This window comes from Periplaneta americana, chromosome 3 (assembly GCF_040183065.1).
Source record: "Periplaneta americana isolate PAMFEO1 chromosome 3, P.americana_PAMFEO1_priV1, whole genome shotgun sequence".
Lineage (NCBI taxonomy): Eukaryota > Metazoa > Arthropoda > Insecta > Blattodea > Blattidae > Periplaneta > Periplaneta americana.
Genome location: NC_091119.1, coordinates 3009121 through 3081209, shown reverse-complemented (window position 1 = coordinate 3081209; position 72089 = coordinate 3009121). Strand labels below are relative to the sequence as shown.

The 72089-nt window shown below is 36.4% G+C and overlaps 2 protein-coding genes across 2 annotated transcripts; one reads left to right on the top strand and one right to left on the bottom strand.

Annotated features, from left to right (window-relative positions):
• Nucleotides 1-16923: 16923 nt before the first annotated feature.
• Nucleotides 16924-30501, bottom strand: LOC138695752 (zinc finger protein 397-like). Its single transcript, XM_069819920.1, has 6 exons — nucleotides 30289-30501; nucleotides 30034-30186; nucleotides 27032-27259; nucleotides 23261-23491; nucleotides 22138-22312; nucleotides 16924-18646 (listed from the first exon to the last, which is right to left on the bottom strand). Exons 1-6 carry the CDS (start codon nucleotides 30439-30441, stop codon nucleotides 18141-18143), a joined length of 1446 nt encoding a protein of 481 aa, XP_069676021.1. The 5' UTR covers nucleotides 30442-30501; the 3' UTR covers nucleotides 16924-18140.
• A 9280-nt stretch (nucleotides 30502-39781) lies between these two features.
• LOC138695753 (uncharacterized) lies at nucleotides 39782-70711 on the top strand. The gene is made up of 5 exons (XM_069819922.1): nucleotides 39782-39893; nucleotides 57969-58080; nucleotides 62717-64290; nucleotides 67753-67924; nucleotides 70384-70711. Exons 1-5 carry the CDS (start codon nucleotides 39838-39840, stop codon nucleotides 70462-70464), a joined length of 1995 nt encoding a protein of 664 aa, XP_069676023.1. The 5' UTR covers nucleotides 39782-39837; the 3' UTR covers nucleotides 70465-70711.
• The last annotated feature ends 1378 nt before the right edge of the window (nucleotides 70712-72089 follow it).

The following is a 72089-nucleotide window of genomic DNA, read 5'->3' as shown; positions in this document are numbered from 1 at the left end:
CTTATATTCATTTCTGTAGTGGTGTTGCATAGTTTATTATTATTATTAAATATCCGTGGAAAAGAACCCTAATTCATCAAGCGGTATGCTAGGGTTTTAGTTTTTTGTTATGGGTAAACTACTTATCTATACTATTTATTTTTACACAGATAATGGTGAAATATGTATCTAAAGTCTTTTAAAGATAAAGTTTAGCAAGTCTATAAATTGTCTGTAGCAACAAGGTTTTTTGATCACTTCACATAGTGGAGTCCTGTATTCGGTGTCGCAGTACAGAAGATGTGTCTGTATTTGAAATCTCTTTGCTTCAATAAAAGGACAGTCAAACAGAAGGTGTTTCACACTGTGAAGGTCTTCGTGGCAGAAGCATGTAGAGTCGATGTCTGCTGGAATGTTGAATCTGTCGAAGTAAGTACCAAATTTCCCATGTCCAGAAAGAAACTGCGTTGTCACGAAAGTGGGTTTGAAGTGATGGCTTTTGAGTCGGTCGTGGATTGTTGGGAAGTAGGTGTCTCTTGTTAGTGATCCGGTTGTGCTTGTCGTCCATCTAGTATTCCAGTTTTGATGAGTCTGTTGTCGTATTTGTCTCTTGATGTATGATATAGGTTGTAGACTGTAAGTCGGAGTTTCGCTGCTGGATGCTGCAGCTTTCGCTAGCTCATCAGCTCTCTCTCATTTCCTCTTACACCATTGTGTCCACGGACCCAAGTGAGGCATATGTGCTGCGCGTACTTTTCAAGTAATTCCCTTGCCTCTATCGCTAATGGGTGACGGTTGTACTTGTCAGCAATGCAGTGAAGGGCAGCTTGGGAGTCACTAAATATGCGCACTGAGTTTTCGTTCTTAATGCACCATTTCATAGTGTTGCATAGTTTACAGGAAGGTGTATTGAATACTCATGTCCTCTGTAGATGGCTCGATAAACAGTCACAGCCTGTCACCAATCTAAATAGACAGCAGATTTTCGTGGTAATTGTGGAATTTCTTAATTCTATTTCCCAAGATTTGCCTTTAATTTTGTCCTCCATTTTTTCTGGATTAAATGGAATTTGTTGTGGATGATTTGTTTTATAGAATGGAATGTTAAATGTTATGTTTTATTTAACGACGCTTGCAACTGCAGAGGTTATATCAGCTCACTGGATGTGCTGGAATTTTGTCCTGCAGGAGTTCTTTTGCATGGCAGTAAATCTACTGACATGAGCCTGTCGCATTTAAGGACACTTAAATGCCATCGACCTGGCCTGGGATCAAACCCAGAACCTTGGGCATAAAAGGCAAGTGCTATACCAACTCGCCAACCAGGTCGACTATAGAATGAAAAGAAAATGCGACTTCGTTTCTGTATTATTGTTGTACCTCTTTTTGCCACAGCATCTGCTGTTTCATTTCCATGCATATGTGAGGGGATCCAGTGTATACTAATGGTCAAATGGTTTATAATTAATTCTTCTAGATTTCTGGATTTTGACACTTTTTGAAGTTGATGAACAGCTATTGCTTGTATGATGGCTCGCGATATTTTGAACTGAAGTTTCCAGTGCTAACGCTGTCATTGTTGCTGTGTCAACATTTCATTTTTTGAAGTTTCGACCTAAATATAAGTTAAGTTCTGTTGATTGTTAAGTGGGTTCTCCACTAATATGAGGTTTTCCGCCAGATTTGGGATTTCTAATTATTGTTTTATATGAGAAGCATCGTTTCGAAGCGTGTTTCCTCCGTTCTTTACAAGTTGTACATGTAAGTTAGCATTTTTCTACATTCTAAGAAAGCAGAATTCAAATCTTCAACGACAATGTAACAGAACGAGTTTTCTTCCATCTTAATATGATGTTAAAAAGGAACTGTTGGTTGGAGCAGACCGGATCTTTTCACTTCACGAATAAAATACTAAGATTGAGAAATGATGCTCCTCGTAACTTTCACGATAGTCAAAAAGCTCTTTTGTGTTCTGAGTCTGTTTAGTGATTGTTAGGTGTTACTGATCAACTTTTCAATTTCTTTACTGTGTTAATTTTTAGGAAATTAGCTGGCTGACTAGTTTCGAAGTGTTGTTCGTCACTGTTCAAAGCCTAGTGAAGATACCGCGCTATCTTAAGGTTTTCTGTTGTGATGGGGGTGTGTTCATGATTGTTTGAAAAGGATGTTTGTTTTTAAATTGAGTTGAGTGTTCAGGATGTGCTGGAGGTGTGTTTTTGTATGTTTGTAAATTTCATATTGTTCTATAGTCCCGTCGCTCTAATTTCCGGCAGCCAATCGTGTTGCAGGTTGGCTACATTTAAACGTGTGCGTCTTGTGATTCGCTGATGAAGACGTTATTCATTTCTTAAGGCTCGATAAATACTTAATATAATCGCCCGCCATTTTGGCTCTTTCGTTGGCGATTGCAGAAAGCACACGAAGATGTTATTTACCGTTCAATTATTTGCTGAATTACAGTGAGTTTGATTTATTATCATAGGAGCTACGACATGATAATGTTTAACGATGTGGCAAATAGATTCCTCGTATGGTAGCTCGGCAACGAAAGAACAAAAATGGCGAACGATACTACCTACCTAGACTTTATAGAACCTTCACTTCTTAAGACATAACCAAAGAGGAGGAGTCATGCCGGGAATAACAGCGTCGCGACTATAGTGTGTCAAGTTTCTGGTTTTTTGGCTCGATTTGTAGTATTTTCATGTCAGTGTCTATGTTGCTGTAGTTGTGATTGGAGTTTGTGATGTGTTCTGCCTAGGTTGAATTGTTGTGTAGTTTGGTTGCGGCTGTGATATGTTCCTTGTAACGTGTTTGAAATGATCTTCCAGTCAGTCCAATGTAGAAGTCATTGCAACTATTCCATGATGGTTTGTATACACCTATTAAGTTGTATATTTATTTGTGTCTTCTCTGTGTGTTAAGATGTTAGGTAGTATTCCAATACATTTTTCATATTGTATTAAAGCTTGTTTTCTAACTACTCACATATATTTTGGTTGTTTGTAAATACTTCCATAATGGTAGTTATTAATCTTAAATACTGATTCTGAAGCAATCATATTGTATTTTTCATTTAACCTCTGCTTTGTATTCTGGATCCTAGTGGTCAGCCGTAGCTTTCGGTCAGATGTCCCAAATTGTGGAATTTGTTTTAGTTTTTTCTTTGGAACTATTATTAGGGCTTCACTGCAATATTTGAGGACTGGTTTAACATACATATTTTGGTAGGTTATGTTAAGATTGGCTACCTACTTTATCAATAATACAGTCTTATATGGTTTTTCCAAGTAATTTTATTGTCAAAAATAAGTTCAAGGTATTTCATTTTGTTTGTTTGCTTGAATTCTTTATCATATTTAAGATGTATTTCTTTTCTTTTTGTACTTACAATATAGTAAATAGTTGAAATGTTGTTTTTTCAGTGTTTACATTCATTAGATTATTTGAATACGAACATTTAAGTTCTAAAGATGTTTTTGAGCTGCTTTTGTTGTGGAAACAATTTGTTTTCTTGGGCTAGATATCCGTACAACTAAATTATCAACATACATGGCCAGTTCTGCTAGTGTCATTCACGTAAATATTAAACAAAGTTGTACAGAGCGTTGAGCCTTGTTAGTTGTTTATATCTGAAAGTTACATTATTAAATCTTGTAGCACAAAACTGTTGTGATATGAATTCGGATGGCCATCTAAACATATTATTTCTTACAGTTCAGTTTATTTAGAATGTTAGTCCTACATAGTCAGTCATATGCTGACTGAAAGTCAATGAAGATTGCTAGGACATCATCTGATTTGTTAAAGGAATCTTTTATGACGAATGACATGTTCATTTGTTGAATGTAAACCAGCTTGAGATGGTGAGATTAGGTTATTTGATTCTAAATTACCAGTTTAGTCTACTGGACACCTTTCTCTCTATGGTTTTGGCTAATACATTGGTCAGAGATATTGGTCTATAGCTTTGGACGTCTTGAGCAGGTTTGTTTGTTTTCAAGACTGAAATAATTATTATTGCTTTTTCCAATTTAGCTGATACAGAGGTATTCTATACTTTGTTATAAAGGATTAACAATGTCGATCTTGGTCTTAGGCCAAGATGTTGGAAAGTGATATTAAAACGTCAAAGTGGTTTTTCGGCATGATACCACTATTTTACTTGCTGTAATGGAAAATGACAAAAATGTAATGCATGCCCAAATAATAATCATATCCATTTATCAATAATTAAAAATTTTTACACACAAATGACTTGAAATAATTCCAACACTCTGAATACTATAAAAGTTTATTATTTACATTTTATTTCATAAAACATTATTCGTTCTTACAATTTGTAATAGTCCTTTTTAGACAGGAGTAAAAATGCACAATAAATCAGTTTTACACGCTAAACAAACTAGTAAAGCTCCATTCTATCACTAAAGTTAATTTCGTTTCCTATTTGCACAGAAACGTGGCCACAGTTGTATTTTAAGCACATAAATCTCTCCATGTGGCAGGAACATAAATGTAAATACTGAACATCCATTTATGCTACATTGGTTCGAACATTTTACATATAAAACCTTCATCTCATGAAAGGATAAAAAAACCCTGCATAGTGTACTGGCTAGAGAGAAAAGTTTTCATTCATATTCAATAATAACATTAAATGTCATGGTAAAACTTGAAATTTCAGTACAAAATATTAATTAGAGAGTATAACATTAAACAAATTTTTGGATTGCGGGAAGAATTTCAGAAGATCTGTGGAGGACATAGTGGTAATAGCGCAAGTTCTTTCATAACTCTATAAGTATTATCTTATCCTTGAATAGCCTTTGTTCCTTGAAGGACGCGTTGCTTATATGAAATTTGTTTAAATAAAAGCCGCCCTAAATAAGGGTTCGATAGATTGGCCTACTAATCAATTCATAAAGAATAATAAGTAAACAAAACAATTTTGTGACATTTGGAAAGAAAAAGAAAAAACATTAAGATAAGAAAACGTAGGAAATCATTTACAATAAAAATTTTGTTGGGTACAAATGATTACTAATTATAGCTAAGGATGATTTTTAACATGTGAGATCCTATGGCATCAATCGTTGCAGCAGAAATTTTATATTGTTTAAGTTGATTTAAAGTTTCTCGTGGGATCGTGCCATGGGCACCGAACATGAGCCCAAAAACTGTCCAATGTGTAATGTGGTATTGTGCTCCAAGATGCTGACAACAAGTTAAAATGAATATATCTTGCTGCAACATGAATTTCTCTCTTTCTTCCCCATTATACTGTTCAAATATGTACAGTATAAATTGCCAAACTCTTATTACATACACACTACTGAAAAATAGAATCAGAGGAATAGATTAAGGGTCAAATTCATAGTCGTCACTTATAAAATGAGGGAACACTTAAGTAACAGCGTTTCCTTAGCACTTATTTCAGATCGTATTGCAGAGACGCTACTCATTCATATGCCCTGAGTATTCCCTTGACATCGAAAGAAATATGGCAACATGGCTAGATGTGAGCGCTTTCCTACATTCAGTTGTTTTCCAGCGCCTTCAAATTGTTAAATCGGCATTATTGTCATACACAAATACACAAGTAAATATTATTATACAGCTAAAAATTATACAAGATGTCCAGAAAGCATTTTACAGAAAAGAAAGAAGTGAGCTGAGATAACTAGTTATGAAATATTATGGAGATATCGTCGAAAGTAAAAAAGAAAAAATAATTGATAATTGTTCTCTCCAAAAGAAGAAATTGACATGGAACAAAATTGCAGTTGAGTTTAATGCAAACTCCGGAAATATTCCTGTAAGTAAATCATTTTAATTTATTTTTCAGTTATTTTTATGGTAAATAAAGTGGAAGTGATATAATTACGCACATTTTAACAGCTTATTCCTTGGGTAGAATACAAACAAAAATGCAAATGACACTTTGTAGGGACGTGAATACTTTTCGAAATAAAATGCCGCTTAAATCTAGCCTACCTGAAATGCTGCTGTATCATAAAATCTCAAAGCAACCAATACTTTCAGCAGTGGCGAAATCGGTAAGCCTCATGGTTGTATTGTAAATTGAAATGAGAGACACCAGAATATTCACAACAGTGATCTTGTCGAAACGGTATCTCCTCTTAAATTGTTGATCATTATAGGCTACATCTCTAAAAGGTTTTCCATATCTCTGATATATATTTTGCTTGCCGAAACTCATTTTCATTTTAATTACAGAACTCAATAAATTAAATTAAATCATAATCATCATCTATTGTATACCGAATCAGCTGATTACAATGCATATGAGGAAACACTTGAGTAAGCTGACAAGCTACCTTATTCGAATAAGTGTTCACTTCAGTGGGATTTATGAATTGGAAATTATTATAAGCAACTGCTTAAGGGTTTCCTTATGATAAGTGTTGACTATGAATTCGGCCCTTAGTCACTGATATAAGGTTTGTTCCAGCATGATCCAGAATCGATTCTGAACTGCCTGCTCATGCACAGTAGCTCAATGTGCGTTCCCACAAGACTAGAACTGATTCCGAACTCCCAGTTACCCGTTCCAACGTGCTTTAGAAATCGTTCGAAATTGGGAATTTTGAACTGTTACGCATTCGCAGATGGTTTAATCTGAAGTTACGGTTAAAATGCTTCGAGACTAGACAGGTTAAAATAAAAGTATGGTCCATCATGAGTGATTTGGAAGGCGATAGTGATATACTTTATGACGAATTAGGTTCGGAAGATGAATATAATTTTAATATGAGAAGAAACTCTGAAGGCATGAAAGAACAGTTCAAGAAAATTCCAATGTAAAATCCCGAACTAGTTTTGAGACCATACACAATTGGCACAAGCATCGAAAGAAGTTCGGAATTAGTTCGTAACACGTTCTGAATTGCTTGTTGGAACAAACCTATACAATACCGGTATTGTTTTGGAACTCGCAAGAAAGACTTTGAGGGGAAGCATAGAAGAGAAGTTGCAAGAGGCTAGGAAATCCTGGGCAGACCTAAACTTGAAACGTGCTGGACAAAAATAGAAGAGAGTGGAGAACATTGTTGCGGGTCTTTGCTCCAGTGGGATACATAGGATTTAATTGATTGATAAAATGTTTTAAATACAGTTTGCATGAAATTATTTTCTCTTACCTGGCCATGATTTTTCGTGAGAAGGAAGTATAGAAAGAAAATTCATAGTCTTAAATTTAAAAGCATGGGAACCTCTTACAAAAAAGAGTAAGGCTTATTATACTAGTTTAGTAGAACAGTTACCTAGTTGTAATTATGTAGAGTGTAACATTTCTCATAACCAAGCTAAATATAAAGAAATAAAACTCATTAATGAAAAGAATAACAGAAGAAACTGTACTGGAGTTTTTGTAAAACAATAACTACTACTGCACTGGAAGGACCAGACTGCTGAAAGCAATACAGCCTATCTCAATAAATGAAACGAGTAATCAGCCATATACAGGGTGATTCACGAGGAAAGGTCAACAATTTAGGATACAAGATCTTAGGCCATTTTGAGTGAAAAAGTTCATATGAGCATAGGTCCGTTTTCGAACGATGGCGGAGCTAGATGCATTTTTTTGGTAAAACGTCTTGCCCCAATGTGAATCAGACGTTACCATATGCTGCTGAATAAGACAAGGTCAAGTTCGCAATGAATGACGTAACATTGGAATCTGCATTGTGAGCGATGTAGATAAGAGAAACAAACTGGGTGGTGGGGGCATTACAAATGTCCAATCGCCTGCCCTTGTCTGATGTAATGACACAGAACCCGCAGATAACACAAATAGCCTACACTATCATCAATTCACAGCAGTCCAGTCAGCTACCTACAGTACAGTAGTTATACAGGTGTTAAGTTACTTTTCAAGATGCCTTATAAATTTTCGACTGCAGAATACGCCGATATTGTGTATGTTTATGGCTTGTGCGATGGAAGTTCCTTGCGTGCCGTCGCTGAATATGAACGACGCTTTCCAAACAGAAGGGTACCATATCGAAGAGTATTTACTGTTTATGGGGCTGTATGAAAGACTTGGTATAGCAAAGGAAGGGGGAAACGAGAGAGGCGCTAATCGACCGTATTTTGGATGCGGCATAGAGGACAGTTACGTGCAACTCTCCTGAGTGATGAGCGCGATTCACGCCCGAGCGCAACAGTGCATTGGAGCAGAAGGAGGTACCTTCGAAAATGTGCGAAAACATCGACCCCGACGTCTAGAATATTAGGTATGTATGCATACGTGAATATAAACTTTAAATTTGTCCGTTATCTGTCTCTAAATGCGAGTTAGTACAATGGAATCTCAGAAGTTTTTGTGAAATCAAAGAGCCATATCTCCGTAACTGTTCGAAAACGGACCTATATTCATATGAACTTTCTGACTCAGAATGACTTCAGAATTCACATCCTAATTTTTTTTCACCTTTCCTCGTGAATCACCCTGTAGAGAACAGGCTTACACCATTATAGTTTCGAGCTTGAAATTTGGTATAGTAATCTTGAATCTCTGATGTGAATGTAACATACTTTTACTTTCACAGATGTGTGAGCTGATCCTTGTAAAGACCCTAACTACAAGTCATATTGCACACTGCAGATTTAAAATATGTCAATACAAATACTGGGTGTTTATTTCAAAGTGTGTCATGACGTCACTGTTGTGAGTCAGCGATTTGAAGCGAGTTTCAACTTTTATGTCAGAGAAGTTGCCTATTAATCAGGGCATTCAATCTGAACTTGAGAACGTGTACGGTATAACTTGAACGTCGTAGCAACAGATGGCGATCTGTACGGTCTGTGTGCTACCATAACCTCTTTCGAACTGTGTTTTGCGCGGGCAAGTCATACGCAGGGTATTTGTTATCATCGGTTGCGTATGGCAACATTCCACAACACAAATCAAATGCTCCGTGTCCATGTTGACCGTCGAAGTTAATGTCAACAAATACGTAAGAAATCGTCTTAAGGGGACACTCAACTTAAAAATGGCAGAAAAAAGTGTCATAGAAATGAAAAATTAAATTTCTACACTAATTTACATGACAGAACTAAATCAATATGCAGAATTCTTCCCCTATTCATTGAGAAGTCACAGTCAAATGCACAAAGCCAAAAAATAAAAGATGATAATTAAAAGTGATATTTCAATTAATGATTGATTAAAATTGAAATATTTTTTATTTTGAAAAGTATTGGATCTAATGAGCTGAGATTTTGCATGTTACTTTCCATGTGTATATTAAACTTTTTCTCCAAATTTGAAAAAGATTGGTCAAATAGGAAAAAAGTTCCAAAATATAGTTGAGTGTCCCCTTAACCCTCTCCCCATATCCTGACAGTAAGAAAAAACCCACCTCAGTACATGTTTCCAAACAGTTCACATTCCTGCCACTACCGGTGTTACTGTACATATCAGTAAGTACTCTTCAGAATGAACGCCGTACTTGCTAGGCAACTTCTCTGACACATAAGTAATACACCTCTGCGGAAGTGTAGGAAGATTGAATTCTCTAGGCTCATCGACTACAGCGAGCCATGACACACTTTGAACTGAACACCCAGTAGTAATACTAGTTATAATATATTATTATGCACAATTATTAAAGGATAAAATATAAATTATTCAAGTAATGGCTACAATAATTTCAGTACCAAGTAATTTGCATATTTCTTGATACTTTTCTCTCCAGCACCAATATATATCTTTCTCTCATTTTAAGTTAAAACAGCATATAGATAACACACTTCAAACTGTACAGTAAAACTTAATCTTATTGCACAAATTATATTAACGGTGGTTACAGACATAGAACAGAATTGACCTATGCATGCTGTTACTCCTATCATGTCAACTGAAACCAACATCTGAATCACGTGACATGGATCGCTGGTATATTTAAAGACTACTGAACAAATATTATTCAAGCGAACCATTCTCAGAAACTCGTGTCCTATTTTAAAGTTTCAGAAGAATTTCCCAAATGAGTTTTATGTTGTTGTTGTTTCAATGCCTTGCATCTAGCAATGAATTTACAACAATTCGTGTTGGGAAATGTTCAGCTAAGCCTCGTGTTAATAACATACATCAACATATGATTGATTATTTATTCCGTCAATATGGCTTAAGCAATGAATTACATATGAAAGAAAACTATTGATGTATTACATCCTTTTATCTTGATACTAACGTTTTCGCCCAATGATGTATTACATCCTTTTATCTTGATACTAACGTTTTCGCCCCTAGTGGGGCATCTTCAGGTACAAGATATAAGTATCATCTAAAATCAATTACAAACAAGTTTTACATTTAAAAATGCCATGACCAGAATATTGTCACCATGTCATATTCTAGTCATGGCATTTTTAAATGTGTTGTTGTTGTTTTCTAATGCCAGACGTTTGACAATAAAGTCATTTGGCCTCTTGCACTCCAATATTTTTCAAAGATATTGTCATGGTCAGCCACTGACGCACAGATTTTGAGATGTTCTGAATCCATTTCTTGATTTGAGTTGCACAATGGGCAGTTAGGGGACTGATATATTCCAATTCTATGCAGGTATTTGGCCAAACAATCATGGCCTGTTGCCAATCTAAATGCAGCTACAGACGATTTTCGTGGTAAATCGGGAATTAACTGCGGATTATGATGCAGAGAGTTCCATTTTTTCCCTTGGGATTGTGTTATCAAATTTTGTTTGCTGAAGTCTAAGTATGTAGATTTAATAAATCTCTTCACAGAGTAATACGTAGACTTAGTAACAGGTCTGTAAGTAGCAGTGCTGCCCTTCTTTGCTAAAGCATCCGCATTCTCGTTTCCCAGGATTCCACAATGGGATGGTATCCATTGGAATACAATTCTTTTATTGAGTGTTATTAGTTGAGAGAGCATTTTAGTTATTTCTGCTATTTGAGATGAAGATTTTTAAATGTATAACTTGTTTGTAATTGATTTTAGATGATACTTCTATCTTGTACCTGAAGATGCCCCACTAGGGCCGAAAACGTTAGTATCAAGATAAAATAGGATGTAATACATCAATAGTTTTCTTTCATATGTAATTCATTGCTTAAGCCATATTGACGGAATAAATAATCACTCATATGTTGATATGTTATTATCTAGCATTGAAGCCATTAGCATTCGTGCTCTCCAATACTTCTGGGCTGCAGTGTCTTCTGCAGACAGTGCATTGCAGGTCTGGACTGCTCGACAGGGGACACGATGGTGAATTCAGAATTTGTAGTTGATGTAAGTGGCTTGCCAGGCAATCGTGTCCTGTAAGCAGCCTGAAGGCTGCAACTGCAGTTTTCCGCGGTGCTTGTGGGATTACTTCTGAGTTCAAGATTAGGGTCTTCTATTTTTTGTTTTCGGCATGTATTTTTGTTTCCTCAATATGAAGGTGTGAGAATTCAGAACTGATCAGGCGCTTTACTGAAGTCATTGGCAGATTTGTCGTTTTCATTTGCTGTAGCCTATTGTTGTGCCTTTCTTGGCAAGTGTATCTGCCAGTTCGTTGCCCTCGATCCCACAGTGTGCTGGGATCCACTGTATGTGAATTGTTTTGTTAAGATTTTGATTTGAACTAACATGTTGTAGCAATCCTTTATTTTCTCTGATTTTTTTGTGGTGTTTGAGCATATTGCTTGAATTGCAGCTTTGGAATCTGAGAGGATTACTGCTTTATTGTACTTGTTAATTGGAAGATTCATTAATTGCTGTAGAGCTATGTGCATTGCCATTATTTCTCCGTCATAGTTTGTGGTGTTAAGACCTGTTGCTGTGAATTTTTTTTCCAAAACTCTGCATATATTCTCAATATTCCATACCTTAGGTCTTCCAGGACGTTGTAAATCTTCCCCATTACTGAAATGCTGGAACCATTGTTGTACATGATGCACACTAACGAGACCTTCACCCTCCATTTCACATAGTTCTCGAGCACGGCAACAGCTTTATAATTTTACTTCCAGTCCTGGTGTTTAGAAGGACTTTAGTCTAAAAATGTATCATCTCCATCTCATATCCTTTGTATTAACAATTAACAACTATCACATGCTGACAATACACAATAATACCCGTATAGCATTCTGTAAATTGAATTGTCAAACTAAAGCGTCATTAAAATTTTACAAAACACCAAACTTAAAGAACCAACATTAGTTATGAGTGACCATGCATGGTGAGATCATAGTTTGTTAGTGATTGTATCACAATCTTGAAATCAGTGAGAATGATGGCGTTGTTGAATTCGTTTGTCCTGTAGAGCAGTTGAGGTGGAACAGTGAATATGCCTCTACTCCTCCATCAAAGTTCATTGTTTATTCCCATATATTTTGTAAAAAAGAAAAGAGATTAGAAATTGCACTTGCATCAGCATCTTCAGGAGGGGTATTTAGTTTGTATTGTCTTCATTGCAAATCATTTTGCTACTTCCGAATTTGTATATATTTTTTTTTTTTTGGAGAAAGCTTCACTTACATCATGGTACATCTTCCAATGAGCTTCCTCGAGCTTTTAGTTATTTGATATGTGCTGACGATGCAGGTTGGTTTGTATTTCCTTCATTTTTTTTTGATAAATTCTATTTGTGATTTTAGTTTAGAAATTAGTTTTATAATTTTGCAAGTACAGTAGAACCCCGATTGTCCGACACCCTATTAACCGATTGACGGATTATCCGACTATCTCTCTCACTTTTTTTTTTTTTTTTTTGCGACAGAAACATACGAAGTACTACTGTACGTTATATTAGTACGTATTTCTTCTAGAGAGTGTTATTACAAGTCTTAATACTTACTATCCAGTTTGGTCTACTGTTTGAGTTGCCGTACTGTACAAATTCTATATAAAATGTATTCTGAGTGTCAAAAGGAAACTTTTTGTGCTAAGTATCGAAAAAAATGCATATAACTGAGTGATTTGGGGAAAGAGAAACTGTGACTCATCTCGCATCAGACTACGAGATTGATGTTACAACTGTGCGCGATTTAATAAAAATCAAGGATAAAGTGTATAAAGTATGTAAATCTACAACATGGGACCTCTAGGCCTACTATTCCTATCTTTCCACTGATAGCCATTTCAAAAAGTTTCCTTGCCCTTAAAAGCACATCGTTGACAGCCGAACTTAAATAGTGAACTTGTGTTAAACATAAGACCACGGAGGAAATTACGAAACTTCAGCCCTTATTCATTTAATTTACGAAAATATTTTATGGTACTTACTTACAAATGGCTTTTAAGGAACCCGAAGGTTCATTGCCGCCCTCACATAAGCCCGTCATCGGTCCCTATCCTGAGCAAGATTAATCCAGTCTCTATCATCACACCCCATCTCCCTCAAATCCACTTTAATATTATCCTCCCATCTACGTCTCGGCTTCCCTAAAGGTCTTTTTCCCTCCGGTCTCCCAACTAACACTCTATATGCATTTCTGGATTCGCCCATACATGCTACATGCCCTGCCCATCTCAAACGTCTGGATTTTAAGTTCCTAATTATGTTAGGTGAAGAATACAATGCATGCAGTTCTGTGTTGTGTAACTTTCTCCATTCTCCTGTAACTTCATCCCGCTTAGCCCCAAATATTTTCCTAAGCACCTTATTCTCAAACACCCTTAACCTATGTTCCTCTCTCAGAGTGAGAGTCCAAGTTTCACAACCATACAGAAGAACCGGTAATATAACTGTTTTATAAATTCTAACTTTCAGATTTTTTGACAGCAGACTGGATGATAAAAGCTTCTCAACCAAATAATAACAGGCATTTCCCATATTTATTCTGCGTTTAATTTCCTCCCGAGTGTCATTTATATTTGTTACTGGTACTGATTATCCGATTTTTTCGATTAACCGTCCAGTCCATCCCCTTCATTACCACGGATAATAGAGGTTCTACTGTAATTTGCGTTTGGTTTCATGTTGGTTAGGTGTCCTTTCTTCATATTCCCGTAACAGTGCTTTACTGTCTGTCAAAAGTGTCATGGTATCAACAGATTTGGTTTTGACAGCACTTGTAAGTAGACGCAGTGGCAGAAAAAAGTAGAAAGTAAGATGATGACAGCATTGAATCGGTCCAGCTGTATTGTCAGATCAGTGGGGGATAAAGTAGCGACAAATATGCTAGCTTCTTCTACCATAATAATTACTGCCACATCATTTAATCACCTCTGTAGTTTGAAAGGAACGTTTGGTTGGTTGCTAATGTTAAGCTTGTTGGATTTCTCTTATTTGCGGTTTTTAAATAACTTATTAATTGTGCAATCCCCAGAGGTGTGTGTGGCTCGAGGAACACCAACATTGCAAAAGACATCGTCACTTTTATTCACAGAACATTTCTTTTGTAAATAATGGAGCAGTTACACTGCTGTGGTTAGAAGATCGCACTGTGTAAAGATCAGATAGCAAATGCACAGATATTCTCATATCCCAGAAATGAACGTTAAAGAATGTATTGCAGTTACAAGTGATGATGGTGATGATGACGACATGATGTGATGATACTAAGAAGAAATAACAATAATATACTTTTATTCTTGAACATGCACGTAACATATTGCACATTACTCTGCCCTCCATGTCACTGACTAGATGTTTGTTTCTATAAAGCAGTGCTGACCAACTCGTGCAAGAGCACACGAGCAGTATGCAAAAGCAGATCGTCCCAATGCTTGCAATGCCAATGTTGCATGTTGAGTAAGAGCAGCTGAATTGATCACCACTGCTATAAGTACAGTATTTGGAGTTTTGAAAATACCCTTGGATACGTAGGCGTCTTCTTAGTGGACATCCCCCTTCTTTATAATATAACTTAAATAAGTTCGTGTTGCATCTTTCGTACACTACTTTTAACACTTGAATATAAATAATTGATTAAATGGCGATCTTACTCGTGTTAATTATGTAAGCATGTGCGGCTCACAGCTGTTTCGGTGCTTCTTCACACCATCCTCAGAGCCTACTAGATCTCGGCGTCATCTCGAACTTCGCTGCCTGTTGTGTGGGTGCGTACACATACAACCCTAAAACCAAAAACTCAACACACTAGAACAATATGAAATATACAGACACACTGAAATACACCCTGATCAAATTCTCAACACACGATCAATTTCAGTACACACACACTATTTGACAACACATTTCAACACTTTTCAACAATCGAACGCACCCACACAACAGGCAGCGAAGTTCGAGATGACGCCGAGATCTAGTAGGCTCTGAGGATGGTGTGAAGAAGCACCGAAACAGCTGTAAGCCGCACATGCTCACACAATTAACACGAGTAAGATCACCATTTAATCAATTATTTAAATAAGTTATTTATGTATTTTCTAACGTAGATATAAAATAACAAACGTACAAGAATTCCATTTAGTCGGTTATTGGAAATACAAATGAAGTAATATAATATGTCTATTTATAAGCAATACGAAATATTCATATTTTAAGCAGTGTTTAGATTTATATCTGTTATTTTATATATTGGACTGATGCAAATGTTCGTAGCGTTTTTTCGGTGTGATAAAAGTTTATATTTGAGAGAATAAAAGACCGAAATTAATCAGTGGAATGTACTGTAATTATTCTCCTATGTAACCTATGGTTCTCTGCCAAGCCTGGGGTAGATTTTCGATTCCGTGTCTGAAGAAATCTACTGATTTGGAATTAAAGAAGTCGCCAAGCCAAGTTCGTGAAGCAGCTTCGTTATCAAAGAAGTTGGATAGAAAATGAAAAAAGTGGAAATCTGAGGGCGCAAGATCGGGAGAATATGAGGGATGGGAATCACCCTCCAACCAAGTTCCTAAATAACTACTTTCATTATCTTAGCAGAGTGTGGGCGTGCGTTATCGTGTTGCAGCAGCACTCTCTGCAGTCTTCTGGGTCGTTTTTCTTCAATTGCGCCAGCAAGGTGTCAGAGTTGTTGGCAATAAATGTCAGCAGTTATGGTTGCATTCCTGGGAAGCAATTCATAGTACACGGTGCCTTCTTTATCCCACCAGACGTATAACATCTGCTGTGGATGGACACTGACTTTTGTATGGGATATTGTGTGTTGAAATAACAGAGCCATTTTCTTGCAGTTTTATCCAGAACAATTTCAAGCAGTCTCTGCTTCTTTACTGATCTATTAAACTTAAACAGAAAAATATGTCGGAAGTTTTTTTCCCATTTGACACTTCATCTTCTTTAGTCCACAAATAGTACAAACTTTCTTCAAATTCGCAAAATTCCAGGCGTATTTAGCATTCCAAATAACAAATGACAAACGATAAACAATCTCCTAACAACGCAGTGTTATGATGACGAAAAAACGCTACGAACTTATGCATCAATCTAATACATTAGAAAATATATAAATAACTTATTTTTATGATTATATTGCTAAGAAGACGCCTATGTATCCAATGGTATTTTCTAAACTCCAAACACTGCATACTATTTAATATCATGCATAGTCTATTCTAAGCGTCTTTTGAGTCATGTAGTTGTGACCAAGATGAGCATGAAGATAACAAGAGCCCGGATATATATACAAAAATATGTACCAGTACTGAAAACATGCATAAAAATATGCACAACGATTTAATAAAATGTAATATAGCAGACATCATATGGTACTAATTAATTTATATTCTCTACTGTTTCGTATGTTATGAAAGTCATTCTGTGATTTTCCTGGGTGAAATTTCTAGTTATGTTACTGATGAACAGTTCATATTATCGCCGCGGCCTCATGCTTAACATGTCGGCATCATACAATAACGTGCGGTGTGCTTTTAAAACATAATTTTGCCGACCGATTGTTGCTCTGTAGGTTTCACTCTAAGCGTCATGTTGTCACGTCTACTTCCTGGATAAGAATAAGCACTAGTTTGTTATATTGTTAAATGGCTATTATCATTATTATTATTATTATTATTATTATTATTATTATTATTATTATTATTATAATTTCATATACGAGTATGTTGACATTCTTAACTCTTAATAATAACTCTTTAATAATAATTTTTGATGAATGAAATGAAATGCGCACAATGTGTATAGGATTTGTAGCTTAGTCTTTGTAGAAGTTTGTGAGCGAGGTTTTTCTTTCACGGCAGTTTTCAACATGATATCGTCCACACGGCTTCTGACACAGTTCACACACACATTCGTCGTTGGGTTCGTGGTATCTCTTGGTGGCACATTATGGTGGAAACCATGTACTGCATAACGGGTCACTATGTGTCTCAGTTCGTAGTTTGTGTTTGCCCAGTCTCTGGTTGTCATGGCGTCTCTTATGTAGAACTCGCTCCAGGTAGCATTCTTCTTTCCTCTGAGTACTTCAAGGGCTTTCTCGTATGCTGGGGTGTTCGGCATGCAGAATTGCATTCTAATATCTTCGATGAAGAAGAAACATGCTCTTGAGTGCACCAGCATTGAAGCTCTGTTCATGGCTGACCGTGAAGGAGATCTTCAGTCAATGATAATAATTTTTAATCACATACCTTAATGTTCGTCCTCAGCACAAGACATTGCTACCTCGGTTTTAGTCCACGTGGATTAGACAAGTAGGTGTCATTTTATAATGGAAGCAGCTTGTTGGTTGCAATATTGAAATTGATGCGAGTGACTGGAGTGGCGACATAAGAAATTGAAAACAATAATGCAATTAAATTTCAAAGACCTGCTGAATGTTATGCACGAGGCCGCTCAAAGATCTGCCGAATGTTAACCATGAGAGCGCAGCGATAATACACGAAAGTGTGTGTTCTATGTCGCAGAATTTTGACGGTACTGGTACCCAAACATTATAAAAATGGAAAAGAATAGGGCTGCCACTATATGTAAGCATTAAGTACCGGTATTGAAACATGCACCTAAAAAAGTAATGGTATGCGTTTTCTTGCAGAAAAAGAAAAATATGCATGCAAGATATTTTTCCATCGAAATATAGAATTATATGCACAATAAAATGTATATAAAATAGTCGACAAATGCATATTATCGAAGAATGTCACTTTGTTACGTTTCAAAATATTATGTACAATAGCATTTTGCATATAAATCCGGACTTTGATAACAATGAAGACATGTGATACAAACTGATGTGAATTTGAAAGGTTATGACTTCTTTTAAGGTACTACACCGGCATTTGTCTGGAGGGACTGTGAATAACCATTGTCTTGCACAAGATCTGAACCGGGTATTTCTTGAATACAAGTCACGCCCGTCACAACAGACTCTGTAGAGTGCTGCTGCTTCACGTGGTTCCTAAGAGTCACGTTGTGAGTGAAGGCCTGGTTGCAGAACGAGCACACGTAAGGTTTCTGACCCGTATGCAAACGTACATGTTGTGTTAGGTTCCATTTGTCGGAGAAACGGCGTTCACAGTACAAACAAACAAAAGGCTTTTCCCCTGTGTGAATCCGCATATGTCTTACTAGATCTTCCTTTCTCTTGAAGCCTTTGGAACAAACACTACACGCCAGAGGACGTTCGTGAGCATGGACCTTGGCATGTGCCATGAGGGTGTCCTTCCATGTGAAAGCCTTCCCACATTCGGCACACGTGTGTCTCTTCTCTCCTGAGTGAATCATTAAGTGACGGGTCAGATAAAACTTCGTCTTAAAAGTCTTACCTGCAGAAAGAAAAACAGTTGTAAGAATTTTCCATACAGATAAATCTTCATCTCAAAAAAAAGCACAGAATCATTCTTAGTTCTAAAGAAGTCAATGGATTGGAACTGTATTTTCTGAAATTTATTTATTTATTTATTACTTCATCATTCTGTACGCACATCACGGCGTATTAGAAGCAGTCCAGTTCTTAATCACTCACATTAAAATGATTGCAACTTAACAATGAGTATGACAACATATATGTAACTCACACTTTTCTGTTTAACATTTTCTAGATTAAAATATAGTACAGTGGAACTTCCCAATAGCAGACACCGCCAGGGAAAAATTAAATGTCCGTTATTGAGAAGTGTCCGCTATTTAGAAAATCGTTAGTATGTACTGTATACAGTACATTAAAATTCCTCATACATATTCAACACTATATTTTACAGTACAGTACAGTAGACAGTGAGATTGTTTACAGTATTCATCCAGAGAGAAATCCCAGATAAAGACATCTTACTTGCTCTAGCACAGCAGAACCATTCATGTGTTAAATTGTCAATGGCAAGCCTCTCAGTTTTAGGAAAAGCTCTTTTTGTGTTCTCATTTGCATTCTTAGTGTATGATTTTAAAATAACATCCTTGTTTTTCAAAATTTCACTAACCTGAGTTTTTCCCACATTGAACTTTGTGGCCAGCTCACAAACACTTAATTTCTCCTTCTCTCTATGCTTTACAATATCCACTTTCTCTTTTAGTGACAAACTTTTACGTTTTTGTGACATTTTTAATGTGACTGTACTTCCGAACACTCAACTTGACAAACTAAGAAAGTACGGACTGCTCACATACAGTATCACAACTATACTGTTTTCGCTGTAAGAAAAATCCTAATGTAAACACAAGCACATGACTGTCATATCCGTGATTGGCTCACAGTCGAAACACTCACACAACGCAGGAAAATATAGTCCGTATTTGGAAACCATAATCTTGTATTATTTGAAAATAAAAAATTAAATTCTAGTTGTTAAATACAATGAAACATACAACTTCACTCATACGTAAAAAGCTATGTAAAAGAAAAGCTAATTTTATATTTTGTTATGTACTATGAACGCGGATAAATACCAACAGTAATACTGAGGTAGTCTGTTCTTGTAACAAGCTGGCATCACTTGAGCTCGTAGCTGTTCAAGTAAGCACGTGAAGGCTTCTGCATCCTCGGTGTGTGTGATTATTAAACATAAGAGTGGAAACCTTCTGAAAAGTGGAGAAAAACGAATAGTCTTAAATGTATATAATAAATTATGTGAGTTTTAATGACAGTAATTTTAAAGTAAATGATTCCTAAGCAAAAGAATGCATAGTAGTGAGGTTAGGCCTACTTGACGAGTAACGGGAAATGTTTAACATGGAACAGAATGTACAACAGTAGGCGGGAACACGTACTGAGAATCTATGGCGCCAAACAGCGGCCAATGAAGCCTCACTTCAGTCACGTGCTATTGTTTATATTAGGATTTTTCTTACAGCGAAAAGATTATAACAACTGTGCTGCTTACCTTCAATAAAGTACAAGAATGTTCAAATGCACGATAATGATTGTTGCAAAGAATTCCGTTTAATTTACAACCGTCTTGTTCTTATTTTTCTTTCATGCTGTCCGTTATTTGGAAGTTTCAATTGTTGTTGGAAGATACATTTCAATGTCCACGTCCGTTATTGAGGATGTCTGCTATTTGGAAGAATTTTATCATAAAGGCCAATGTTATTTTGCAGGGGAATTTTAAAATGTCTGCTATTGAGAGGAGTCCGCTATTGGGAAGTGTCCGTTAAGGGAGTTTCACTGTACTATTAATTTTTCATTTACCAATCTAATACCATTACTTTTCTAACTAATTTATATAATCTCCCATCACCACAAAATAATAGTAGTGAACCCTTATATTTGAAATCATTAACTTTAACTTTTTTTTCCCCCCAATATTAAATCCATTACTTATACTCTTACTGTATAGGTAGTCTTTATTTAATCTAGTCTACTTACATAGTAAAAACACTGCTTGCATAATAAAATTAAAAATTATTTTGTTATTCGATATGATCCCTTGTGATATTTTAATTGTACTCCAGAAATGTCAAATGACAACCTGATGGCATTGGAGAAAAAAAAATTAATTGTACTTTTCGTAGCTCCATATCGGTCTGAATACTCAACATGTATAATCCCATCTCAGTCATAGCTTTAACCTTCTCTTCCCATCTAGAATTATACAGTAATTTGCTGAAATAGAATAGTGTAAAAGATTTAAGTTTTTGCAATTAGAAATTCATCTCTTGTATACCGGTATTTAACGTGCATTTTGTTACTTTTCGTCCCTGTGTTACATAACCACAACCATGAATGCAAACTGTTTATTCACAAGTTGTGTGCATGACGTAATTGTAGGTTAGATTTTTATGTTCTGTAGGGTTGCCACAAGTGAAATTGGGACAAATTTTCGGGAATGATGTTGGATACCTTGGGAGAGATAATTAATAGTCTACCTACAAATATTAAAAAAGAGTATTTTTTATATGATTAAGCATACGGTACCAATCACATTTTTCTGACATCCCAGCAGGTCCTTATTTTTCAAAATATATCATAAAATTCACTACAACTGAAGTTTTTCGTGTTATACTGTAATAATAAGATTGCTTTAATCGATAATACTTTAGTATATGTGCTGTAATAAATGTTTACTAGAATTTACATATCTCCAAAACTTGTTAACAACAAAGTACTTGAGTGTATGATGTTGGGTGTATGTTAAACAAGAATATCAACAGATATAGCAGACATCTGGCACATTTTAGATATCAAGATATTGGTAGTCCATGATAAAACATGTAAAAGCTTGTAATAGGATATGTGTAGGCAATTTTGGCTACTAAGGTCTGCCCATTCATTCTTGAGCCCTATAGCAGCAGCACTGACGCCCTTAAAGTATCATCTCCTGCTACTCGAATTTCTTTTCCCTCTACTGCTTTCTATAACACATGCCTCACACCCTCAAACCGCTGAAAACCCTCACCAGATATCTTTATTTGTTAGGCGAACAGTAATGGCTCTTACTACCTCACTTTGTATAAGTTCTAGTGATACGCAGGAGTGAAAGAAGCTACTGAAGCTGTTCTTATTTGAGTGGAGGAAAGATGACAATGTGAAGAAAGCCTGAGAATTTGAGATAAAAGTAACTTAAAGTGGCAGACTATGTATATATAAAAAGACCTCTTTTATTTTTAAGTTCTGCATTCAGCCCTTTTAAGTTATAACTATAAACTAGTACACATGTGTAGGGTTTTCCGAATTCGTTACAGAGGTTTACCCTCAACCATAATATAGAGAAAAGCACAGAGACTTTAGTGAGATGGTGTCGGTATAATGTGAGGAGTCCACTAGGACAGTATAGAATAGCATGCAACACATGTTACTTTTATAAGAGGAATTGTTACCTACCGCAAACATTGCAGAGGAACGGTGACTCGTCCGAATGCAGTCTGAAGTGTTTTTTGAGGTCACTCTTCTCGCGGAATGCCTTGCCACAAACAGAACACAGGCATGGTCGCTCTGCTGAGTGTGTTTTAACATGTAATGCCAACTTGCGGTCACTATAGAATGCCTTGCCACATTCCTGGTGCCATGGAGGAAAGTTCCAAAGGCTTTAATGTAATATCAATAACATATGCACAAGTCAGATGAAGTGTAGACAATATAAAACACACAAATTATTTCTAAAGTTATCAGACACTGCAGATAGTTATGGCTGAACGTAAGAAATTTGAAAATGTTTTGTTTACATGGACAATGCCACAAAAATACAAAAATTACACATTATATTTATAGATTTTTTTCTTTCTCAAGTTACACACAGATAAATCAAGTCTCATTTGTTAAAATAATTCTATTAATTTCTCAAAGTAATATATTATTACAACTTTAAGATAAACAGTATAACGTCAGCTTACAGTGTAAACCTGCTAACCGCCAAAAAGAAAATTTTACAAAGGAAGCAAAAACTGAGTTTAAATTAACTCTGAAACTTTAGGACCAAAATATCCAAAGTACAGGTACAAATGCCACAATTTATTTTGATAGTTACTGATACTTAAAAAGACCTTTGGGGAGGCCGAGACGTAGATGGGAAGATAATATTAAAATGGATTTGAGGGAGGTGGGATATGATGATAGAGACTGGATTAATCTTGCTCAGGATAGGGACCAATGGTGGGCTTATGTGAGGGCGGTAATGAACCTCCGGGTTCCTTAAAAGCCAGTAAGTAAGTAAGGGTTTTTTGTATCCCAAGCAGTACGTATCCACATTAAACTCGTCCCATATTTTAACTTTTTTTCCTCTGGCTTTAGACGAATAAAGAATGTGGTTCCTATGATGTCAGACAAACATCCATGACCTACATGAGATTTGAACCCATACGCATAGCCCCCATGCAATGTTAAATTGGGCACTTTAGCTTCAGCATACACCATGGCTGGCATTTCATGATTGCAGAAATTAATAATTAAAGCACCACATGAAGGGTAGATTCATGCTGTCACACATTTCTTTGTTGTCTACACTTACCGAGCATGAGAAGCTGCGTTCTCCTGAATGTACGGCTTGGTGGTCTCGGAGGTAAGATTTACTGGAAAAAGATCTTTGACAGACATGACAAGGGAAGCCTTTGCTAACAGCAATGGGAGGTAGGGAATCTAGATTATTTTCAACTTCCGAATTATTGTGTTCTTCAACTTTTATGCTATTTCCATCTTCCATTTTTATATCACACGGGAGATCTGGATATACAGGAACTTCCTGCAAAGATAACATTCAAAGTGCATTGTACAAATATATGTAGCTAGGATAGGCTGATAGTTAATTATGCAGAAACAGAGATATGACTAGGGAAAACACAAGAATGTAGGTAAACTTGTCCAAAATTATGTTCATCTACAACTATCATCCACAAGAATTTGAACCTACTGTCAATAATTGTACTGTAAAAAGTTCATAACAAATATGAATACAATTAAACTGCGCAAACTTTTCAAAAGTGTTTGAAAATTCATGCTTAAAATGTGTCAGATTTAATTTAATTCTTTCCCATGAATTAAACATTTATTTTCCTTAGGCCCAGTTGTACGAACACGGAATAAAGTCCTGTTAAAATTAATTCCATGGTTATGCGAGAAATGTGTTGTGCCAACTTGGAATAGTGCATTATTCGGAGGATAACTTCCGAATAGGCTATTCCATGCTTTCAGTAGTTGTCAAATTTCTATCTAGAGAATAAAATATAAAATGGCAGCAGCATTAGACATGAATCTCTGATAGTGATGATGAATTACATGTAATGTATTTTTGAGAATTTGGAAACAAAGAAAATAAGGTAGACTTTATCTATTAAATAAGTATAACAATGAAGAATTTCTGGCAAGATTCAGTCTAAAAATGGACACTGCTTTTTAGCGGGCTGGGATGGGTCAGTGGCTATTTGAACATATGACAGACAAGTAAAAATAGTTCACATTTTCATAATAATGAAGAAATTGTAGTTTTTTTTTTTAAATAATTAAAATTAAATTTAAGCAAATTCATGGGACAATATTATAATACCAGTAGGTATTACATTCTGCATTATTATAACCTAGCTATAGACTCCCATGCTCTTGTCCTTTGTTTAAAAGTTATAATAATAATTAATAATAATAATTTATTTAATCTGAAAGGATTAAGGCCATAAGGCCTTCTCTTCCATCCTACCAGATAGCTATGTTATGACATTAGTTTTTGTTTTCTAGCACGTTCTTACAGTCATTCACTATCACAACTAGCTTAAGTGTACCTTCTATCTAATAATTTTGACTTCTAATTTATTTTTATTTACTCATCATCATCATCATCATCATCATCCTTCATGCATTTGTTTATAATAAAATCTGTACACAAAATAATGATATGTTCAGAAAATAAATTTCAACAATTACTGGTATTCTGAATGTACTTTATAAACAAAACACCATCTAAAATATTGCCAACCTCTGTTCCAATTCGGCTAACTATGGAATAGATAACCTTGGAATAAACGAACGTCATACAACACGATACTCCATTTATTCTATAGTTAGGCTATTCCATGAATAACTATTCCAAGATTTATTCTGCCATCTTACAAGTGGGCCTTAATGCTATAAATATGGTCGGCTGTTGTAAGGAAGGCTAAGGCTACATTAAAAAGCCGTGATGCCGAAGATAAGATATTCATGTAATGAAGAGACAAAAGAAATACAGCAGAATCCCGATTATCTTTCATTTGAATAATAGATTAGTGGTTTATCCGATTTTTTTTACTTATTATTCAATTATATATATATATATATATATATATATATGTATATATATATTTTTTTTTTGAAAGCAATGCAGCTCTATCTCAAAGTAACGAGACTAGAGTTCAACAATACAGTGTGCAATAGGTTGTACCATTATACAGAGAGTTAAGCTTCTTACCACATTATATTTTCTTTCCTCACATTCTTGCCAGCAGAACAATGGGGAAAACATAAAAATGAAACTAAGCAAAGTAAAGTGCGGGGAAAAGTGACAGACTTCTTGATGAAAGAGTAAGCAGGAGGTTTGACATGTGGAATAGTTGGAATTGGTATTGAAAACTGACCGACATTATTGTTGTTGTTGTTGTTGTTATTATTATTATTATTATTATTATTATTATTATTATTACTACTACTACTATTACTATTATTATTATTATTATTATTATTATTATTATTATTATTATTATTATTATTATTAAGTAGTGAGATAGGAACATAGGTTAAGAGTGTTTGAGAATAAGGTGCTTAGGAAAATATTTGGGGCTAAAAGTGATGAAGTTACAGGAGAATGGAGAAAGTTACACAACACAGAGCTGCACGCATTGTATTCTTCACCTGACATAATTAGGAACATTAAATCCAGACGTTTGAGATGGGCAGGACATGTAGCACGTATGGACGAATCCAGAAATGCATATAGAGTGTTAGTTGGGTGGCCGGAGGGAAAAAGACCTTTGGGGAGACCGAGACGTAGATGGGAAGATAATATTAAAATGGATTTGAGGGAGGTGGGATATGATGATAGAGAATGGATTGATCTTGCTCAGGATAGGGACCAATGGCGGGGTTATGTGAGGGCGGCAATGGACATCCGGGTTCCTTAAAAGCCAGTAAGTAAGACTAGAACTACCCTGGAAACCTTATCCACAAGGAATAAAGCAAAGCTCATTTGGATCCCAGGGTACAGCACTGAACTAGCAAACTTAGTGGCCAAGCTTGACGTGCGTACCATCCAATGTTATGTGCTGGCAGCATCTGTAGGAGTATAATCAAACAGGCCCTGAAGGAAAACTCGATAAAAGATTTACTAGGAGCCTGGATATCTAGAATTTAACTTCAGAATACTACATTGTGCAGTTAATATAGAAAAATAATGTATAATATGAATTAAGAATTTATTTTAGTTAGCCATTTACCCAAGTTCCTTTGTTAGAATGCATAATCGGGGTCTTACTGTATTGCTATCACATAATATAAACTATCGGTTACATTAATAATAGTAATAATTTATTTATTTAATCTGGCAGAGCTAAGGCCAGTAGGCCTTCTCTTCCGCCCAGCCTGACTCTAATTCTAATAGAATACAATTGCTTACATAGTTATTAAATTAATATCTAGACCATAAAACAACATGAAAGTAAATAATGAAAGATGGATAAGTAATGTTAGTGTGACAATAATAAACATTGGTAAAAAATAGTTATAATAATAATAATAATAATAATAATAATAATAATAATAATGGGATAATTTAGATATTTATCTGTGATATATATAACCATTAAACATTGAGAAACCTGAAACAGCTATTATTGTTAACAAGAATTGTTAGAAAAATATTTCGTTAGCCTATTCTTAAATTGGTTTGATGTCTGACAGTCCCTGACATTACTCGGTAGGGAATTCCAAAGCCGAGGAACAGCCACAGTGAAAGAAGATGAATATGAGGATGTTCGGTGGGAGGGAATGGATAATATTGAGGAGTGTGGTGAATGATTAACATAAGAAGAATTAAATATTTTGAAATTCTAAAACAATTCTAGGCCCTAAATCGAACTACAAATGGTAATGTAACTCATGGCAAGTTTACTTTATTAACAGCTCGTATTTCTTTTTCTTCTTCCTTTCACATTAAGCCCACGGCTTGTTGTGTCCTTCATTAATGCTGTGTTAACGTATCTCTCCATCTCAATTTTGGGCATCCTAAACTACTGTTTCCATTTGGTTTTGAGTGACTAACCTCCACATGTTCAGACGAATTAGTGTCGCATGTTCCTGACTTGACATGTCTCTTCCTAGCTGCAGCTGCTGCTTCTTTAGCTGCTGCAATTGCTCGTCTTCGTGCTGTCATCGTTGCAATTCTTTTGCTCTTCATTTTTAGTCTCCTCCTCGGTGGAGGATCTTCAATATTGGGAGATGATGGTTTCATCTCGTCAAAGATGGGCGAAGGTGGTTTGAGATCGTCCGTCTAGAGAGAAATGAATCTGTATGAGAATATGAAAAATCTTGATCGCTTAGTGGTTACATCATACCTATGACTTACAACCTGTAATGTTTTAAGAAAATATGACGAGTCTCGTATAGTACCAGGACTATGTTGTTAGTGGATGAATAAGTAACATGATTGTCAGAAACCTGTGACCCATGGAAGAGTTGTGTGACATGTTCAATTTTTGCTAAAAGACTGAATGCTTAGTTAGGTATATCAGCGAATAGGGATTATAAAGAATGGACACTTCGCGTCGGTATCTTTGATGTAGCCGGACTGATTTCAATGACTTTCAAGCCAGCTAGAGCGTGAGATTCTGCTTTCTCCCTAGAGTTGGCACTGACATCACACCAGCTAGCAGTTAACACAGCGGAAATATAACACATATAATTAATACATCTAGGTACATTATGTACTCAAATAAAATAAATTAGATCCATAAAATAATAAATCCGTCATTAACTGTTATGTCTAGACTCTAGAGTTCCTTTATAATGAGAGTTGAGACGTTGACCCCAACAACAATTAAAATATGTAATGATTTGATAGCGCTGAAAATGGAAAAACAAAACTCTTACGAGAAGTAAAACCATATACCTATATTATATTATATACAAATATTAAACCAATTTGATACATGATTTTATAGTGTATTATATTATTTTATAATATAATTTATTATATATCTGAAATATAAAATATTATTATTACAACTAGTTCGTGACTGAGAAATAAGGAAAAGCTGTTAACTTGAATTTATTTGAAGCAAAGCGTTACTGGATTATGCAATAAGGTAGGCGATGTTTGAATCCTGTGTCTCAACTCTATTCTCAATTATTATCTTAGCCTATGCTCGATTACACTAACCTCTAGTGCTTGAAAGTAGAACTAAACGCTGGCGCACAGAGAAACAAAACACAGGAAAATTCGCTCAGTGCCCATTCTTTATAATCCCTATTCGCTGGGTATATGTTAAGCAAAGACAGACAGCTCTGACTGACTGATTCTCCATTAAACAATTGAAGAAATTTCATAGTAATACTACTATCTAGGAAGATGATCAGACATTGCAAAGGCCACTGAAACTCTTATCTAGATTTCTTAGTTAATCTCACTAATAAATCGACAAGATTCTAATTCAGATGAAGTTTGTTATATTTATCAAATTTTAACACATCTAAGTTAAACTAATGTGACCAGAAGTCCAGTTTTGAACGGTACAGCCCTGTTTTTAGATTTTCTGTTCTGTTGTTCCAACAGATCTTGTTCGAATGCCTTTTAAGTCTCGTTTTGTTGCAGAAAAAAAAAATCTTTCTGAACAATGTCTCAAAATGGAATGATGTTGATATGTGTATAAGTTACATATCATTACAAATGTTTCTGGTGATTCGAACCTTGATGACAATGCCTTGAAGCAATGTGTTAGTGCAAAGTCACTCAGTGGAATAAAGAGAAGAAAGAAGTCCATATAAAATGGATGGAAATTTAATTTTGTATTTTGTTATGAATAGACCTAATGTAATTTTCTCATATAGCCTACACCGTGTTTTTTTTTTATTTGGGAGGGGGGGAGCATTAAGGACAAAGAGCTATATCATTAGACTGCCTCCGTGGTCTGTTGGTCAGGATGCTGGCTTCCAGATCAGGAGGTCCCGGGTTCGATTCCCGGACTCAGCTCTCGGTGAATTTTTCTTGAAGAAGAGGAATTCCCTGGGTGTCTAGAGTCTGGAAATTTGTATGATTGTGAGTGTGCCGGGTTAATATTAATTAACCAATCATCACAAATATAAAAATACGTCAGGACTATTGCTGGGCGGTAACTTGAACACACGTTTCAGCATCACATTGTTGACAAGTAACTCCATCTGGTAGCACAACCATAAAGCATCTAATAGATGCTATAGAGTTACCAGCAACGAAAAAAAATGAAGAAATAGGCCATGTTTAGAAATTAGCAGGCCTTGACAATTTGTAAAAACAAGAGAACATCAGACTTTGACTTTTAGTAACTATAAATGATGTTCTCTTGTTTTATAAATTGTCGATGCCTGCTAATTTCTAAATATGGCCCAATTATTAAATTATTTCTTCATTGTTTTTATACGTACGTTTCTTATGTGAATATTAAATTTTTGTCCTATACCCAGAAAAACACACGTGTATGGATATGACAAATCTTAAACTTGATGCTTACATTGTGTTCACGATATTTTAAAATTAAAGTAGGCCCTATTAAATTTGTACTTCTTGTACATACTGCATGTTGCACAATAATTAAGAGTTAGGGAGTTTTCTGCGAAGCCTACCGGCACAAATTGTACAAAAATTGTATATGAATAAATTGTGTTACGTAACTTAAGGTATCATTATTAGCTACAAAAGTTTATAAAGATGATACTGTCGGCTCGAAGAAGCATGCATCTTTCTAAATTGTGTTATTTGTTGAAACGAATCAAGTTGTCAGTGTTTTCTTAGTATTGAAAATTCTAATTGATCACTACATTGATCACCATGAAGGTCTCGAATCTTTTTCTTTTTTGATTTGTCCACAGCGTCTTAATTATTGAAAAAGAATTCTGTATGTATGTAAATATTGTACTGTTTACAGAAAATCTTTGCTTAATTCTACAAAACTACTCTTAAAACTTCAAAAAAGTGGTCTTAACTTCTGTCAACAATAAATGGTTCAGTGCAGTATAGGAAACAGTGATACTGTTAGTTTTGACAAATTTTGTCACATTAGATTATCTTACATCTGCATTTTCGGAATCTGAGTGCTGTCTACTAATGTACTGTCTCAGAGTGCTGTCCGACGTTTGACACTGTTTCTTGAATCTGTACCAACTCTCTACATGAAGAGCACACTGGTGACATATTAATTCCGGTAGGCCGTCACCTGCTACAACCTGAAACAAAACAAAACACTTGCTGGTCAATTACAGCTTCTTTTTAAGATAATTATTATTTCTGTTACGACTGTAACAAAATCGTATGAACAAGAATCTAACCTTAATCGAAGCGCAAGTCATTATTTTTACAGGCAGAGGTGGTGTTTGAACGCCTGGTTTATTATCAAAGATTGGCAACATTTCCCCTTCTTGATTTAAACAGAGTCTGCATATTTCTGATAGATTCAAAGTAATGTTGAAGTCTTCGCTCATATTTATGCCACCAATAAGGAATCATTCAAGCTTTCGAGTTTACATTCACGTCCATCTTATATTTACTCAGTAATACCAACTACATATGCTCAGGGTTAAAATTCTCGGTGCCTGCAAAAAGAATCCCCATGCAGCATTAGTACAGGATTAATCCAAAGGGAACTGGACACGCTGAAAAGCAAAAACAGAAAACTATGTTGCCTCTGCGATGATTGCAAAGAAGGAAAAAGGTCTCAGGAAAAAAAAGAACACGAAAATGAAACTGTAGAGAACATACAGGAGAAAGTAGACTGTTACTAGAAGAAAAAATAAATGACATTCTATCCAGGAATACAACCATCATGTCCCGACCAACAGTAATAGTTGGGAGTCAAACCAGCAGACCTACAAGGAGGAGAAGCAGAAGGGAAACCCACCCAGTGGACCCACATAGCCTAGTTAGCCTAGTCCGTGAAGGAGACAGCAGCTACAGGACCAGTAGACGTCGGTGTAATAGTGGGGACAAAAGAAGACGAAGATGGCACCAAACAAGAAGAGGATGACATATAAGCGGCCGTCAAAGCCTGGCTTTATATAGGGAAATTTAAGCCAGGCACTACAATAGGAAATGTGAAGAAATACCTTAGCAAACACGGAATTCAAGGACAAATAGAATGTAAGGAGCTCACAACGCTATACTTATTTTTTTGAAAGATAGGACATGACAGCTTAGCGGCCGAGCTTGGAACTACAGTACCATGTTGCCAATATGGACTACCACGCTGCCAGCTGATGGAAGGTAACAATTGTCGTGAAGATGGCTGACGTTAAAACATTATTTGACAATTGACGCGAAGGTAAGAAAACAATACAAAAATCGACAGAGAATCAAAGACGAAACGTACCAATGCTAACATTGTGTGCACAATAAATGTCGTCAAGAGAGCTATTAAGCTCTCGCCACGTGCGAAATGTAAGTTTGGCAACTCAACCGTTGTTACCATAGCAACAGGCCTACCACGCTATGTGATATTCAGTTGTTTTTCCGATCGCAACGCTCCTGTCATGTCCCATATTTAAAAAAAACAAGTATAGACCACAGGAGCAGCTCCTATAAGAAAGCACATTCCAATAGTAACGGACATATGATACAAAGACTTCCACTCATCCACAAGAAGCCAGACAGCAAAAGAAAAACTTCAAGAAGGTTGGACCAAGAAAAATTCAAGAACAACGAAAAAATAACAAACGCGAATCACCTCATACAGAAAAGGCATACAAATGAAGCCATCAAACTCACCACAGATAGGTATACTACAAAAAGCGGCCTTGCTAATCAAGAAGAGGTAATTCTAACTGTGGTTTGACAGTGAATGTTACCACAAAAGAAGGAAAACTCTAGTATCTACACAAGGCAAGAACGTTGGGCACGGACAACGATCTATAAAGATATAATGTCAAGCACAGAAGAAAATGTAAAAAGCTCCTGCAATTAAAGAAATCCGATCACATGGAAGCTGAGGCGAGAAAAATACCAGAGTTCGCAAAAAAGATCCCTTCTTGGTACTCAGGAAACAACTCCGAGACAGAAAGAAATCACAATGAATAGTTGGGAAAAGCGCTTAAGAGCTATTCTGAATCAAGAAAACAAGAAATGTGCTTTCAGTGCAACCAGAAATCCACGAAAGCAACCAACGGAGGATAGCATTCAAATAACCATAAAAATCTTGCAGATGGTAGGACAGACGAAAAACAAGCCATCAGGCCCAGATAAAATTTACATGGAACACATAAAAGAGTCACAGGAGATATTATTACCAATTTGGACAAACGTGTCCAACAATTGCCTGAGCTCTGAAACAATACCAGATAACTGGAGCATATCAACAGTAACAAATCTGTGCAAAAGGAAGGGGGAATGAGCGACCCCAATTCATACAGAAGAGTTGCACTAGAGAATACTCTCTTCAAGATCTTTACGAACATTTTAACAGCCAAACTAGAGACGATAACAACCATACCAGAATGCCAATTCGGCTTCATCACAGCAGGAGTACAATACACGGGATTTTCTGTGATTTATCCAAAGCATTTGACTGTATAAATCATAAAATGCTGCTAGATAAATTAGATTATTATGGAATTAAAGGTGTTGCACAACAATGGTTTCACTCATATCTCATAGATAGGAAACAGAAAGTTGAAATCAATACAACTATGAAATCTACATCGACATGGGGAACTATTAATAATGGAATTCCTCAAGGTTCAATATTAGGTCCCCTACTTTTTCTAGTGTTTATAAATGATCTTGCCCCCCTTATAAAAGATGTAGGTCATCCCATATTATTTGTAGATGACACAAGTATAGTAATTACAGCCAATAACTAATTTAGGGCCAAATTAAAGACGTACCTAATTTCTCACCCCTTCTATTCTGTAGGTGAATTCATGACATTCAATAACACTTCATGAAATTGATACTAAAACTATGTGTTGTACTAGTAGACTATATTGTAAATCTCGTCTGTATATATTTCATCTAGACTGTGACTATAAATTAAGATTTTATAATAGTATTAAGTTTTTTGACTTGTTCCATATTCTAGCTGTAAGCATGTATGAATACCATGGAATGTTAATAAATACAATACAATACAAGCAGTCAAACGTTGCTGGAAGAACTCTGAGTTACGTACCTGAAAGGAAAATTCCACTCTGTATTAATGGATTACAGAACGGCGTTTGACATTTTAAACAGGGAAATCCTAATAACTAAGCTCAAAGATATGATCGAGAAAACCCAGCCACTAGCCATATCAATAGGAAACATGCTGACAGTCGATTTTGTGCAAATTGATGATAGCGTCGAAACATCGGACATCACTGGACAAACAAACGGGGTCCTACAGAGTTACCCTATGAGTCCCTTGCTGTTTAAATCGTCACAGTAGACAACGCAAACATCCTACAGAACACGACGGATACAAAACTCGACCTCTGTGTCATACATAGAGATGGCCGATATTTCACAAACCGATATTTTGTCACAGGTATTTTTTTGTCACAGATAAACCTGTGACTGATGACGCGGGATATCTGTGACAAAATATCGCTATCGAAATCTTCTCCGTATTCAGTACTCTGTGACTGATATTTTCTCCTCTACGTCGTAGGTTTGCGCGTGCGCATGATACAATAACAGCAATCTGGCGGTAGTTTCTCCATCTTATTATAAATAATGTAGTTATTACACGATTTAAATAATAACACCATTGGTTACCAGTACTTAATCTTGTGTAAAATCCTGTCTGAACAACTGTTTTGTTTTGTAATTATTTCCCAATGTTTTCCCGAATACTTATGTTTCATTAATTTTTATTCTGTGACTCAGTATTATAATGTTAATGCACGACTTAAAATAATTTATCCATTATATTATATACAATAAAAAGGATCAATTTTTAAAACGATTAGGATAATCACATAACCTCAATTTCTCCATACCCAACTACATTTAAAAATGATCAACTGGTTCAACATCTACAATATAACCTCTTGGTACATGAGGTTAACTTTTGACATGTTACTGTTCAGTTAGGTACGTATTTATTTATTAATGGTACATGTACATAATTTCTTTGTTGGATTTTCCCTTATAAATCACTGATGAGTGGTGTGTATAGAGAAATCGTATTCATATTTCACTGCTCTCCAATATTTCCTGCTAATTTTTATCGGTGTGACAAAATATCGGTGTAATTCATGCTACCTATCGATATAAAATATCGGTGTGACAAAATCACCGATAAAAGTCACAGAGATTTAATTGTCACAGTCACAGTTGTCACAGATACTTGAAAATATCGCTTAAGCTCATCTCTAGTCATACATGGGCACAATTTTCTGTTACGTGAGACACTCGATTTGAAATAGTTTGTTTACTAGGAGAGCAGACTGCAGAGTAGGATGGGAAATATAAACTGCTGTGACCTGCGTCACCTTATCGTAATCGCTAAGGCGGTCAGTGGCGAATTATTAGGAAAGCGCTTGGTTAACGTGACAGACTCGAAAACTTTTATTCAATTTGGCAAATTAATTCGGCAGCTTTAATCATAAACTTCTTTACTGTTTCTCCGTCGCTGAATTGATTTAAGTCACAGGCAAGAAATTGCGTAACTAGCCAATAATATTTCACCACGTTGGCTACGCTTATTTTCTTGAATATTCTGGCGTTTCTCAAGATTACTTAATAGATTTGCACGTTCTCGACCTAAAATAATTTCAGAAAATCATATTTCGTTTTCTACGCACAAGTGATATATTTTTTTTATAAATTTCTTTTGGAAATAATACGTACAAACAACATTTAATTCCTCGTAGGCTACCTTTTAATGCAGCGTGTTTAAGGTATAATGCCATATTTAGTATACTATGCAAATGTTAAGATCATAAATTTTCTTCGGAATAGTACGAAAAAATAACATTTAATTTGTCTTACCTTCTAATTCAGCATGTTCTTTATGACATAAGGAGTAATGTCGTTGTATATTAAATTTATTAATGCCTAATAGGATTTTCGAGCATAACAACCATCGTATGTTCTCCCCTTCTAAACAGCAAAAAAAAAAAAAAAAAAAAAACTCTTCCTCCCGTTTCTCATGAAATAATAGTTTTCTAACGTGTACGCACTGCTTTGATAATGCCATTATGCCACCACTGATATTGCTTATGAAACTGATATAGAACCTGCCCACGCCTAGGAGCTGCGTGAGGGAGGAACGGGGACTGTGAAGATGATGTCACTCAGAGCGATAAGCTCTGTGAAGGTCAGTGAGGCATTATTTCTCAATTGAGGCACGATGCCCATCTATGCTCTGTGCAGACCATATGGTACTGGGATCTGCAAACAGAGAAGAGCTACAACCAACCCTGATGGAACTACAGAAATGGGTGAAGAAAAACCACCTCACAATCAGCTTAGAGAAGACAGTCCAGATGACATTTAAAAAAGCAGGAAAAAATTCAATGAAAGAGACCCTCACTCTGAATGGTAAACCGTCAACTTCAGATATCTTGGAATAACCCTGCAAACCACAAGAAAGTCATTTATATGCCATATACAAGAGGGAGCCACGAGAGCTATCTCCACTTGTCCTTGACCACAGCAATGATGCTTTTCAACACTATTATCTCCCCCATTGAAACTTACTGACTGGAAACAATCTGGGAAAAGCTGTCACTCAGAGACCTGGAAAGAAATTGAAAACATCAGATTTCGTTTTCTCAAAATATGCACCGAGTGTTGGATTTTTATTTTTAGTAAGTTATTTTACGACGCTTTACCAACATCTTAGGTTATTTAGCGTCTTAATGAGATGAAGGTGATAATGTTGGTGAAATGAGTCCGGGGTCCAATACCGAAAGTTACCCAGCATTTGCTCATATTGGGTTGAAAGAAAACTCAGGAAAAAAACCTCAACCAGGTAACTTACCCCGACGCGCTCGCAGAGTGCAATTTGGTAGACAGCAGTTCGTAATCTTGCACTGCAGGATTAATAGTATATATTAGGGCAGTGATGTCAACTGATGCCCATAGGAGCAAGCGCGCGCTTTAGAGCCCAGGAGAGCCTGAGCGCTTTACAGCGGAAAGGAAAGAGACAGACGAAAGAGATAGTATATGCCGCTTGGTCGAGCTATATACAGGGATGGCCAGCACTGATTCAATAGATAAAGGGAAGAGAACTTATTAAAACTGTATCCATGTTAATCTTTAGATTTGTCTGAGAAGTATAAGTGTATTATAATAATTTCAAGGGAAAAATTGTTCCTGGGCCGGGTATCGATCCCGGTACCTCTGGTTGAACGTACCAGCGCTCTGCCAATTGAGCTATCCGGGAACTCTACCCGACACCGTCTCAACTTTTCCATTTATATTCACACAACTCGCGTGGACTGACGAAACGCCAGAGACCCATATCGAGTGCACACAAACTCTGTGTGACTTGAAATTGTGGTTTTCTGTTAACGTACACAGTGACGTATATATTATGCAAATCTAATCTTTCAGGTAAAGCTTCCTGTAAAGCAGATTTGAATAATTTCAAGGGAAAAATTGTTCCGGGGCCGGGTATCGATCCCGGGACCTCTGGTTGAACGTACCAGCGCTCTGCCAACTGAGCTACCCCGGAACTCCACCCGACACCGTCTCAACTTTTCCCTTTATATCCACACAACTCGCGTGGGCTGACGAAACGTCAGAAATCCACCTGGCCCCGGAACAATTTTTCCCTTGAAATTATTCAAATCTGCTTTACAGGAAGCTTTACCTGAAAGATTAGATTTGCAGAAGTATATTATAAGATTGTAAGTTTTAATTTTAATGCTCATTTTTCACAAGTATGCTTTTTTATTGAAAAGGAATATTTTCTCAACTTTTTTACAGAAAAGTGAAATTTTCAGATATGTTTGTTTAGTAGCCTTACAAGTACTGAAACAATGTTTTGTAAATCTAATATATCGTAAATACGTATTACTGAAGACAGTGTATTAAAATGTTTGAAAATATTCGCATGGAAAATGTTTGTAAGGAAATGAATTAACAAAGCAAATACTGTTACATCACAAACAAAAGATATGTGCCTATGTGTTGGTACAACGTCAGCTCTATAGCTTCAGCAGATTTCGTGATAATTTAATATTCTGATAACAGAAAGTTGCGCACCAATATCACCTAAAAGCATAATGCGATAAGAGTTTTATTAAGTACCGGTAATATTAGTTACAGTTAAAACATATCTAGGCAACTTTGCTTTGTACTATAATATTGTTTTAATTACTTTTATAATGCTAAAGATACCATCAATATCAATTTCAGCTTATCATGTCATACTCAGTGTCTTTCTTTGGGATAACACTTTCTTTATGAATGTTGTGTTTAATTCACTTAGTACAGTATAGTTGTAGTTATTATGGAATTTGTGTGAATATTCCTTCTTTACTCTTTATTATGTTATTAACGTTTAAAACACAACTGCAATATTAGGCTAAGAAATAGGTGTTAGTACTTTTGTTTTACAGACAATATAGAAAATAACAAACAGAAAGAAACCATATAAAATTAACGACATAAAATTTTAACGTTCCGTTTGAAGTTTGTGCACCACTGTTTTTTTTAATCCAACAGGCTGCTTATTCCTCCTAGCATACCTAGCGTTTAATGCCCGCGCACGACGTCAAGGTCAGAAAAATGCGCTGCTTTGACATCATTGTATTAGGGAGTTGATTCTAATTTTAACACCCATGAAGAATTGTTGAATCTTGTGATATTCCTTCAAGCGTGGCAGATTTTCATGTAATTTGGCTTCTCAGACTTTCGTTGACATGAACGAAATACGAATTGTTAACAGCAGAAAGTTCTGTCTACCCTCAAGAGAGCGGAAGTAACACTGAACGATGTTGAATTTAAACAAGTAGCCTACATACTGTACGCATTTTCAATTTTAGTGCTCCCCAGCTGCTAACTGTAGTTTATGAGAATAATTTACTTACTTCTTTTATTTAGTTTGTATTGTTGTGTGACGTAACTATTTCTTCTTGTAAAATAGAAAGAAGGGGGAAACTTACTTCCCCTTTTGGCTTGTTAGTCCCCAGGGTTGTTTGTTGTGCTAGCTTATGGAGAGATTTCTGTAAGTAAGTTTTCATCGAAACTTTCAATAAGACAGTTCCAAACGTCAATCACTTACCGGTCCAAGTGGGATTTCAACCCACGGGGTGCGATATCGGAGCAGAAGCTGCGCTTAGACCACGCTAGTGGCTGATCTTTTTCTAGTGGGCTACACCCATAGATAGGCTACTGAATTACAACAATCGGAATTGTAGAGGGGCATCACATTATTTTCTTCATAATGTGAAAAAAGAAATTTTGTCGAATATTCTTTTGAGAAGATTAACTCCATATGTAGATGAAATTATTGGGGATCATCAGTGTGGTTTTAGGCGTAATAGATCGACTATTGATCAGATTTTTTTGTATTCGACAGATATTGGAGAAAAAATGGGAGTATAAGGGTACAGTACATCAGTTATTCATAGATTTCAAAAAGGCGTATGACTCGGTTAAGAGAGAAGTTTTATATAATATCCTTATTGAATTTTGTATTCCTAAGAAACTAGTCGATTAAATATATTTTTCTTAATTTATCTTACAGCAGAGTCCGTATAGATCAGTTTCTATCTGATGCTTTTCCAATTCACTGTGGGCTAAAGCAAGAGGTACACTATCATCTTTGCTTTTTAACTTCGCTTTAGATTATGCCATTAGGAAAGTTCAGGATAACAGAGAGGGTTTGGAATTGAACGGGTTACATCAGCTTCTTGTGTATGCGGATGACGTGAATATGTTAGGAGAAAATCCACAAACGATTAGGGAAAACGCGGAAATTCTAGTTGAAGCAAGTAAAGCGATAGGGTTGGAAGTAAATCCCGAAAAGACTAAGTATATGATTATGTCTCGTGACCAGAATATTGTACGAAATGGAACTATAAAAATTGGAGATTTATCCTTCGAAGAGGTGGAAAAATTCAAATATCTTGGAGCAACAGTAACAAATATAAATGACACTCGGGAGGAAATTAAACGCAGAATAAATATGGGAAATGCCTGTTATTATTCGGTTGAGAAGCTTTTGTCATCTAGTCTGCTGTCAAAAAATCTGAAAGTTAGAATTTATAAAACAGTTATATTACCGGTTGTTTTGTATGATTGTGAAATTTGGACTCTCACTTTGAGAGAGGAACAGAGATTAAGAGTGTTTGAGAGTAAGGTTCTTAGAAAAATATTTGGGGCTAAGAGGGATGAAGTTACAGGAGAATGGAGAAAGTTACACAACACAGAACTGCACGCATTGTATACTTCACCTGACAAATTAGGAACATAAAATCCAGACGTTTGAGATGGGCAGGGCATGTAGCACGTATGGGCGAATCCAGAAATGCATATAGAGTGTTAGTTGGGAGGCCGGAGGGAAAAAGACCTTTGGGGAGGCCGAGACGTAGATGGGAAGATAATATTAAAATGGATTTGAGGGAGGTGGGATCTGATGGTAGAGACTGGATTAATCTTGCTCAGGATAGGGACCACTGGCGGGCTTATGTGAGGGCGGCAATGAACCTCCGGGTTCCTTAAAAGCCAGTAAGTAAGTGGAAAAAGAAACTGAAATGTGTAGCATAATGTTTTACACAATACGTATGGTTTGACTAGTTTTCCATCTAGCTGTGGTGAACAGCAAGCATAAACCTCGCCTACGTGCCAGGAACTGCATGCAACACAAGCTATTGTTTTCCAACAGGCTGATAAAATTATACGACTTTCTCGCAGAGCTGCAATCGCCATTCAGTGCAAGAGCGACCACTGAAATGAAAGGCGCAATAATTGCAGTATTCGTTCTCTTCGCCGCAGCTTCCCTGGCAACGTAAGTTAACATCTTAATATATTTCTCTAGGTCGATAATAATTTATTCCCTTACTGGACGTAACGAAAAACATACCGTATACTTGTCTGCATTTAAATAGAAAACTGTTTGATAATCCTTTACTTAAGAATCAGTGCAGACATTGAGAGAGGCAACGAATCAAAGCCAAGCAAAAGAAAGAGTTAAACGAAGATAACTATTTTTAAAATTAGGGCTAAATTAAAGAGCACAGTTCACGTGTTTAAAAGCGTTCATTAGTATTCCCTATATAAATAAATTTATGTCGTTTTCCGAGGACTTTAGGAAACGTGGCGGTGCACTGAGGTTTTCTTCTGAGATTAATTTAAGAAAAAATCTAAATGCCATTGGTATGGTATTTTCACTTTATTATTTTAGTTTGCTTTTTATTGATTCACGTTTATTTTATACTTTATTATTTAGAATAATACATAAAAGAATAAATTTACTGTACTTTTATGCTGTACCACGGTTTTCTCTATTACCCATGGATGTTTTCATTGTCACATTCGATATACAGGGTGTAAGTAAAATAACCCTGCACATTTTCAGAGCGAATAGCTTATGTAATATGTAACAAAATAGTAATATACGTTACAAGAGCTGTATGTTGACGTTTTCATGTTCGAGGAAAAGATTGAAAAAGCGAAACGTAGTTGAGCTTTTTTAATTTTCGAGAACATGAAAACAAACATACCGCTCGTGTATCGTACATTATTTTGTGCGAAGATCGTTTATTACATACCTGAAAGACGAATTTCTAATTAGTTGCAATGAAATCTCGATGTTGGTTTCTGTTTAATGACGGCAACTTCGGAAAACCAAAATATCTTTCTTCAACATTGTTGCTATAAAATGTTTTCTATGTTTACTATACTGCAGCAGGCCGTGATATACGTCTGTCTTTTTTTTCCCCCAGTCTATAAATGCGAACTTAAAGCAAACGGTAAGGTTATGTAATGATTTATTTTTCATTTTAATATTTTAACAATATTATTTATATAACATATTGCAGTAATAACATCCGCATCTGGAATCTGGTTGATTTTTTCACGGCTTCCTTAATGTTACTTGCATTACAAGTGCAGTAACTTTTGTGGTGTTGTAGAGTTTACTTAATTTTTGCAAATATTTAAAAACAATAATTAACATTGCAATTTAGGTGAAATTGCAGTGGTAAGTTTCTAATTTATAATTATTACTATGTTAAACGTCTCTAAAAATAATATGTTAAAAGCCTAAAGCAATAAAATGAATGTCGCGCTTAAGCGGTAAGAAGAGGGAAATTGTTATGTGTGTTACGTTGGGAATACTGAATGTGGTATTTCACACTTACCGCGTATTGGTTCTGTGCGGAAAACAAGCAAATACGCACGATCTCGCACAAAAACTGTAATACCATATTGGTGGAAAGCCTATAGTTTTCTCAGAAAAAATGTTCCCCCCCTCCCCAAATATTAACATCCTCTTATTCGGTACGGTAACTATTGCGAGTAGGATCGTGATTTTCGTTCATATCGATAGAAAATCTAGTAAAGAATCATTTATCCGTCTGGCATATTTCAATAGCGTACGGTTTTCGTGTAAATTTAATTTAAAAACCAGTAATTTCAAGCCATTGAGCGATGCGAGCAGATTGCAACGTCGTAAGCAGAGACGGAAGTTCGTGTAGGTAGACAGACTAAAGTTCGTTGACCTCTTACATCTGTATTACGAGGAGAGAAAGGACTGTGTTAGCAGCGATGTTGCCAGACTGCTGTAACTTCCAACTCAGTTTTCTAATTAACCGTGCATTTAATCACAAAATGTAATATAGGGTTACTATTCATTTGAGTGCACCCTCGCAGTCTGCAGGGTTATTTCACTTCCAGCCTGTATAGTACTCACATCTCACCGACTCCCAGTATCAGGTTTGTTAGGTGAAGTAGCGATTTCAAGCGAACGAACATTCCAGATGACTGGCGGTCTGGTTACACACTTGGCATACTTCATTCTGGAGACCACTTGCTCACATGCAACTGTATGTGCTGTGGAAAAGAGATGCGAAACAAATTTCATTTCTATTAATGCCTCGTTATTCAGCTGCGAAATTCTTCATGGACGAGAAGTGACAGACAAGTTTTGTCTGGATCCGTCTGTCAGAGACATTGTTACATGCAATAAACCTACGACACGATCCAGCTTTGCTTCTCTCTCGGAGGAAGCCATGCTACAGATTTTGTGCGAGATCGTGCGTGTTTGCTTGGTTTTCGCACAAAACCAATCCGCGGAAAGTCTAAAATTCCACATTCAGTATTCCCAACCTACGACACATAACAATTTCCCTCTTCTTACCGCTTAAGTGACATATTGATTTTACTGCTTTAGGCTTTTAACATATTATTTTTAGAGACGTTCAATATAGTAATAATTATAAATTGGAAACTTACCACTGCAATTTCACCTAAATTGCGCTGTTAATTATTGTTTTTAAATATTTGCAAAAATTAAGTAAACTCTACAACTTCACTAAAGTTACTGCATTCGTGATGCAAGTAACATTAAGGAGACCATGAAAAAATCAACAAGATTCCAAACTCATCATAGACTGGGGGGAAAAAAAAGACAGACGTATATCACGGCCTGCTTGAGTATAGTAAACACATAAAACATTTTAAAGCAACAATGTTGAAGATAGATATTTTTGTTTTGCAAATTTGCCGTCATTGAACAGAAACAAAGGTGGAGATTTCATTGCAACTAGTTAGAAATTCCTCTTTCAGGTATGTAATAAACGATCTTCGCACAAAGTAATGTACGATACACGAGCGATATGTTTTCTTTCAATTCTCGGAAATTAAAAAAGCTCAACTACGTTTCGCTTTTTCATACTTTTCCTCGAACATGAAAACTTCAACATACCGCTCTTGTAACGCATATTACTATTATCGCTCTTTAAAATCGCCCTCGGTTTGGTCCAACGGCTAACACGTGACCACCAGGCCACCTAGGACGACTCTGTGAAAAGAGGTTTATTTATTGTATAATGGTTCTGAGGTTAAAGTTGTTGTAAATGCAAGGAGATCCATTAATAACTTGAGAACTGGTATATCACACATCGCTGCACGTATGTCACGTCTTCCAGCATAAACTAAGTCACCTTTACGACCGAGTGACATTTTTTCTCTTAGCTTCAATTTCCCTTTAGCTTTTAAATGCTTCTCCTTCCATTTCTCATTGACATTTTGAACTGTGACAGCAAATTTTTCTAGTGAAAATTTACTTGGAGAATAAAAACTTTGTAAAATGTGTTAAAAAGTTCATAATAAGTTTCGTCACAAGTAACCAGAATCTCGCACTCTGAAATTATGAATGGATCTCTCTGTAGTTGAAAGTGAAATAACAGTTGAAGTGTACTTAAAATCACCAGAAGAGTGTGAGGATCACATTCCGAAATCATCACTGTTGTGAACAAATATTTACACTAGTTTACGCCTTGAAATTATTACATAATTATTGAGTTTTAAAATGATTAACAATTTTTGTGATTTTTGTTTTATAAATGGCGAATTGAAGTAAATAAGGATCGAAATGTCATATTTGTGGTTTTGCTGGAATAGCAGTTATGTAACTAATCCTATAACATAAATAAAAATCGAAGTCCAGACTCTTTCCTTATCGTTTTATTAGGAGTTCATAGAAGCGGGACGTGTATGTACCAATAGCTTCAACGTATGTTATAGACCTAAGTAAGTTTTCCTCGAAAGTTTGAAAATTACACTTAGATCCTTATTTACTTCAAGTTTTCAAATATACAGTGTGTCCGAAAAGTTCCACATTATAAGATAAATCATATTATGTGTTTTATATATATATATGTAATATTATGGTTCTTCAGGCTCCACAGACAGTTCATGCCGATAGTTTTGTGTTCTCCATATCCATTCACATCTCCATAGAAACAAGTCCGTTAACAGCTTTGAAATGGAATGTCCTAGGCGACTAATCTACTTGGTTCATGCATGATGACCTTCGCCACATTATGCGACAGTAGTGCGCGATTGGTTGCACGGTAACTTTTCCCGATTGATTGGTCGCAGAGGTCCAGTCGAACGGGCTGTACGTTCACCGGACTTGTAACCGCTAGATTTAGTTCCTCGAGATATGTTAAGTCACGGATCGAGGATGATTGCTGCGCCGTATCACCTGACATTGTGAACCTGTTTCAAATAACAAGGTTTTTCACCTCCAGAGGTGTGTGGAGAACATAGAGGCTACTGTGATTAGTTCTATGGTGCGGGACATTTCGGACACTCTTTTAATCTTTAGAAACAGTGTTATTAAAAATGCTTCAGAACACACACATAGGGTGTCTACACCAACGGAGTAACGGTTAGCGAGTCTGGCCGCGAAATCAGGTTGCCCGGACTCGATTCCCGGTCGGGGAAAGTTACCTGGTTGAGATTTTTCCGGGGTTTTCCCTCAATCCAATATGAGTAAATACTGGGTAACTTTCGGTGTTGGACCCGGACTCATTTCACCGGCATTATCACCTTCATCTCATTCAGACGCTAAATAACCTAATATGTTGATAAAGCGTCGTAAAATAACCTACTAAATAAAAATAAAGACACACATACGAACTCTCTTCATTCCGTCACAAAAGCGCAGACAATACTTCGCATTGAGTAAAGAGAAATACGTAGAACAGTGCCGATTGTCTCAAGCGCAGAGCATCTGTTATTTCAACACTGTATAATTGTTTTACGAAGAAAAAATATAGGCGTTGTATAATAAATAATACAGTCCTTTGTGAAAACTAATACACACACTTGTTTCTTGGTGTAGTTTCCAGGATATCCTACCTATATACACATACATACGTTTCATAACATAGCGTCACAAAAATGATAGTGAAACAAAGGAAGGAGGAACCAACAGTATATGAATAAAAATAAGTAAATGAATAACGAATTAATTAATAAATAAAGAAAGGATAGATGGACAGGCAGGCAGGCAAGTGGGTAGGTAGATAGTAGGTATTTTCGCCTATGGTTCAGAGTTATCGTGTTATTCTACATTATGTTTATACTCTTTACTTCCAAAGCATTTTAAGATTTCATAGCTCCAATTTTATTGCTGATTGGTTAAGTCCTGTGTTTGATTACCTAAAGCAGCGATGGCGAAAATGTAATCGTGCGCCGAGTCACTGTGTAACCTGCAACGTGCATAGCACCTCTGGAGGAAGGCGGACACCCGAAGGGGAAGTGAAGCAACTGACTTATTAACGGATTTTCATTTTCCTTACGTCAAGCACTTAAATATAATTTTATGCAGTACAAGACTACAAACTAATGTTTAGTACGTGTAACGAAGAAAGAAATGAACAATAAATGAACAATATCACAACCTAAAATTAACTGTCTTCAGAATGTCTCTGCGACAGAGTTTTAAAATCAGGAATTATGTCACTTACTGCCAGTCGTAGTTGATCACGAAGGTATTTGTCTGTCAGTCGTGATCTAAATTTGGTTTTTACTATTTTCATTGTTGAAAATAATTTTTCACGAACGTAAGTTGTAGCGAACATGGCTTCAACAGAGCAAGCGAAAGAACGAAGCTTCGGATATTTATTTTTTGGCAAAGATTTGAAAGTTCAACATTTGTCAAGTCCTTACATCTAGCTTTCATTTAACATCACATAGTAAATCAGTGAGTTCAAATTGAAGAGCTAACCGCATTATTTGTACATCTGCTGAAAAAGGATCGACGTACAGAGATGATGATTATGATGATGATGCTATAATAATAATAATAATAATAATAATAATAATAATAATAATAATAATAATAATAATAACACTTAACCTTTTAAAGTTTCATGAATGATGAGTGACATGTAGTATAATGCCGTTTTATGTTATACAACCGTTTTCCTCGTAATACTTGTGAACAAATCATACATTTAATATTCTCATCATATTGACAGCAAAAAAAAAAAAAAAAAAAAAAAAATGCGTCCTCCCATCCTACTTGAAACTTTCGTACATGGTTTCAGAGAGACATATGCCACTCGCAGGTCAGAGACAAATACAAATGGAACGGAGTTTGACTCCAGTGAGTGAGAGGGTGGGGGTTGGCGGAGGTTAGAAGCAAGCGAAGTGCACAGCTATCACTGCGAGCCACAATGTCTCGCGAGTCACGTTCTCGCCACGGCTGACCTAAAGTCTCCAAGCAACCCGCAACAGATTAGTTACGTTTGGAGTATAGATCAGCGGAGCCCGACCCTAATACACAGTTCAAGTTTGCTGTTCAGTGAACATACGAAAACAAAATAAAGCTAGCGAGCATGCCATTAGGAAGGAAGAAAATGTATTTTACCAGAAAGAAGGAAAATTGTTCATTTGAAACACTTAAAATATTGTAATCTGCAGAGACTCGTAAAACACGCACTCAAAATGTGTTTTTATTTTAAGTATGTGTTTAAACTTACATTTTTTCATTTGTTAATTCCAAACTATAATTAGACCTGAAGTTCTAGATGCGTTTTACTTACTGTAAAATCAGAGGTAGACAAATTCCGGGCGCCAGGTAGCCATGGCGACTAAATATTGTATGTGGCGCTTGAATTGCTTACTGAGTTAACATTTTTTAAGACTTTCATTTCTTTTACGTCACTACAATTATAAATAATATTAAGAAAAGCGTTTGCAGGAAGAAATTCGTATGTGCTTTTAAATTAATATCGATCGTTACAGCTCAAGATATTGTCCTACGTTACTTCAGAGCGTCTCTGAGAGCGTGTGTTTGCACCTGCATAGATATTTAATGTTGTTTAATATATTTCAGTCAATGTATCTTTAGTTTAGCTCGAATGCTTTTCTCATTGTATGTAATGGCTCCTGATTTTTTTTTTTTAGTTTCGTCCATCCCTAGTAAAAATTATATTTTATTGCATACAAGCTACCTTTTAAATATATAAGCTACCGGGGGGTATTAAGGTCCAGCATGTTACAAGGCATATACTAGTGACTTCAAACGACTCCACAGATAGAATTCCAGAGGATTCATGTCTTGTGTTCTGCTGGACAGCCAGCCACAAACATCCATTTCACAGCGTCGTAACTCTGAAATAAAGTAATTTCAGAAAAAAAGTTAGGCTATCGGGTGCTTTAGTCTTGTTTTTCTACTTCTTCAGCGTCTTCTTGTTCTTTACTACACTTCCTTATGAATCATTCTGTGTAACTATAAATAATTACCAAAGGATTTTTACATCATTGGACGCTATTTTGACGACTTCGGACTACTTCTTTAATTGCAGACCAAGAAATTTAAATGTCGCGTTAATCTTTATTGATTAGATAACAGGCACTTGAATTATATGTGGAAATATAGAGAGGTTTTATCTAAAAAACTTTTTGTAAGTTTGAGAAATATTTCAGACGTTCTCTTCAACTTCGAAAACATACACTATCTACTAAAAAGTAATTGGGCACCCAGAATTTTACGTGCTAGGTGCCATGTTTCGGTGGCTACTATGCAGTGGTATGCAGACAATAATGTTCACCGGTTGGACTGGCCTGCACAGAGTCCTGATCTCAATCCCATTGAGCATCTTTGGGACGAATTGGACCGGCGATTGAGGTCTCGGGAGATGCGGCCAACTTCCATTGTCCAACTGAGTGCCATGTTGCAAGAGGAATGGCGACGCATTCCAGTGGATATCCTACACAAACTAGTGGAGAGCATGCCTGACAGGGTGGCTGCTGTTATAGCAACAAGAGGTGGTACCACGAGGTTCTAAAGGGACAAAAACAGTGCCCAATTACTTTTTGGTAGATAGTGTATTACAGAATTTGTGACCACAAAACTGTACGTGTCAGTCTTTGGACTAAAAAGAAGTTTATTTACTTTAAGGTTACGTTTGTGTATGCTTCAAGGTTAATAGCGATGTGGCAGAAACTGAGAAGTAAATGAGTTAATGATGCTTGTTGAAGCACGGAATAAATTTAATGATGGTTGCATTTATTGCTAATTAGTCTTAAAATTGTTCATTTGTATAATGCTACGAATTTGACCGCTAATTTAATACCGCCCAATGATGATCAGCCAAGCCCTATTCCATGGCTCAAGTGGCAGTGTACCTGGCTAGAAATGCAGAGGGTCCGGGTGCGATTCTCGGCAAGGAAGTAGGATTCATCTTCAGCTTTGTCATCGGTGTTATTACGAAGTTCGCCTTAAGACTTTTGGGGGCAATGGATCTTGAAAGAGATAAAATGCGTCACGTGGTTCCCATGAGAAGAAGCAGAGCTGCGAGTCTCATACGAGAACTTCATGCAGACATATCTGTCATTTCCTGCTTCGCGAAAAAAAGTCTGCAGCGATCTTTGGTGCTCGAATGAGAAAGAAAAAAAGAGAGAAAGGTTGGTTTATAGCATCGCTTAGAAGGTTATGACGATTTTTACAAAGATGTTACAAAGAATTTGCGGAAAAAATAGAACTAGATTTAACATGAATCTGAGTGCTCGTTATAAGAATCCATTTGCGGTGCTTCATTTGCCGAGGTACTGGTAATCTGGTTCAACTTTGAATCTAGGTCGTGTGAGGTATCTCCGAGTAAGACTTTTTAAAAATAATAAATATCTTTATTGCCAGAACAAAGATACATATTGCTTTTAATATAAAACACTCTGGAACTCCAGAAAGAGTAAATTACATACTCCTGCTCAGGGGGCATTCTACATAATGTTAAGACATTTTATTAAATAACAGAGTAAAAAGTAAAAAAAAAAAAAAAAAAAAGAAAAAAGTAGAACAAAACAGATATCACAGTAATTGAAGTAAATTTTCTCTTTAAACAACAGATTTTTAATTTATTTTTTTTAAAATAAGGAGTATTAGCAAATTGTATGTTTGGGAATTGGGAATTTTAGGAATAAAAAGAAACAACTTTTACTAAACATTTTTTTAACTTAATTTCTGATAGGTGTTCGAGATCAAACACACAGTTCATAGTAACAGTGACACAGTTAAATAGTAACTTACTACTTACACAAATTGTAGTGTAAGCCAATCCTCATTTCAGTTTGGTTGATAGGCCTTCCCCTCTACTCACACTCTTTACCATCCGTCAAGGGGAAGATGCTACTGTCTATCTTACTAACGTTCGACTAATTGACTTTGAACATAGTGAAAATTCTTAGTATTGAAAACGTTTACCGGTAATCTATACACAAAGGGACAATCTGCACTGTGTCGCTCCCCCTGGCTTCATAATACAAACTAACATTCCTTAATTTAATTAATTATCAGTTGAAAATATTGTAAGAACGACACTAAAATATACTGAAACATGCAATCGTGAAACATCTGTGTCACTGTATTTTATATTCACTTATGTACTTTATTTAATATTTTATTTTCTTGTGTGTACAACTTGGGGGGGTGCAGGTATAAGAGGTAACAGCTATCGGTCTGTTACTGACGGACTCAGGGCAAGTAGAAGGGGAAAGAAATGCCTTCGCATCCTCTCAACTTGTGTGAAATGTCGTTTAGTAAGAAGTGGAAAGGCTACTCAACTACAAATAGAATGGAAAGATTTGCACTATTATTTTAATCAAATTTTTGTGTTCTACAGTTTGCAATGGGAGCTAGGTTCTTGTAGGTCACTTCTCCTTTACAGCAGTTATCCACGTCCAAATTTCCAAGGGAAATTTCTCCTGATTCTGTGAAGATTCTCGGAATCAAGGTACAGTGTGTATAAACTAACATAGAAATGCCTCCCATTACTAATTGGGTGCACCCACCACTTCCTTGGGTCCACACCTGTGGAGTAACGGTCAGCGCGTCTGGCCGCGAAACCAGGTGGCCCGGGTTCGAATCCCGGTCGGGGCAAGTTACCTGGTTGAGGTTTTTTCCGGGGTTTTCCCTCAACCCAATATGAGCAAATGCTGGATAACGTTCGGTGCTGGACCCCGGACTCATTTCACCGGCATTATCACCTTCATCTCATTCAGACGCTAAATAACCTAGATGTTGATACAGCGTCGTAAAATAACCCAATAAAATAAAAATAAAAAACCACTTCCTTGGTCTTTTTTTTTGTTTTTCTTGTTACAATGCAGGCAAGATCCGCTAATGCAAACCCCCCTCAACAGCACTGATACGACAGAAAGCAAGCGTGTCTATTTATAGCGTAGTTTGATCCAAATTGACGCTTAGCGAGCGCAAATACAGGGACATCATTTTATTTTTACTTCAATTTTTATTGTACCTGAGTTTTTTAATGTACTTCATACTTCACTCCCGCCCCCTCTACTAGTAAACTTCCAACCGTTCTCCACACAGAACCAAGGCCACGTATGCAGTACTGAGTTAATGAGTATAGTACGTTCCAGAAATATGTTCGCGTTTTCCAGTGACGAAAGAGCTTTCAATATTGAATCACATTTTCGCACAGGTACTGTCGTCCGTTTGCTTACGTCGCATCCCGGTTTCCCCCACCTGCTTCTGTTCGCCCCTCTGTAAAGCTAGTAGCTGGGCTGTCTTAGCTCTTTTCTGAAAACATTAATTTCTGTTAGGAATTGGACGTCTACGTAATATTATACAACTGTTTAAAATAACTTAAATAAAAGGGCCTCGTTAAGTAATTAACTGTCACGTGATTCCCCCCCCCCCCTTTTCTAAGACCCTGCGACAAAACCACTTGGACGGACAGTAGATAGCATGTCTGAGTAATTTTATCTTTTCGGATCGGGCAGAAGTGAAGATTAAATTTACAGTACGTAAGGTACTCTTTTATAGAGTAGGTACAGAATTATTTCAACGTGAGTTACTCGTACGAAGGATGAACCTGGTAATTGGAATTAGGTACAATAGTCTATAGTGCAATAACTCAAGCCTGTATCGAAATGAACGGCCACCATTTTAAAAAATTTGTTTAAATATCCATATTATGATTATTTTTCAATTTAACTTCATTCTCTATATTGTACGCTAATACGTTGTAACAGTACAATATACACTGCATAATTAATTAATAAGTCCGAATGGATAGCTCAATTCGTGAGTAAAAACACTTAAGTGTTAATACAGTACTGTATTTTGATTAAACAAAAAGCTAATGAAAATGATCAAACTCAAAATTGCGATATTTCTTAGTTCACATAAATTGATGAACTACTTTTCTTCCCTCCTATACCTAGTAAAGTGATTTGTTTGTATTTTACGCCAGTATCATCGAACTCCAGTCTTGGAAGGGGGAGCAAGCGGTGTTTCCGGTTCTAGACCTTTAATCCAAAGATATAGCCAGGTTAATATTAAAAATGTTAGTAAAAATAAAGTGATGTCCCTGTATAACGCGAAAACGTTCGCAAATTATATGCCCGCGTTTTCCTTCAGTAGGAAATAAAACGAGCGCACAGTACCTATTTGATTGCATTAGGCCCACTGCTCGGAAGCTGGAGGTGACCACTTATCTTCAAGGATAGGATAGATTATGCCTTGAATTGCTCAGCATCATTTATTAACGGGAAAATAGCACAAATAGATTACGATTATAGATTCTGGTGCATGCATATAATACGAAAAGAGAACTGATTTCAACCCATTTTGTGAAAATGGAGCAAGTGCGTTGCAAATATACACTAATGCGAAAGTTTACAAGTTTACTGACATTCCAACGCAGCTATGTGACCTTGTGCTTATGTAATTAAACTTCACTGCGTCAATAAAATCATATAGGCTGTAAAGAAATTAATTATCCGATACCCTATGCATATTTACTGGTGTTAGAGGACACAATGCTCACTTAACTTTGCCTTGTACAAAGTCGAATAGGTCTGTAATAAGGCACAATGGTTGAATTTATTTTACGCAAAACTGAGTAGAAACATTGTGCTTTGAGACGAATCCATTGCTGTGCATAGTTTTTATTAAAACCATTTTGCGATTTTCTTTAATTTCTTTTAGATTAATTAGGGAAAATTTTAGTCGGTTATTTAACGACGCTGTTTGAACTGCTGGGTTATATAGTGTTTAATAGAATTAGAATTTGTTAGCAGGATGGTATTTGGCGACATCAGGCAGAGATTCGCTATTCTGTTACCTGAAATTCGTCTAATAGAAAAATCTCTGAAAAAAATTCAAGCAGATAATGAATCCAAACGGAAATCGAACCGAGCACAACTTCGGAACAGCAGGAAAACACACCACGCCAGCAGCAGATACACAAAGTATTATGACGTTACGAAAAATTATTTCGACATTTTTATGAAATTATTCGCTTTCTGTACATTAAATTTGGTAATTTTGTGCCACGTTATGATTTCGTTCAAATTGTATGGTGTTCCATTTACAATACATTTGCACATTATTGAAAAAAAAAATTGTGAACAGGTAAAAAAAAAAAAACAAAGCGTGATTTGTAGGAAAGATAAGACGGATTTGTCAATGGCAATGAAGAAGTGGGAGGAGGAACATTTAAAAGGTGCGCAAAAACGCCCCCTTAGCAAATTGGGGCTGAGAGAAAGCCTGTTAGTCGCTTGTCTCACCCTGATGTTCGTCGTTGAGGGGCAAAGCCGGAAATGTAAGTAACTTAATAGCTACCACATGGGAGAATATGTTGTTTTGTATTATTTTTAGGTACATCGTAAGTCCTTATTTATTACTTTAGTGTTTTTATCTATTTATTTTTTGTTTAGTTGAGTTTGTGCTGCTGCATTTAACAAGTACAGCACTACCAAATAAGAACTGTTGTATTACTGGATTGAAAACCATTTCATTATTCTACAATTTGGAAATAATGTATTAAGTTTAGAAATCAGAGCACGAAATGAAAATAGAATGACAATTGTAGAATTACTTATTCAGTAGGTGGATGCAAATTTGTGAGTTTTTTCCGCCATTCAATAAATAAATATCTAGCGTTTCGGAAATAGGTATCTATTGGCTACATCATCGAGAACTAAAATGACTATCGAGAAACAATGCTAGGGCGATATTAAACAATATCAGTAGGAACAGAAGAACTACTGCACTACTCCCGTTTCATCCACCACAGATTTCAGAGTATCTGTCTCAAATCGAACTCTGTTGCTCTTTTTTTAAAAGCCGTCAGCAGACAGAATTACGGCTGAAGCAGCTAGGTTTGAATGCTGATAAGCGTTGTACCTCTCGTTGTGTGTGAAGGAATGGGCAATAACTTCTCGTCGCTTTGTTTCATATCTCTTATGAAACTATAATTCCCCATTGTAAATTATTAATGAATCGTTAAAGCAATCGCAAACAATAGAATGGAACTTTTATTTACTTTCGATAAGTATATAGGGTGGACCGTAAGTAATATCATTACTTTTAAGAGTAACTCTTTGAGATGTTTCAGACAAAAAAGTTAAATACAGTTTTTCTCGTCTTTTGCTTCCTTTTCGAAATAAAAATTGTTTTATATGAAACATTTCAATTTTTTTAAATTGAAGTGGTCATTATTATTATTATTATTATTATTATTATTATTATTATTATTATTATTATCATCATCATCATCATCATTTATTATTACTAGGCCTACTACTATTATACATTATTCTGTAAGATTGAATATGGAATGTTGACGTAAGAGTCCACACCTGTGGAGTAATGGTTAGCGCGTCTGGCCGCGAAACCAGTAGCCCGGGTTCGATTCCCGGTTGGGTAAATTACCTGATTGAGGTTTTCTTTTTCGGGGTTTTCCCTCAACCCAATATGAGCAATGCCCACAATAAAGGGTGAAAACGTTAACTAATATGCATTAGCAAAAAATAACTTTGTGGATTTATTTTGTTATAAATAAGTCAAAGACTGGCATATCAAAACTTCACATGTTTGTATTACCTGGTTGAGGTTTTTTTCGGGGTTTTCCCTCAACCCAATATGAGCAAATGCTGGGTAACTTTCGGTGCTGGACCGCGGACTCATTTCACCGGCATTATCACCATCTTATTCAGACGCTAAATAACCTAAGATGTGGATACAGCGTCGTAAAATAACCCACTAAAATAGAAAAAAAGAAAATAATAATAATAATAATAATAATAATAATAATAATAATAATAATAATAATGATTTATTTAACCTGGCAGAGTTAAGGCCATACGGCCTTCTCTAACACTCAACCAGGAGTAAAAACTGCGTTATAGAAACACTACAAATTTACAAAGTACACACAAAACTGAATAAGATAATAATAATAAAATGTAAACAACAAGTAAGAAGAAATCAGACATAATATATAACATACAGAAAGAAAGAAAAAAGCATAATAAAATGTGAACAGCAGGTCAAAAATAAATGAGGCCTACAAAGTATAAAAAAATAAGACAATTATTGATAATAATAATAATAATAATAATAATAATAAATAAGAATAGTAATGATAATAATAATGATAATAATAATAATAAATAAAATAATAACAGGCCTAATAGTAATAATAATACTGTGAATTTTATTAGTAACAACAATGTAATTTATTCGCCACAACAATAATTCCTTTCTACAATTCGCCTTAAACGCTCTCGTCAACAATTGGATTTTCACTTAACACAGTATTCGTTATAGCACTCCACCGACGACAATGACAATTTACTTGGACTAGTACGAACAACAATGAACTGCTAATCTTAACTAATATTTACAAAGCACTATTTACAAATCAGAACTACCAGTTCTCAGTTCACAGTTCTTCTATCTCAGTCACTCGAGTTCACAGTATCTCGAACCACAGACCTTCAGAGACAGTTCACTGTACTCGAACTCGGGTCCCTCCAACTGCGGTCCACTGCACTCGAACTCAGGTCCCTCCAACTGCGGTCCACTGCACTCGAACTCAGGCCTTCGGATGCTGACGCAGATGCGGACGCACACTCGAGTCGAACTCCGGTACACAAGACTGGCTTGCTTGCTCTGGCTCTCTCACTGACTGGCTGACTAATCAACTGAAAACTACTGTCGTTCCTTCGCGTCCTTAATTTATAACCACAGCGACGTAGCCTCGAAAGTTCCACGCGTCTCTAGAGATGGCACTCCAGAAAAATCCAGAGCCCTCTCCTCTCTACCAGCACCAGATGCGCGCGCACTCTCTCTCCACTCTCTCGCCGCGTTGGCCCTTTCCCCTCTCCGCCGCGCGCCATCCCAAAGTGCTCCGTGCGATCTGCTTTCTTGCGGGACGCTGGTCGTGAGTTCGAATCTCACGTCGCTGTCACAATACTAATAGTAGGCTAGTAATACAGTAGTGCAGTACAAAGCATACAATGAATACAATATTTTTAAGTATACACAGTAAGGAAAATTATGATTATATATAGCTCAACTTATCACATTATAGATATACCATTATCGGAAAATATGAAAACAAAAATATAAAATAAGTTAAATATCACTAGAACATAAAAAAATGTGAATACGTGGAAACATGCAATACAACACTTGTCATAATAGTAAATTAGTTTGGCAACTCGTCATAAGATAATTTTCTAACTTGGATTTGAAAGATTTCAATGTTCGGCAGCCCTTGACTTCAGGCGGCAGAGAGTTCCAGTGACGAGAGATAGCAACAGTGAAAGATGAGGAATACAGAGATGATGTGTGAAGTGGAATTTCTAGCGTGTTATCGCGTTGTGATCGAGTATTAATATTGTGATAGCGAGAGAGAGTATGAAAACGAGCGAATAAATAATAGGGGGATGAAGTGTGCATAATTCTATATAGGAGAGAAAGTGAGTGCAAAATGGTATTCTGTTTTCGGAATTCGTACTAATCATTTCACGTGATCAAACTAAATTCATTTCTAGGTTGGGTCTCATGAATCGTGAACTGTAATGAATTTCGTGTTGCCAGACAAAATCAATTTTAATATTAAATCATACTAATTCTACTTTTGAGAAGATTAACTCCATATGTAGATGAAATTATTGAGGATCATCAGTGTGTTTTAGGCGTAATAGATCGACTATTGACCAGATTTTTTGTATTCGATAGATTCGTCTTTAGCTTCCTTTTCGAAATAAAAATTGTTTTATATGAAACATTTCAATTTTTTTAAATTGAAGTGGTCATTATTATTTATCATCATCATCATCACTTATTATTACTAGCCCTACTACTATTATACATTATTCTCTAAGATCAAATACGGAATGATGACATAAGAGTACACACCTGTGAAGTGACGGTCAGCGCTTCTGGCCGCGAAACCAGGTGGCCCGGGTTCGATTCCCGGTTGGGCAAGTTACCTGGTTGAGGTTTTTTCGGGGTTTTCCCTCAACCTAATATGAGAAAATGCTGGGTAACTATCGGTGCTGGACCACGGACTCATTTCACCGGCATTATCACCTTCATCTCATTCAGACGCTAAATAACCTGAGATTTTGATACAGGCGTCGTAAAATAACTTACTAAAAAGACAGGAGAGGATTGAAGAAGCAACAATCAAATAGAGATGAGGCTCCACAACATTAATGAACAGACTGACAAGTTAGGAACCCGGGGTCGGTAAGAAAGCAGATAACTGGACATCTTCCAATATTCTTTTGAGAAGATTAACTCCGTACGTAGACGAAATTATTGGGGATCAATGGTTTTAGGCGTAATAGATCGACTATTGATAAGATATTTTGTATTCGACAGATAATGGAGAAAAATGGGAGTATAAGGGTACAGTACATCAGTTATTCATAGATTTCAAAAAGGCATATGACTCGGTTAAGAGAGAAGTTTTATATGGTATTCTTATTGAATTTGGTATTCCAAAGAAACTAGTTCGATTAATTAAAATGTCACTTAGTGAAACGTACAGCAGTGTCCGTATAGGTCAATTTCTGTCATATGCGTTTCCAATTCACTGTGGGCTAAAGCAAGGAGATACACTATCATCTTTGCTTTTTAACTTCGCTCTAGAATATGCCATTAGAAAAGTTCAGGATAACAGAGTGGGTTTGGAATTGAACGGGTTACATCAGCTTCTTGTCTATGCGGATGACGTGAATATGTTAGGAGAAAATCCACAAACGATTAGGGAAAACATGGGAATTTTGCTTGAAGCAAGTAAAGCGATCGGTTTGGAAGTAAATCCCGAAAAGACAAAGTATATGATTATGTCTCGTGACCAGAATATTGTACGAAATGGAACTATAAAAATTGGAGTTTATCCTTTGAAGAGGTGGAAAAATTAAAATGTGTTGGAGCAACAGTAACAAATGTAAATGATACTCGGGAGGAAATTAAACACAGAATAAATATGGGAAATGCCTGTTATTATTCGGTTGAGAAACTTTTGTCATCTAGTCTGCTGTCAAAAAATCTGGAAGTTAGAATTTATAAAACAGTTATATTACCGGTTGTTCTGTATGGTTGTGAAACTTGGACTCTCACTTTGAGGAACAGAGATTAAGGGTGTTTGAAATAAGGTTCTTACGAAAAATATTGGGCTAAGAGGGATGAAGTTACAGGAGAATGGAGAAAATTACACAATGCAGAACTGCACGCATTGTATTCTTCACCTGACATAATTAGGAACATTAAATCCAGACTTTTGAGATGGGCAGGGCATGTAGCACGTATGGGCGAATCCAGAAATGCATATAGAGTGTTAGTTGGGAGGCCGGAGGGAATAAGACCTTTGGAGAGGCCGAGACGTAGATGGGAGGATAATATTAAAATGGATTTGAGGAAGGTGGGATATGATGGTAGAGACTGGATTAATCTTGCTCAGGATAGGGACCAATGGCGGGCTTATGTGAGGGCGGCGATGAACCTCCGGGTTCCTTAAAAGCCGTGTGTGTGTGTGTGTGTGTGTGTGTGTGTGTGTGTGTGTGTGTGTGTGTGTGTGTGTGTGTGTGTGCGTTCGCCCGGGTTCCGGTCTTCGAAAGCTAATGATTTTTTCTGGTCGCTTTTCTCGGACCTATCCGGCAAGGGGAGACCTACCATTAATTGCGCTACCTTTGGCAGAGCTTCTGAGTCATTCTGAAAGGCAAACCTCCTCACCACGAAAAAGTAAATGTTTATGAAATCAAACACTTACACACTGTTCTGAATTCATTGCAGCGTTGTGCAGGAAGGATGCCAGCCTTGTGACCTCGCCAAATGTCCATCTGTCAAAGACTGCAAGTCCGTAACTGTCTTGGACAAGTGTGGATGTTGCCTGATTTGCGACAAGGTAAGATTGTTCACATATTGTTGCCAACAATGCAAATGAACTTTCCGTTTCAGCCTGACTGAATTCACATCTATACTAATAATAAATCTGTAGCCGAAATTTTTCTGGCAATTTTTGATTTTCCAAAAGTAATTGGTCCTAACATATATAATTAACCACCCTGAAACCGAAAATCGCTTTTTTGAAATTTTTGTATGTCTGTCTGTCTAGATGTTTGTTACCTTTTCACGCGATAATGGCTGAACCGATTTATATGAAAATTGCAATATAAATTAAGTTCGCTGTAACTTAGATTGTAGGCTATATGACATTCAAAATACGTTGTTTAAAGGGGGGGGATTATAAGGGGGCCTGAATTAAATAAATCAAAATATCTCGCTTATTATTGATTTTTGTGAAATATGTTGCATAACAAAAGTTTCTTTAAAAATTATATCCGATAAGTTTTATTCCTTGCAAAATTTTGATAGGACTGATATTTAATGAGCTAAATGAGTTTTAAAATTAAAATACAATGCCATCTAAGGCGGTGTAATGAAATGAAAACAAATGACTACGTCTATAAGGGGCCTTGGACAACAACAATCGAAATCTATGAAACATAGCCTACAGAGAATGTTTCTGTGTTTGTATGAAGTAATAACAAAAGCTAAATTAACCGATTTGTATAATTAATTATTAATTCACCATTGGAAAGTGTAGTTTCTCTATATGGACATAATGCTATAATGTTATTACCGTAACTTCTGAGTGGTCTCTGGACCAAAATGATCGCATTTTAATTATTTAAATACAATTTAAATTAAGTAACATTATCCTTCTATCAAACACGAATGTTCCCTAGATAAAATGCCCTATTTTAATTATGTAATTACTTTATATTTATTTCTAACGGGTGCAGCGGAGCGCACGGGTACGGCTAGTCACGAAATAAAAATTCTCGTGACCAGTCACGTCAGTACTACTTATACAGGGTGGAAGTGAAATAACCTAGCAGATTGAAAAGGACGGTACGGTACACGTAAATGAATAGAAAACGTATATTATGTTTTGTGATTAATTCCACTGTTAATTAGAAAATTAAGTTGGGAGTTTCAGCAGTCCGGCAACATCGTCGCTAACACACTTTACTCGTGATATAGATGTAAGAGGTCAACGAACTCGGTGAGTCTCCGTACGTAAGCTGCTATCTGCCGAGACGTTACCACTCGCTCGCTTCTTGCAATGGTTTGAGTTTAGAGGTTTTAAAAATTAAATTTACTCGAAAACCATGCACGCTATTGGAATAACTATAGTCGCGACGCTGTTATTCCCGGCGTGACTCCTCCTCTTAGCTTACGTCTTAGGAAGTTAAGGCTCTATAAAGTCTAGGTAGGTAGTATCGTTCGCTATTTATGTTCATTCGTTGCCGAGCTACCATACGAGGAATCTATTTGCCACACCGTTAAACATTATCACGTCGTAGCTCCTATGATAATAAATCAAACGCACTGTAATTCAGCAAATAATTGAGCGGCAAATAACGTCTTCGTGTGCTTTCTGCGAACGCCAACGAAAGAGCCAAAATGGTGGGCGATTATATTAAGTATTTATCGAGCCTTAAGAAATGAATAACGTCTTCATAAGCGAATCACAAGACGCACACGTTTAAATGTAGCCGACCTGCAACGCGATTGGCTGCCGGAAATTAGAGCGACGGGACTATAGTAGTGCGGCTTGACCTACTTGCGGCATGCACGACGACTTGATGGCAGTGACATCTCAGCCAGAAGAAAAGATAAATGATTCTTTATTAGATGTCCTATCGATATGGACAAAAATCACGATTCCACTCGCAGTAGTTACCGAATAAGAGATTGTTAAACATTTTTTTTTCTGAAAAAAAAAAAAACTATGAAATTCCACCAATATGATATGCAGTTGTTTTTTGTTACATACAACTTGAGCTATTCGCTCTGGAAATCTGCAAGGCTATTTCACTTCCGGCCTGTAGCTAGACCCTGCATCACTGAAACCTAGTTGGTTTGGTCACTCGTTATTGACAATATGCTGTCGTGGAGGATACATTATAGAAGATGTTCTTATTTCTTTTTTTACTTTTTGTAAAAAGATTGGAATGGGGAATTTAGCTTTGTTAGTTTAATTAATTACTTGCGCACATCTGACAAGCGACTAATTCAGCGTAGGCCGGTACGAATCGCGATAAATGTAAGCAGTAAATTTGTATACATCAACAACGGCGATTATTTTGGGCACATTACAGCTCCGTCTCAATTCTTTAAATTTCTCTAAGGGCCGTATTCATAAACGAGACTTTGGATGAAGACTTTCCAAAGTCGATATTCGTAGTAAAGTTTAACTTTGTTAAAAGTCCTATTCACAGAAAAACTTCTGAGACTTTGACTTTGACTTTGGTAAGTCGAGATTTGACGATCTTGTTCTAATGTTGGCAATCAAAATCACTGCCTTCTAAACGAATTAAATTAATAGATAGTTGAAATAGAGTAGGCATTGCCACAATCAAAGCCATCTTTTGAGACACAAATCAATGAAACAATTGAACATCGGTACATGTTAAGCGATTGTTAGCCGTTCTTGCAGCTTTACATAAGAATAATTATTCGAGGGCTTATTGTGAAACTAGCCAAGTACAAAAATGGACATTTTTAGATCTTTACACCAATCGATAATAATTCGTTCTTCTACTTGATCACAAAAAATCGTAACTCAGTTCCGAATAATCTTGTATGTAATACAATTCGTAACTACAAAACATGATAATATAGTTCATCTGAGTAGTATTGCCTGTTAAGTATTTTGTTGTGAATAAAACATCGATTATAGTTACGTTAGTTTCACATTAAGCCCTCAAATTGTTTCATTATAAAATAATTTTGTTCTGAAGATATGGAAGATAAGATGTCACGAATAACAGACTATGAAAGAGACATATTATCCTGCTGACAGTTGTCTGAAATCAATTTGTAGGAAACATTATTATGATGACCTCAGAATTATAAATTTACTGCATATGCCACTGTATAAACTATCCTGTATAGAATTAAATAGTCAAAGGAACAGATGCATTATAGGACCCACCCTAAATATAAAAATATGCTAAGCCACAAAAAAAGGTCAACGGAATTGCGTTTCGATCAATTAAATGGTCGATATATATTGTTTTCATTATGTTGCCAACCAATCAATATTGTTGTAAATTAGTTTGATCATAATCATGGCGGCAATTTCGAATGCTATAGTTAAATATAAAAAAGAAGTGGATCAAATTCTCCCTCTTGATTTAAAATGTAGGCCTCCAAATGGAAATTATGGAATTATAAATAAGTTGTAAACTTTTTAGTAGCTTTATCCATGAATAAAGACATGTAGGCTATGTTTATGGTTTTTTTATGCGAATGTGGTTTACTTAGGAGTGAAATGTTTTGCGAAAAATGCAATCCTGGGATGAGACTGAAGAAGTTTAAAAGTAAACGAGATGAACTCCTGTGGAAATGTCATTGGAAATTAGAAGATATTAAATGATAGACACAGGAACACCGTATCGTAGCACTTTGTGAAGTCACTCGGATAACGGAGAAGATGGAACATCTCCAGTGAAGTCCATGGTAAAATGCTAATTTTGCACCAATTTTTGTTTTTAATTCTTTGGTCCAGGGAAAATACTAGTAAAAATGTGTTTTTGTGAGAGACTAGTATTTTCCCTGGACCAAAAATTCAGTATAAATGGAGTAGAATTAGTATTTTATAATATATTATAAAGATGACTCATATGAACTTAATTTTATTGTTGTATTAATACCAATGTTGTATTGTTTGAAAGTTTAATGTTACTGTGTTTTAAGTTTAGTTTTGGTTTGTTTCTTTAACTTTATTTTGAATAAAATTTAATATATTGTATAACAAAGGTGACTAATATGAGCTTAATATCATTATTGTTGGATTTATTAAATTATACATGTTAATAGTACTATATATTTAGTATTGTTAACATGGCATACTTGATATAATAATCTAAAAAATGTACAACATATAATCGATACTATGTAATACTCGGGGTGGGTCCTATAATGCATCTGTTCCTAGTCAAAATCAATAGTAAGCCATCAATCCTTACCTGTAGCGTAAAATAGCGATGAAATAAGAATTTATATGATTGGTGGAACAGATAATCTTCTTTCATTCTAATTCATCAATGAATGTTGAAACATGCTGAGGATGTCTAATATTGTCTGTTTCTCGAATCTGTACCTTGATTTGAATTTATTATCTGTATTTAATAATACACTAAGGAACATGAGCAGCTTTAATAACCTCCTGGATGTCTTCAATATTCTCGGCAAATTCAACGATTTTCCAAATATTAAACATTTTCCTTATGTCCACGAACGAAAGTCAAAGTCAGAGTCTAGATTTTCGGCGACTTCGAAGTAAAGTCACGATTGAAGTTTACTTCCGTCAAAGTGTCGCCTATGAATAGGAAAATGGTGTCTTTGTACTATCCAAAGTCAACTTTGGTTCAAAGTCTTGTCTATGAATACGACCGTAAATGAAGACAACAGTTTTGTTTTCATTTGCTAATCTACATAATAATATGGAATTATCTTTTTTTCCGTAGGTTGTGGAACTGCTTTTAGACCAGAAACCTGACAATAAAGCAGAAATCCAAGGAAAACCCAAGACTCCTGTGACTGATGCACCTGAAATACCGTCCAAATACTTCTTGGGATTGTTACCACATGAAAATGAAGGCCCTGTCATCGGAGAAGACATTAGTATTCAGGTGATTCCATTGAATGCGGGAGTGATAAACGGCGCTCCATTAAAACAGAAACGTATCTTTCCCGAAAATATGTCAATATTGAACAGGATACTAAAAATGTTTGGATTTCCTAGTGCAATAACTAGTAGCACGGCTTGGCCTACCTGCGGCATGCACGACGACTTGATGGCAGTGACGTCTGAGCCAGAGGAAAAAGCCGGAGCCAGTCGACGGGGCGAGCAAGCTGAAGGATCGGAGCCTGAGCTCGAGGATACAGTGACTGTAACACGGCTGAAAGTCCTTCCTTTAAATGTGTTGTTTCCTAAGTTTGGGAGTAGGCAGGTTGGTGAAAGAAAATCTATTTTGGAGGAAGCACCTCAGTTTCGCGAGAGACCGCATATCCGTTTCATCAACATGGGTCCACAGAGGGCACCCAGCGATGATGTTATCACAAGACACATGATAATGCACGAGAGACCCTTCTTGGAACCTGTAACTGGTGCCATGATGCGTAACGTGTTTAATATCTTCCGGTTAATGATGGCACCGCACTTGATGGGACTGAACAGCGTCAATAAACCCAGATTACTGGAGACGCCTGATATAGAAGTAGAAAATGTTATGAAGCCTATTGTAATTAGAGATGGAGTGACGGCACAAGGTGCAGCAGATTACGACGATGAAGGATTAGAAATTGTGAAATTCAAGTTGCTGCCATCGGATGCACAAGGCATGGAAACTGAAAATGTCAAGAAAGAAGAAGTAACGAGTAAACTTCCAAAACAGGACGAAGTATTTGTGGATTCACCAGATTTCGGTAAAAAGCAACTTGATGAAAATGTTGTGGATCTGAACGATGGCAAATCAAGAAAAGGTGTCCCCAAAATTGTAGCAAAGGCGGAGGAGACGGCTATTGTTAGAAATAGAAGAGTTACACCGCCAAAGTCTGGTGAAGTAGTGGAAAAGAGCATCACAATCGGAGAACAGGCGAAACTAGAGAATCTGTCCGATAAGGTGACGAAAGAAAAGCAGGGCAAGAAGGAATTTGGAAAGGAAACAAAGCTCATGTTGAGCGATTCCAACGGTGGGAATATGAGAATGTTTCCAGATTTGGTTGCCAAGAGATCTGCTCAGGCCCAGACGGAAGAGCAGATAAAGGAAGATATCGCCAACTATCTGGCCTTGACGGCACGCGCCGAGAGGTTAAAGGCGCAACTTAAGACTTTGGCATCGATGGGAAATAGGAAATGGGCTAAGGGATACGTGAACAATCCGCCTTCGCACGGAATTCCCAACTCCGGAGCAGAGCTGGGGGATCAGGCTGTGCATAGGAAGATTCACCCTATCGAAGGACTCAAGGACGTGAAGAGTGGAGCAGCTCTGGCGCCTGAAGGCGGCAAGAATAGAAGTGGAGCAGTAAGGAATGGAAAGTAAGTAGTGTCAATAACAAATATAGAGCTCATTGACTTAAAACAGCCGTGGCGAAATTGTGACTCGCGAGCACATTATGGCTCTCAATGATAGCTGTGCATTTCTCTTGCTTCCTACCTCCCCCAACCCCCACCCTCTCACTCACTGGAGTCAAACTCCGTTCCATTTGTATTTGTCTCTGACCTGCGAGTGGCGTATCGTCGCAATATCTCTCTCGAAACCATGTACCTCTACAAAAACGAAAGTTTCAAGTAGGATGGGAGGACGAATTTTTTGCTGCCAATATGATGAGAAAATTAAATGCATGATTTGTTCACAAGTATTACGAGGAAAACGGTTGTGTAACATAAAACGGCATTATACTACATGTTACTGATGAAACATTAAAAGGTTAAGTGTTATCATCATCATCATCATCATCATCTCTGTACGTCGATCCTTTTTCAGCAGATGTACGAATAATGCTGTTAGATCTTCAATTTAAACGCACAGACTTTCAATCTGATGTTAAATGAAAGCTAGATGTAAGGACTTGACAAATTTTGAACTTTTCAAATCTTTGCCATAAAATTAATATCCGAAGCTTCGTTCTTTCGCTTGCTCTGTTGAAGCCATGTTCGCTACAACTTACGTTTGTGAAACATTATTTTCGACAATGAAAATAGTAAAAACCAAATTTAGATCACGACTGACAGACAAATACCTTCGTGATCAACTACGACTGGCAGTAAGTGACGTAATTCCTGATTTTGAAACTCTGTCGCAGAGACATTCTGAAGACAGTTAATTTTAGGTTGTAAGAATGTGTCCTATGTTTTCTTGTTCATTTCTTTCTTCGTTACACGTTTGTAGCCTTGTACTGTATAAAATTATATTTAAGTGCTTGACGTAAGGAAAACGAAAATCCGTTAATAAGTCAGACAGTTGCTTCACTTCCCCTTCTGGTGTCCGCCTCCCTCCATAGGTGCTATGCACGTTGCAGGTTACACAGTGGCTCGGCGCATGACCACATTTTCGCTACGGCTGACTTAAAACGACAGCAACTTTATCGTACCTAAAGTAAACAACTTTTGTACACGATCGTGTTTTTTTCTTGTATTTACAGCTATTGGTGTTAGACCTTGAAAGCTAGAATTCTCACACAGAAACTTGTTGCTAGGGGAACAATTCTTCATAACATAAAACTATACTGAAATAGACCCATTACAGTGCACTTATCGTTACTTAGTTACCATTACATTGTAGTTTTGGGAAGGCTTTGGAATAATATTGCTCTAAAATTTCAATGCAAAATATATTGTATTTGCAATTTTAAAATTATGATCGCGCAAAAAATGTTGTACAATACCCATTTGTTAAGGGCGTTATAAAATGTCGGAAATTGAAAAACTCGCTCTGCTCGATTTTGAAACTTCCCTTGATTTTGTAAAAAGCACTTCCCAACCTTGTATCGTAATATACTATTCAGGCCCTCCTTCTTCCCAGTGGCGCCATTTTATTAATGATTTATACACTTCTTACTTTCCCATTATGTGAAGTACAGGGCCATCATTTTATTTTTACTAACATTTTTAATATTAACCTGGGTATACCTTTGGATCAACGCCGTTTGCTACCCCCTTCCACGACTGGAGTTCGATGATACTGGTGTAATATACAAACAAATCACTTTACTAGGTATAGGAGGGAAGAAAAGTAGTTAATCCATTTACGTAAACTAAGAAATATTTCGCTTTTGAGTTTGATCATTTTCATTAGGTTTTTGTTTAATCAAAATACAGTACAGTATTAACAATAAGTGTTTTCACTCACGAACTGAGCTGTCCATGTGGACGTATTCATTATGCAGTATATATTATTCTGCCTACAGCATATTAGCGTACAATATAGAGAATGAAGTTGAATTGAAAAATAATCATAATATGGATATTTAAACACATTTTTTAAAATGGTGGCCGTGCATTTCGTTACAGGCTTCAGTTCTAATGTGCATATTATCGCACTATAGACTATTGTACCTAATCCCAATTACCAGTTTCGTTCTTCGTACTAGTAACTCATGTTGAAATAATTCTGTACCTACTCTATAAAAGAGTACCTTACGTACTGTAAATTCAATCTTCACTTCTGCCCGATCCGAAAAGATAAAATTACTCAGACATACTATCTACTGTCCGTCCAAGTGATTATGTCGTAGAGTCGTAGAAAGGGAGGAAATCACGTGACAGTTAATTACTTAACGAGACTCTTTTATTTAAGTTACTTTAAACAGTTGTATAATATTACGTAGACGTCCAATTCCTAACAGAAATTAATGTTCTCAGAAAAGAGCTAAGACAGCCCAGCCACTAGCTGGCGAATAAAAGCTGGTGGGGGAAACCGGGATACGACGTAGGCAAATGGACGACAGTACCAGTGCGAAAATGATTCAATATTGAAAGCTCTTTTGTCACTGGAAAACGCGAACATATTTTTGGAACGTACTGTTTACTATGACCGTAAGGCTACTATGGCTGTATATGCGGTCTTGGATCTGTGTGGAGGACGGTTGAACTTCATTAGTAGAAGGGGTGGGAGTGAAGTACATTAAAAAACTCAGGTACAATAAAAATTGAAGTAAAAATAAAATGATGTCCCTGTATCTGTAGAGGGATATTAATGTCGTACTGCAAGAAATCAATTTTGACAGTTCACGAAAATACATATTTACGACGTATTTCATACCGAGAAAGTGGCTTTTGGCATGCCGTCTATTTTTTTTGGTTGGCTATTTAACGACGCTATATCAACTATTAGGTTATTTAGCGTGGATGGAAATGGTGATACAGAGATAGTATTTGGCGAGATGAGGCCGAGAATACTCCATATGTTACCTGACATTCGCACTACGATTGGGGAAAACCTCAGAAAAAACCCAACCAGGTAATCAGCGCAAGCAGGGATCGAACCTGCGCCCGAGCGCAACTCTGGATCGGTAGGCAAATGGTTTAGCCTAGTGACCATGTGCACAGTGTACTGTGGTTCTCCCTGGCTTTGTTCATGTTTTGTATTTACTTCTCAGTCTAATTTTATTAACAGAATGAAGGACCTTTCTCCCGAACAAAAAACCAAAAAAGCCACTGGCATAGCTCAGTCAGCAGAGACATTTACTTGCTTCTCTGGAGTTGCCTTCGGGCGTGGGTTCGATTTGCGCTTGAACTGATTATCTGGTTGAGTTTTTTCCGAGGTTTTCCTCAACTGTAAGAGGAATTAGGTAATCTATAACGGCCTTATTTCTCCAAATACCATTTCAATATCACAAATTCCATCAATGCTAAATAACCTAATAGTCGATACAGCGTCGTTAAATAATTAACTTAAGTGACGATTTAGTTTAATTTCAAGGAATGATTTTCTAATATTTTAAATTATATTGTTCGAATTCACAAATGAAAATGTGCGTTTGTTTTATATTCTTACAGAAATGTGGCTGAAAAAACGGAGGACTCAGCCCTTGAATCTAAAATGAAGACTGCTCGCATGTTGAAGAAAATGAAGAAAAATCCAGCCAAAGCTGTGATGAAATTGATGCAAACGTTTCGTGAGGAGTTAATGGATATGCAACGGGACGCTGCCTCTGGAAATGAAGGCCAGGTAAGAAAATGTTTGAAGTGACTAGGCAATGCGAGTCATATGTAGTGTGTGTGTGCGTGCGTGCGTGCATTGATTTTGAGATAAGCGTTTGGATTGTTGAATTTTCGAGCCACCTGACATAATTGTTTGTAATAGTATTGAGCAAAGTTTTGCTATACCGCCACGCTACATCTTTTTCTAGGCTGGTAAATTCGTAAAAGCAGACGCTGTTGTAATTAAAACACAGAAAATGGACGAAGAACAGTTTCATTTGTACATTTCTTCTGTTGGTGCTCTCATGGACAGAAAAAATGAGAACGCACCGGTATAGCTAAGTTTTGTTCATGACCATCCTACTGCTTTTCTATTCTCACTCACTCACTCACTCACTCACTCACTCACTCACTCACTCACTCACTCACTCACTCACTCACTCACCCAGCCACGAAAAGTAATTAAAAGTAATGTCAGTCAGTTTAGAACACAGTGGTAGCACAGTCTAGTATATACAGTTGCGAAGCTCAATACTTACTAAATATGCAAACACAGACAGTTGAAATATGCATCATAGATAGTTGCTAACCACCAGGATCGCTACTATCGCCTCATCACAGACCCTTTCCCCAGCAGACGATAAAATGTATTGTACTTTTGATATCGTGTTCTTTTGAAAAATTAACACCTTCCTTCCACTATTGAAATATGAAATACATAAGGTTTATATATTATTGTCATAAAGCATATATTATATTTTATAAACTCACCTTCCTGGATCTTTCGGAAGAAGGATAATTCTGACCTCTTTTTCTTAGAATTTATAGTACTACAAACGTCTCCTTGTCTCATATATATTATTATTCAAATTATTGCATTTTAGCCATTTACAGTTATTACAACCGATAACGAACATTTCACAGTTTACACAACTTTTCACAACAATGCGAAATACGGCACAGTCAATGCCTTTTCGATCTAGACCAGGCCGTAATGTATGTTCGGGTTTTCTATTTCAATGTATGGAGCTCAGTGAATTATTATATTATAACTTTATTGCGTATCATAGCTAAGCTTTATTTAGTGTAATGTGTCCATAAGTTCCGTTTACTTCTTGTTGCATAATATGTTGCAGAAATAATTACGAAACTGTGTTATTTTAATGTGAAGAGAATTTTACATGTTAACATAATCTGTTCGCATCAACATTTTAAGTTTAGAATGGAAGCTATTTTGAGGTTCAATAAAAACGAATTTATGTTGTGATTTTAATTTAGCACATCTACCTTCCTTAATTGTAGACAGAAAATTTACCATACCACTCCTATGAAATTAGTGTACGTACGATTGTTACTTCGTCTCTTAGGTAGTAGATAAATACAATAATTCAATACTCAATTGTAGTATTAAAATACACACAAATTGAATGTGACGGGTGTCATACATGACATTATGCTTAATTATAATGTATAATTGCGAATATGTTGTTGTTTTCTAATGCCAGGCGTTTGACAATAAAGTCATTTGACCTCTTGCACTCCAATATTTTTCAAAGATATTATCATGGCCAGCCACTGAAGCACAGATTTTGAGGTGTTCCGAATCCATTTCTTGGTTTGAGTTGCACAATGGGCAGTTAGGGGACTGATATATTCCAATTCTATGCAGGTGTTTGGCCAAACAATCATGGCCTGTTGCCAATCTAAATGCAGCTACAGACGATTTTCGTGGTAAATCGGGAATTAACTGTGGATTGTGATGCAGAGAATATAGGAATATAAGTTAAATATAGTAAACATAATCTATACTTTCCATATGGCATAACATACATATGTAGTGACAGGGCATTGGAGACCACTAAAATTAGACAAAGGGGCAACTGGTACAGTGAACATAACCTATAATTTCAACATATCTAAATATTCGTGAGGGGTGCAACTGAATGTACAAAAATGTCGCAATATTTAATCGAAATAAAGGCAGGTATTACACATACGAACAACGTAATTTTCACACCAAAAATATTTCATCTTAACTCTCAAGTGGTTTATGTTTGATGTGTCTCATGATCATTGTTTTAAATTTTATTAATGCATTTACACTACATTTTAGAGAAATATATGTTACTGTTTATGCATTCCAACTAATTTAAATGGTTGAAACACCGCCCTTCGTGATCGGGTTAAGCGAGTCACATGGCCTGCCTTACGGCCTGTATTAGATCACGATGGCAGTGGCACAGTCTATTGTTCCTAGTACTCACAGCGCTCCAAGGAACTAGCAACTATCGTGAGAAATGCAAAAAATCACCCCAAGCTTCGTGACTGTATATAGTAGACTGTGGTGATAGTTCAAACAGACGAAGAGCTGGGTTTGTATTCTTACTGATTAAAACCCAGAGAAAGGTTTTGTTTATGAGCTGAAACAAGGCATGTATCGTCCGAGCATTGTCGAACTTTGTGATTAATAATTTTTTTATGTTTCAGAACCTGATGCCATTCCCCACGGCCCTCGAGCCCGAAGTTGCAGGAGTGAAACGGCGAGAGTCTGCTAATGTAAAGAAATAACTCACGCCTTATATTTTCTGTAATTCAGTCTGAGTTAGGTAAGCTTTAAGCAGTAGGACTGATGTAGTTCGGTAGTCTTGTGATTACTTCAAATAGAATTTGATTGACTGTAGCAAGTATTAGTTTTATTAGTAACTGGTGTAGGATATTAATACTTAATTATTTTGCACTGATATTATTTAAACATACGAATACAAATATTTGTATTTCACATCAAATGCATAAATATAGTCTATCGTTAGCTTTATATCTGCACTTGATTATTATTTTCTTTTTAAGCCGCATAATTTCCCTCATAGCTTTGTTCTGTCTAATTAAAATAATACAGATGGCCTACTTAGGCGTCATTTACTACAAATTGCCTCCCAGGAATGTAACCATAACTCCTGGCATTTATTCCATCAATCCATAGTTTATCGGTGTATCTCTTAAACTGTACGAACGAGCGCGCCCAGGTTCAAATCCTGTTTGCGACAAGTTACCTTGTTGGGGTTTTTCCGGGGGTTTCCCCAGCAAATAGGGATTATAAAGAATGGACACTTCGCGTCGGTACCTTTGATGTAGCCGGACTGATTTCAATGACCTTCAAGCCAGCTAGAGCGTGAGATTCTGCTTTCTCCCTAGAGTTGGCGCTGACATCACGCCAGCAAGCAGTCGACACAGCGGAAATATAACACACATAATTAATACATCTAGGTTCATTATGTACTCAAATAAAATAAATTGGATCCATAAAATAATAAATCCGTCATTAACTGTAATGTCTAGACTCTAGAGTTCCTTTATAATGAGAGTTGAGACGTTGACCCCAACAACAATTAAAATATGTAATGATTTGATAGCGCTGAAAATGGAAAAACAAAACTCTTACGAGAAGTAAAACCATATACCTATATTATATTATATACAAATATTAAACGGATTCGATACTTAATTTTATAATGCATTATATTATTTTATAATATAATTTATTATATCTGAAATATAAAATATTAATATTACAACTAGTTCGTCACTGGGATTTGAGGGAGGTGGGGTGTGATGATAGAGACTGGATTAATCTTGCACAGGACAGGGACCGATGGCGGGCTTATGTGAGGGCGGCAATGAACCTCCGGGTTCCTTAAAAGCCATTTGTAAGTAAGTAAGTAAGTAAGTAAGTAAGTTTGTCACTGAGAAATAAGGAAAAGCTGTTAACTTGAATTTATTTGAAGCAAAGCGTTACTGGATTATGCAATAAGGTAGGCGATGTTTGGATCCTGTGTCTCAACTCTATTCTCAATTATTATCTTAGCGTATGCTCGATTACACTACCTCTAGCGCTTGAAAGTGGAACTAACCGCTGGCGCACAGAGAAACAAAACACACGAAAATTCGCTCAGTGTCCATTCTTTATAATCCCTATTCGCTGGTTTCCCCTCAAACCATTAAGAGCAAATGCTGGGTAACTTTCGGCTCTGGACCCTGGACTCATTCCGCTGGCATTATCACCTTCATCTCACTCAGACGCGAGATAATCGTAGCAGTTGATAAAGCGTAGTAAAATAATCAATTGAAAAAAAACTGAACGAATAGACAAGATGTCCACACCTGTGGAGTAACGGTCAGCGCGTCTGGCCGCGAAA

Excerpts from the sequence above, each read along its gene's own strand:
- LOC138695752 (XM_069819920.1), bottom strand. The coding sequence starts at position 30,441 with ATGAGCGAAGACTTCAACATTACTTTGAATCTATCAGAAATATGCAGA. Across the intron at positions 23,492-27,031 it reads ATTCGTCTGAACATGTGGAG|GAAGTTCCTGTATATCCAGA; the intron begins GTTAGTCACTCA and ends TTATCTTTGCAG. Across the intron at positions 18,647-22,137 it reads GTTCCTCTGCAATGTTTGCG|GTAAGACTTTTAAGACGAAG; the intron begins GTAGGTAACAAT and ends TTCTTTCTGCAG.
- LOC138695753 (XM_069819922.1), top strand. The coding sequence starts at position 39,838 with ATGAAAGGCGCAATAATTGCAGTATTCGTTCTCTTCGCCGCAGCTTCC. Across the intron at positions 64,291-67,752 it reads GGAGCAGTAAGGAATGGAAA|AAATGTGGCTGAAAAAACGG; the intron begins GTAAGTAGTGTC and ends ATATTCTTACAG. Across the intron at positions 67,925-70,383 it reads CCTCTGGAAATGAAGGCCAG|AACCTGATGCCATTCCCCAC; the intron begins GTAAGAAAATGT and ends TTTATGTTTCAG.